This window comes from Clinocottus analis, unplaced genomic scaffold (assembly GCF_023055335.1).
Source record: "Clinocottus analis isolate CAN_PGR_092001 unplaced genomic scaffold, fCliAna1.0.p SCAF_21, whole genome shotgun sequence".
NCBI classification, from domain to species: Eukaryota; Metazoa; Chordata; class Actinopteri; order Perciformes; family Cottidae; genus Clinocottus; species Clinocottus analis.
The window spans coordinates 10,199,680-10,271,768 of record NW_027175943.1 but is presented as its reverse complement, the minus strand read 5'-3'; the positions used below and the strand labels follow the sequence as shown (position 1 = coordinate 10,271,768).

The window sequence follows — 72,089 nt, the reverse complement described above, 5'->3', positions numbered from 1 at the left end:
AGTTGAAAACTAGATTTTATTAAAGTTTTTTTTTTTTTAAATTTTCCATCAAGAAAGTGTTTCAAAACAGCGGAACTACAAATTATATGAGCTTTTAATGAATACCTGAAGCTTCCATGTCTCTACTGGCCGAAAGCTGCATTTACTCATTTTCATAAACGACATTTTAGGCTGAACGGAGTTGAAAACTACATTTTCTTAAACAATTCTTTAAAAAAACAAAACAATTCCATAAATAAAGGTTCTCAGCACATCAGAACTTGAAATTGTATGATACTTTCATAAATACTTAAGCTTTCATACTGCCCGTAAGCAGCGGTGTCAAAAGTATTCACATTAATTACTTAACAATCGTGTTGTCCTCACTCCTTCCTGTCTCATTCGTGTCCTGCGGAGTCAATCTGTCTTTGCTAAAGAGCCTTCGATCAGCGCGAGCACACCAACGAGGCAGACCGCGTGATTACGCAGATGTGAATAAATTGTGTATAAATACAGCGTATAAGTACACCCCTTTCATAGTGTCCTTATTCGCACATAACAACTTGTGACACCTCATTTCAATTTGAATCAATTCAGTTCATTTTGAATAGCTCAGAATAACAAATACACATTATTATTATTATTTTCTTTTTTTTGGTAAACGCCTCAGAGGGCTCTACAATCTGGACACGTACGAAATGACGTCTCGCGTCTTGGCTAAAGAGCCTTCGATCAGAGCGAGCGCACCAACGAAGCCGACCGCGGGATTACGCAGATGTGAATAAATTGTGTATAAATACAGCATATAAGTACACCCCTTTCATAGAACGAGAAGCAAGGGGCGGGTCGAACGGCTGGAAAGCGATCCCGTCCAGGCCGATCGAATGGGCTCTGGCCGCCACCGTGCCGGCCTGGGACGATTCCGCTCCCGCTCGAGAAGCCAGGCGACGGGTGATGTTTCCGCAGAGGGCGGACCAAGCGCCGCCGCCGCTGCGGAGAGCGTGGAGAGTCGCGTCTGACAGCGTCGATCGAGAGAGGGACCGCGACCGGGACAGGGACCGGGACCGGGACCGGGACCGGGCCTTTGACGATTCCGCGATTGCCCGCGGGGCGGGCCGCCGCCGCGACCGAATCCGAACGTCGGTTCGCCCGTTTGGCGGGCGAACCGGTCTCCGTGGAGTGTGTGTGTGTGTGTGTGTGTGTGTGTGTGTGTGTGTGTGTGTGTGTGTGTGTGTGTGTGTGTGTGTGTGTGTGTGTGTGTGTGTGTGTGTGCGTGCTCTGTGGCGTTGCTTTTAACACTGGTGATGACTAAATAAATGTAAGAAAAAAAAATACAATGCAACTGTCTTGTCATGTCTTTATTTGTATCATTTATTCATTTATTTTTTACATTTAGCATACGGGATGACTTGTAATACAATATAAAACTCGGGTCGTTTCGACCCGAGGACGAGGCCGAGGGCTCACGGGTCATTCTGACCACGGGTACGACGGCGAGGCCGGAAGCTCGGCTATAAACGAGGGTCATTCTGACCCCGGGGGACGGGGGCCGAGAGCTCGACCATAAACGCGGGTCATCCTGACCCCGGGGACGAGGCCGGGAGCTCAGCGATATACGCGGGTCAGTCTGACCCCGGGGGCGACGCCGGGAGCTCGGCGATAAACACGGGTCAGTCTGACCCGGGGGACAGGCCGAGGGCTCGCTCAAACTCGAGGGTCGAACAGACCCCAGGGCGACGGCGAGGGCTCGGTGGAAAGACGCGGGTCGTTTTGACCCGAGGACGACGGGCTTTAGGGATTCATACGTACATGCATGCATTCATTCGTATACACTGGTAGTGGATCATTTTGTGACTCTGAGACCGCGATACACACATATACATAAACACTCGAACGTGGGTCTTTTTGACCCAGAAGGCAACAGGAGGGTTAAGTAGAAGTGTTGATACTAGGATATAGAAATACTTTTGTAAAAGTAGAAGTATCAACTCAAGCTTTTTACTTAAGTAAAAGTATAAAAGTACTGGGTTTCAAAACTACTTAAAAGTAAAACAGTAAAAGTAATGTAAGGGGAATTTCTTTTTCCCATTCAGTAGGATTTCTTAAGCCGCGTCTCAGGGGCCTATAGTGCACTTCCCCACCTCCCCCCAAAACAATCATTTTTCTAAAGGCCATAATGTTGTATCAAAATGGTATATTGAAAAATGTGGGATGCACTAGGCTACCTGTTTCAGCTGCATATATATGCCCATTGAAAATGATCACATTTTATTACAATGAAAGTACCATATGTGTACTACTGAGCATTAACATGCATTTCATGGAGCGGAAGACATGATAATAACTAGTTGCCTATAAGTATTGTAATATGTATGTTGAAAAAAGTCCATACCAGCCATATCTCATGGCAAAAAAAAGTCATAGGCGCGTTGGTTCCTTTTTAAACTCCCCGCTATGGAGCGCATCTGTAAACTGTATAGACATCCTATTTACCTCAAACAGACAGTCGCTGGAGAAACTCGCGCAACCGGGGAACCGCCGGCAGAGAGGAGCAGAGAGACGGAAGTATCGGGGCTCTCAAGTCTCACGCATTTTACGTGACTGTCCCTCCCGGCACAACAGCTATTCGGCGGCGCGTAATTCTCGTCGCGCGTTCTCCGAGACGGACATATTTGCAATCGGCTTCTCTGCTGTTCTTGCTTGAGAGTGACGTGATTGTAACGGTTGATTTGTGTCATGTTCAGGTGCATCGCGTAAAAAACCAATAGGGTGTCGGAATGGTATATACTTCTCATCCAACCACAATCAAATTCACTCTATCCGGATGGCGCGAGTTATCTGGCTAACCGGAATGAAAAACAAACCAAAATGAAATAGTAACGAGGCTATTTTTTAAAAAGTAGGGAGTAGAAAGTACAGATATTTGCGTGAAAACGTAAGGAGTAGAAGTAAAAAGTAGTCTGAAAAATAAATACTCCAGTAAAGTATAGATACTCAAAATTCCTACTTAAGTAAAGGAACGAAGTATTAGTACTTCGTTACTTGACACCTCTGCCCGTAATCTGCATTTTCTCATTTGTATGCTCTTAATCGACGTTTCACACTGAACAGTGTTGAAAACTAGATTTTCTTAAAGAATTCATTTGTTTATATTTTCCATCAAGAAAGTATCTCAGAACATCGGAACATCAAATTGTATGATATGTTCATGAATACCTGAAGCTTTCATCACTATACTGCCCGTAAGATGGAGTTACCCATTTTTATGCTCTTAAACGACGTTTCAGACTGAACAGAGTTGAAAACTTGATTTTCTTAAAGAATTCTTTTTTAAAAATATTTTCCATCATGAAAGCGTCTCAGAACATTGGAACATCAAATTGTGTAATATGTTCATGAAACCTGAAGCTTTCATCACTATATTGCTCGTAAGCTGCATTTACTCGTTTTTATGCTCTTAAATGACGTTTCAGACTGAACAGAGTTGAAAACTTGATTTTCTTAAAGAATTCATTTTTTTATATTTTCCATCAAGAAGGTATCTCAGAACATCGGAACATCTAATTGTATGATATGTTCATGAATACCTGAAGCTTTCATCACTATACTGCCCGTAAGATGGAGTTACCCATTTTTATGCTCTTAAACGACGTTTCAGACTGAACAGAGTTGAAAACTTGATTTTCTTAAAGAATTCTTTTTTTTATATTTCCAATAAAGAATGTGTCTCAGAACATAGGAACTTCAAATTGTAATATACTTTCATAAATACCTGAAGCTTTCATCACTATACTGCCCGTAAGCTGCAGTTACCCATTTTTATGCTCTTAAACGACGTTTCAGACTGAACAGAGTTGAAAACTTGATTTTCTTAAAGAATTCATTTTTTTTATATTTTCCATCAAGAAAGCGTCTCATAACATCAGAAATTCAAATTGTATGATATGTTCATGAATACCTGAAGCTTTCATCACCATACTGCCCGTAAGATGGAGTTACCCATTTTTATGCTCTTAAACGACGTTTCAGACTGAACAGAGTTGAAAACTAGATTTTCTTAAAGAATTCATTTTTTTATATTTTCCATCAATAAAGTATCTCAGAACATCGGAACATCAAATTGTATGATATGTTCATGAATACCTGAAGCTTTCATCACTATACTGCCCGTAAGATGGAGTTACCCATTTTTATGCTCTTAAACGACGTTTCAGACTGAACAGAGTGGAAAACTAGATTTTCTTAAAGAATTCATTTTTTTTATATTTTCCATCAAGAAAGTATCTCAGAACATCGGAACATCAAATTGTATGATATGTTCATGAATACCTGAAGCTTTCATCACTATACTGCCCGTAAGATGGAGTTGCCCATTTTTATGCTCTTAAACGACGTTTCAGACTGAACAGAGTTGAAAACTTGATTTTCTTAAAGAATTCTTTTTTTTATATTTCCAATAAAGAATGTGTCTCAGAACATAAGAAGTTGAAATTGTAATATACTTTCATGAATACCTGAAGCGTTCATCACTGTACTGCCCGTAAGCTGCAGTTACCCATTTTTATGCTCTTAAACGACGTTTCAGACTGAACAGAGTTGAAAACTTGATTTTCTTAAAGAATTCTTTTTTTTATATTTTCCATCAAGAAAGCGTCTCATAACATCAGAAATTCAAATTGTATGATATGTTCATGAATACCTGAAGCTTTCATCACCATACTGCCCGTAAGATGGAGTTACCCATTTTTATGCTCTTAAACGACGTTTCAGACTGAACAGAGTTGAAAACTTGATTTTCTTAAAGAATTCTTTTTTTTAATATTTTCCATCAAGAAAGTATCTCAGAACATCGGAACATCAAATTGTATGATATGTTCATGAATACCTGAAGCTTTCATCACTATACTGCCCGTAAGATGGAGTTACCCATTTTTATGCTCTTAAACGACGTTTCAGACTGAACAGAGTTGAAAACTTGATTTTCTTAAAGAATTCTTTTTTTATATATTTTCCATCAAGAAAGTATCTCAGAACATCGGAACATCAAATTGTATGATATGTTCATGAATACCTGAAGCTTTCATCACCATACTGCCCGTAAGATGGAGTTACCCATTTTTATGCTCTTAAACGACGTTTCAGACTGAACAGAGTTGAAAACTAGATTTTCTTAAAGAATTCTTTTTTTTAATATTTCCAATAAAGAATGTGTCTCAGAACATAGGAACTTCAAATTGTATGATACTTTCTTAAATACCTGAAGCGTTCATCACTGTACTGCCCGTAAGCTGCAGTTACCCATTTTTATGCTCTTAAACGACGTTTCAGACTGAACAGAGTTGAAAACTTGATTTTCTTAAAGAATTCTTTTTTTTATATTTTCCATCAAGAAAGCGTCTCATAACATCAGAAATTCAAATTGTATGATATGTTCATGAATACCTGAAGCTTTCATCACCATACTGCCCGTAAGATGGAGTTACCCATTTTTATGCTCTTAAACGACGTTTCAGACTGAACAGAGTTGAAAACTTGATTTTCTTAAAGAATTCTTTTTTTTAATATTTTCCATCAAGAAAGTATCTCAGAACATCGGAACATCAAATTGTATGATATGTTCATGAATACCTGAAGCTTTCATCACTATACTGCCCGTAAGATGGAGTTACCCATTTTTATGCTCTTAAACGACGTTTCAGACTGAACAGAGTTGAAAACTTGATTTTCTTAAAGAATTCTTTTTTTATATATTTTCCATCAAGAAAGTATCTCAGAACATCGGAACATCAAATTGTATGATATGTTCATGAATACCTGAAGCTTTCATCACCATACTGCCCGTAAGATGGAGTTACCCATTTTTATGCTCTTAAACGACGTTTCAGACTGAACAGAGTTGAAAACTAGATTTTCTTAAAGAATTCTTTTTTTTAATATTTCCAATAAAGAATGTGTCTCAGAACATAGGAACTTCAAATTGTATGATACTTTCTTAAATACCTGAAGCTTTCAACACTGTACTGCCCGTAAGCTGCAGTTACCCATTTTTATGCTCTTAAACGACGTTTCAGACTGAACGGAGTTGAAAACTTGAGTTTCTTAAAGAATTCATTTTTTTATATTTTCCATCAAGAAAGCGTCTCAGAACATCAGAAATTCAAATTGTATGATATGTTCATGAATACCTGAAGCTTTCATAACTATACTGCCCGAACGCTGCATTTACTCATTTTCATAAACGACATTTAGGCTAAACGGAGTTGAAAACTACATTTTCTTAAACAATTCTTTTTTTAAAATAAACAATTCCATAAATAAAGTGTCTCAGCACATCAGAACTTGAAATTGTATGATACTTTCATAAATACTTAAGCTTTCATACTGCCCGTAAGCAGCGGTGTCAAAAGTATTCACATTAATTACTTAACAATCGTGTTGTCCTCACTCCTTCCTGTCTCATTCGTGTCCTGCGGAGTCAATCTGTCTTTGCTAAAGAGCCTTCGATCAGCGCGAGCACACCAACGAGGCAGACCGCGTGATTACGCAGATGTGAATAAATTGTGTATAAATACAGCGTATAAGTACACCCCTTTCATAGTGTCCTTATTCGCACATAACAACTTGTGACACCTCATTTCAATTTGAATCAATTCAGTTTATTTTGAATAGCTCAGAATAACAAATACACATTATTATTATTATTTTCTTTTTTTTGGTAAACGCCTCAGAGGGCTTTACAATCTGGACACGTACGAAATGACGTCTCGCGTATTGGCTAAAGAGCCTTCGATCAGAGCGAGCGCACCAACGAAGCCGACCGCGGGATTACGCAGATGTGAATAAATTGTGTATAAATACAGCGTATAAGTACACCCCTTTCATAGAACGAGAAGCAAGGGGCGGGTCGAACGGCTGGAAAGCGATCCCGTCCAGGCCGATCGAATGGGCTCTGGCCGCCACCGTGCCGGCCTGGGACGATTCCGCTCCCGCTCGAGAAGCCAGGCGACGGGTGATGTTTCCGCAGTGGGCAGACCAAGCGACGCCGTCGCTGCTGAGAGCGTGGAGAGTTGCGTCCGACAGCGTCGATCGAGAGAGGGACCACGACCGGGACAGGGACCGGGACCGGGCCTTTGACGATTCCGCAATTGCCCGAGGGGCGGGCCGCCGCCGCGACCGAATCCGAACGTCGGTTCGCCCGTTTGGCGGGCGAGCCGGGCTCCGTGGAGTGTGTGTGTGTGTGTGTGTGTGTGTGTGTGTGTGTGTGTGTGTGTGTGTGTGTGTGTGTGTGTGTGTGTGTGTGTGTGTGTTCTTTGTCGTTGCTTGTAACACTGGTGATGACTAAATAAATGTAAGAAAAAAAAATACAATGCAACTGTCTTGTCATGTCTTTATTTGTATCATTTATTTATTTATTTATTACATTTAGCATACGGGATGACTTGTAATACAACGTAAAACTCGGGTCGTTTCGACCCGAGGACGAGGCCGAGGGCTCACGGGTCATTCTGACCCCGGGGACGACGGCGAGGCCGGGAGCTCGGCTATAAACGAGGGTCATTCAGACCCCGGGGACTGGGGCCGGGAACTCGACGATAAACCCGGGTCATTCTTACCCCGGGGACGTGGGCCGAGAGCTCGACGATAAACACGGGTCAGTATGACCCCGGGGGACGAGGCCAGGAGCTCGGCGATAAACACGGGTCAGTATGACCCGGGGGACAGGCCGAGGGCTCGCTCAAACTCGAGGGTCGAACAGACCCCAGGGCGACGGCGAGGGCTCGGTGGAAAGACGCGGGTCGTTTTGACCCGAGGACGACGGGCTTTAGGGATTCATACGTACATGCATGCATTCATACGTATACACTGGTAGTGGATCATTTTGTGACCCTGAGACCGCGATACACACATATACATAAACACTCGAACGTGTGTCTTTTCGACCCAGAAGGCAACAGGAGGGTTAAGTAGAAGTATAGATACTAGGATATAGAAATACTTTTGTAAAAGTAGAAGTATCAACTCAAGCTTTTTACTTAAGTAAAAGTATAAAAGTACTGGGTTTCAAAACTACTTAAAAGTAAAACAGTAAAAGTAATGTAAGGGGAATTTCTTTTTCCCATTCAGTACGATTTCTTAAGCAGCGTCTCAGGGGCCAATAGTGCACTACCCCACCTCCCCCCAAAACAATCATTTTTCTACAGGCCATAGTGTTGTATTGAAATGGTATATATTGAAAAATGTGGGATGCACTAGGCTACCTGTTTCAGCTGCATATATATGCCCATTGAAAATGATCACATTTTATTACAATGCAATACATTAAAGTACCATATGTGTACTACTGAGCATTAACATGCATTTCATGGAGCGGAAGACATGATAATAACTAGTTGCCTATAAGTATTGTAATATGTATGTTGATTAAAGTCCATACCAGCCATATCTCACGGCAAAAAAAAGTCATAGACGCGTTGGTTCCTTTTTAAACTCCCCGCTATGGAGCGCATCTGTAAACCTATCAACTGTATAGACATCCTATTTACCTCAAACAGACAGTCGCTGGAGAAACTCGCGCAACCGGGGAACCGCCGGCAGAGAGGAGCAGAGAGACGGAAGTATCGGGGCTCTCAAGTCTCACGCATTGAACGTGACTGTCCCTCCCGGCACAACAGCTATTCGGCGGCGCGTAATTCTCGTCGCGCGCTCTCCGAGACGGACATATTTGCAATCGGCTTCTCTGCTGTCCTTGCTTGAGCGTGACGTGATTGTAACGGTTGATTTGTGTCATGTTCAGGTGCATCGCGTAAAAAACCAATAGGGTGTCGGAATGGTATATACTTCTCATCCAACCACAATCAAATTCACTCTATTCAGATGGCGCGATTTATCTGGCTAACCGGAATGAAAAACAAACCAAAATGAAATAGTAACGAGGCTATTTTTTAAAAAGTAGGGAGTAGAAAGTACAGATATTTGCGTGAAAACGTAAGGAGTAGAAGTAAAAAGTAGTCTGAAAAATAAATACTCCAGTAAAGTATAGATACTCAAAATTCCTACTTAAGTAAAGGAACGAAGTATTTGTACTTCGTTACTTGACACCTCTGCCCGTAATCTGCATTTTCTCATTTGTATGCTCTTAATCGACGTTTCACACTGAACAGTGTTGAAAACTAGATTTTCTTAAAGAATTCATTTGTTTATATTTTCCATCAAGAAAGCGTCTTCAAACATCGGAATTTCAAATTGTATGATACTTTCTTAAATACCTGCAGCTTTCATCACTATACTGCTCGTAAGCTGCATTTACTGTTCCGATGTTCTCAGATACTTTCTTGATGGAAAATATAAAAAAAAATAATTCTTTAAGAAAATCAAGTTTTCAACTCTGTTCAGTCTGAAACGTCGTGCTCTTAAACGACGTTTCAGACTGAACAGAGTTGAAAACTTGATTTTCTTAAAGAATTCTTTTTTTTATATTTTCCATCAAGAAAGTATCTGAGAACATCGGAACATCAAATTGTATGATATGTTCATGAATACCTGAAGCTTTCATCACTATACTGCCCGTAAGATGGAGTTACCCATTTTTATGCTCTTAAACGACGTTTCAGACTGAACAGAGTTGAAAACTTGATTTTCTTAAAGAATTATTTTTTTATATATATTTCCAATAAAGAATGAGTCTCAGAACATAGGAACTTCAAATTGTATGATACTTTCTTAAATACCTGAAGCGTTCATCACTATACTGCCCGTAAGCTGCAGTTACCCATTTTTATGCTCTTAAACGACGTTTCAGACTGAACAGAGTTGAAAACTAGATTTTATTAAAGTTTTTTTTTTTTTAAATTTTCCATCAAGAAAGTGTTTCAAAACAGCGGAACTACAAATTATATGAGCTTTTAATGAATACCTGAAGCTTCCATGTCTCTACTGGCCGAAAGCTGCATTTACTCATTTTCATAAACGACATTTTAGGCTGAACGGAGTTGAAAACTACATTTTCTTAAACAATTCTTTAAAAAAACAAAACAATTCCATAAATAAAGGTTCTCAGCACATCAGAACTTGAAATTGTATGATACTTTCATAAATACTTAAGCTTTCATACTGCCCGTAAGCAGCGGTGTCAAAAGTATTCACATTAATTACTTAACAATCGTGTTGTCCTCACTCCTTCCTGTCTCATTCGTGTCCTGCGGAGTCAATCTGTCTTTGCTAAAGAGCCTTCGATCAGCGCGAGCACACCAACGAGGCAGACCGCGTGATTACGCAGATGTGAATAAATTGTGTATAAATACAGCGTATAAGTACACCCCTTTCATAGTGTCCTTATTCGCACATAACAACTTGTGACACCTCATTTCAATTTGAATCAATTCAGTTCATTTTGAATAGCTCAGAATAACAAATACACATTATTATTATTATTTTCTTTTTTTTGGTAAACGCCTCAGAGGGCTCTACAATCTGGACACGTACGAAATGACGTCTCGCGTCTTGGCTAAAGAGCCTTCGATCAGAGCGAGCGCACCAACGAAGCCGACCGCGGGATTACGCAGATGTGAATAAATTGTGTATAAATACAGCATATAAGTACACCCCTTTCATAGAACGAGAAGCAAGGGGCGGGTCGAACGGCTGGAAAGCGATCCCGTCCAGGCCGATCGAATGGGCTCTGGCCGCCACCGTGCCGGCCTGGGACGATTCCGCTCCCGCTCGAGAAGCCAGGCGACGGGTGATGTTTCCGCAGAGGGCGGACCAAGCGCCGCCGCCGCTGCGGAGAGCGTGGAGAGTCGCGTCTGACAGCGTCGATCGAGAGAGGGACCGCGACCGGGACAGGGACCGGGACCGGGACCGGGACCGGGCCTTTGACGATTCCGCGATTGCCCGCGGGGCGGGCCGCCGCCGCGACCGAATCCGAACGTCGGTTCGCCCGTTTGGCGGGCGAACCGGTCTCCGTGGAGTGTGTGTGTGTGTGTGTGTGTGTGTGTGTGTGTGTGTGTGTGTGTGTGTGTGTGTGTGTGTGTGTGTGTGTGTGTGTGTGTGTGTGTGTGTGTGTGTGCGTGCTCTGTGGCGTTGCTTTTAACACTGGTGATGACTAAATAAATGTAAGAAAAAAAAATACAATGCAACTGTCTTGTCATGTCTTTATTTGTATCATTTATTCATTTATTTTTTACATTTAGCATACGGGATGACTTGTAATACAATATAAAACTCGGGTCGTTTCGACCCGAGGACGAGGCCGAGGGCTCACGGGTCATTCTGACCACGGGTACGACGGCGAGGCCGGAAGCTCGGCTATAAACGAGGGTCATTCTGACCCCGGGGGACGGGGGCCGAGAGCTCGACCATAAACGCGGGTCATCCTGACCCCGGGGACGAGGCCGGGAGCTCAGCGATATACGCGGGTCAGTCTGACCCCGGGGGCGACGCCGGGAGCTCGGCGATAAACACGGGTCAGTCTGACCCGGGGGACAGGCCGAGGGCTCGCTCAAACTCGAGGGTCGAACAGACCCCAGGGCGACGGCGAGGGCTCGGTGGAAAGACGCGGGTCGTTTTGACCCGAGGACGACGGGCTTTAGGGATTCATACGTACATGCATGCATTCATACGTATACACTGGTAGTGGATCATTTTGTGACTCTGAGACCGCGATACACACATATACATAAACACTCGAACGTGGGTCTTTTTGACCCAGAAGGCAACAGGAGGGTTAAGTAGAAGTGTTGATACTAGGATATAGAAATACTTTTGTAAAAGTAGAAGTATCAACTCAAGCTTTTTACTTAAGTAAAAGTATAAAAGTACTGGGTTTCAAAACTACTTAAAAGTAAAACAGTAAAAGTAATGTAAGGGGAATTTCTTTTTCCCATTCAGTAGGATTTCTTAAGCCGCGTCTCAGGGGCCTATAGTGCACTTCCCCACCTCCCCCCAAAACAATCATTTTTCTAAAGGCCATAATGTTGTATCAAAATGGTATATTGAAAAATGTGGGATGCACTAGGCTACCTGTTTCAGCTGCATATATATGCCCATTGAAAATGATCACATTTTATTACAATGAAAGTACCATATGTGTACTACTGAGCATTAACATGCATTTCATGGAGCGGAAGACATGATAATAACTAGTTGCCTATAAGTATTGTAATATGTATGTTGAAAAAAGTCCATACCAGCCATATCTCATGGCAAAAAAAAAGTCATAGGCGCGTTGGTTCCTTTTTAAACTCCCCGCTATGGAGCGCATCTGTAAACTGTATAGACATCCTATTTACCTCAAACAGACAGTCGCTGAAGAAACTCGCGCAACCGGCGAACCGCCGGCAGAGAGGAGCAGAGAGACGGAAGTATCGGGGCTCTCAAGTCTCACGCATTTTACGTGACTGTCCCTCCCGGCACAACAGCTATTCGGCGGCGCGTAATTCTCGTCGCGCGTTCTCCGAGACGGACATATTTGCAATCGGCTTCTCTGCTGTTCTTGCTTGAGAGTGACGTGATTGTAACGGTTGATTTGTGTCATGTTCAGGTGCATCGCGTAAAAAACCAATAGGGTGTCGGAATGGTATATACTTCTCATCCAACCACAATCAAATTCACTCTATCCGGATGGCGCGAGTTATCTGGCTAACCGGAATGAAAAACAAACCAAAATGAAATAGTAACGAGGCTATTTTTTAAAAAGTAGGGAGTAGAAAGTACAGATATTTGCGTGAAAACGTAAGGAGTAGAAGTAAAAAGTAGTCTGAAAAATAAATACTCCAGTAAAGTATAGATACTCAAAATTCCTACTTAAGTAAAGGAACGAAGTATTAGTACTTCGTTACTTGACACCTCTGCCCGTAATCTGCATTTTCTCATTTGTATGCTCTTAATCGACGTTTCACACTGAACAGTGTTGAAAACTAGATTTTCTTAAAGAATTCATTTGTTTATATTTTCCATCAAGAAAGTATCTCAGAACATCGGAACATCAAATTGTATGATATGTTCATGAATACCTGAAGCTTTCATCACTATACTGCCCGTAAGATGGAGTTACCCATTTTTATGCTCTTAAACGACGTTTCAGACTGAACAGAGTTGAAAACTTGATTTTCTTAAAGAATTCTTTTTTAAAAATATTTTCCATCATGAAAGCGTCTCAGAACATTGGAACATCAAATTGTGTAATATGTTCATGAAACCTGAAGCTTTCATCACTATATTGCTCGTAAGCTGCATTTACTCGTTTTTATGCTCTTAAATGACGTTTCAGACTGAACAGAGTTGAAAACTTGATTTTCTTAAAGAATTCATTTTTTTATATTTTCCATCAAGAAGGTATCTCAGAACATCGGAACATCTAATTGTATGATATGTTCATGAATACCTGAAGCTTTCATCACTATACTGCCCGTAAGATGGAGTTACCCATTTTTATGCTCTTAAACGACGTTTCAGACTGAACAGAGTTGAAAACTTGATTTTCTTAAAGAATTCTTTTTTTTATATTTCCAATAAAGAATGTGTCTCAGAACATAGGAACTTCAAATTGTAATATACTTTCATAAATACCTGAAGCTTTCATCACTATACTGCCCGTAAGCTGCAGTTACCCATTTTTATGCTCTTAAACGACGTTTCAGACTGAACAGAGTTGAAAACTTGATTTTCTTAAAGAATTCATTTTTTTTATATTTTCCATCAAGAAAGCGTCTCATAACATCAGAAATTCAAATTGTATGATATGTTCATGAATACCTGAAGCTTTCATCACCATACTGCCCGTAAGATGGAGTTACCCATTTTTATGCTCTTAAACGACGTTTCAGACTGAACAGAGTTGAAAACTAGATTTTCTTAAAGAATTCATTTTTTTATATTTTCCATCAATAAAGTATCTCAGAACATCGGAACATCAAATTGTATGATATGTTCATGAATACCTGAAGCTTTCATCACTATACTGCCCGTAAGATGGAGTTACCCATTTTTATGCTCTTAAACGACGTTTCAGACTGAACAGAGTGGAAAACTAGATTTTCTTAAAGAATTCATTTTTTTTATATTTTCCATCAAGAAAGTATCTCAGAACATCGGAACATCAAATTGTATGATATGTTCATGAATACCTGAAGCTTTCATCACTATACTGCCCGTAAGATGGAGTTGCCCATTTTTATGCTCTTAAACGACGTTTCAGACTGAACAGAGTTGAAAACTTGATTTTCTTAAAGAATTCTTTTTTTTATATTTCCAATAAAGAATGTGTCTCAGAACATAAGAAGTTGAAATTGTAATATACTTTCATGAATACCTGAAGCGTTCATCACTGTACTGCCCGTAAGCTGCAGTTACCCATTTTTATGCTCTTAAACGACGTTTCAGACTGAACAGAGTTGAAAACTTGATTTTCTTAAAGAATTCTTTTTTTTATATTTTCCATCAAGAAAGCGTCTCATAACATCAGAAATTCAAATTGTATGATATGTTCATGAATACCTGAAGCTTTCATCACCATACTGCCCGTAAGATGGAGTTACCCATTTTTATGCTCTTAAACGACGTTTCAGACTGAACAGAGTTGAAAACTTGATTTTCTTAAAGAATTCTTTTTTTTAATATTTTCCATCAAGAAAGTATCTCAGAACATCGGAACATCAAATTGTATGATATGTTCATGAATACCTGAAGCTTTCATCACTATACTGCCCGTAAGATGGAGTTACCCATTTTTATGCTCTTAAACGACGTTTCAGACTGAACAGAGTTGAAAACTTGATTTTCTTAAAGAATTCTTTTTTTATATATTTTCCATCAAGAAAGTATCTCAGAACATCGGAACATCAAATTGTATGATATGTTCATGAATACCTGAAGCTTTCATCACCATACTGCCCGTAAGATGGAGTTACCCATTTTTATGCTCTTAAACGACGTTTCAGACTGAACAGAGTTGAAAACTAGATTTTCTTAAAGAATTCTTTTTTTTAATATTTCCAATAAAGAATGTGTCTCAGAACATAGGAACTTCAAATTGTATGATACTTTCTTAAATACCTGAAGCTTTCAACACTGTACTGCCCGTAAGCTGCAGTTACCCATTTTTATGCTCTTAAACGACGTTTCAGACTGAACGGAGTTGAAAACTTGAGTTTCTTAAAGAATTCATTTTTTTATATTTTCCATCAAGAAAGCGTCTCAGAACATCAGAAATTCAAATTGTATGATATGTTCATGAATACCTGAAGCTTTCATAACTATACTGCCCGAACGCTGCATTTACTCATTTTCATAAACGACATTTAGGCTAAACGGAGTTGAAAACTACATTTTCTTAAACAATTCTTTTTTTAAAATAAACAATTCCATAAATAAAGTGTCTCAGCACATCAGAACTTGAAATTGTATGATACTTTCATAAATACTTAAGCTTTCATACTGCCCGTAAGCAGCGGTGTCAAAAGTATTCACATTAATTACTTAACAATCGTGTTGTCCTCACTCCTTCCTGTCTCATTCGTGTCCTGCGGAGTCAATCTGTCTTTGCTAAAGAGCCTTCGATCAGCGCGAGCACACCAACGAGGCAGACCGCGTGATTACGCAGATGTGAATAAATTGTGTATAAATACAGCGTATAAGTACACCCCTTTCATAGTGTCCTTATTCGCACATAACAACTTGTGACACCTCATTTCAATTTGAATCAATTCAGTTTATTTTGAATAGCTCAGAATAACAAATACACATTATTATTATTATTTTCTTTTTTTTGGTAAACGCCTCAGAGGGCTTTACAATCTGGACACGTACGAAATGACGTCTCGCGTATTGGCTAAAGAGCCTTCGATCAGAGCGAGCGCACCAACGAAGCCGACCGCGGGATTACGCAGATGTGAATAAATTGTGTATAAATACAGCGTATAAGTACACCCCTTTCATAGAACGAGAAGCAAGGGGCGGGTCGAACGGCTGGAAAGCGATCCCGTCCAGGCCGATCGAATGGGCTCTGGCCGCCACCGTGCCGGCCTGGGACGATTCCGCTCCCGCTCGAGAAGCCAGGCGACGGGTGATGTTTCCGCAGTGGGCAGACCAAGCGACGCCGTCGCTGCTGAGAGCGTGGAGAGTTGCGTCCGACAGCGTCGATCGAGAGAGGGACCACGACCGGGACAGGGACCGGGACCGGGCCTTTGACGATTCCGCAATTGCCCGAGGGGCGGGCCGCCGCCGCGACCGAATCCGAACGTCGGTTCGCCCGTTTGGCGGGCGAGCCGGGCTCCGTGGAGTGTGTGTGTGTGTGTGTGTGTGTGTGTGTGTGTGTGTGTGTGTGTGTGTGTGTGTGTGTGTGTGTGTTCTTTGTCGTTGCTTGTAACACTGGTGATGACTAAATAAATGTAAGAAAAAAAAATACAATGCAACTGTCTTGTCATGTCTTTATTTGTATCATTTATTTATTTATTTATTACATTTAGCATACGGGATGACTTGTAATACAACGTAAAACTCGGGTCGTTTCGACCCGAGGACGAGGCCGAGGGCTCACGGGTCATTCTGACCCCGGGGACGACGGCGAGGCCGGGAGCTCGGCTATAAACGAGGGTCATTCAGACCCCGGGGACTGGGGCCGGGAACTCGACGATAAACCCGGGTCATTCTGACCCCGGGGACGTGGGCCGAGAGCTCGACGATAAACACGGGTCAGTATGACCCGGGGGACAGGCCGAGGGCTCGCTCAAACTCGAGGGTCGAACAGACCCCAGGGCGACGGCGAGGGCTCGGTGGAAAGACGCGGGTCGTTTTGACCCGAGGACGACGGGCTTTAGGGATTCATACGTACATGCATGCATTCATACGTATACACTGGTAGTGGATCATTTTGTGACCCTGAGACCGCGATACACACATATACATAAACACTCGAACGTGTGTCTTTTCGACCCAGAAGGCAACAGGAGGGTTAAGTAGAAGTATAGATACTAGGATATAGAAATACTTTTGTAAAAGTAGAAGTATCAACTCAAGCTTTTTACTTAAGTAAAAGTATAAAAGTACTGGGTTTCAAAACTACTTAAAAGTAAAACAGTAAAAGTAATGTAAGGGGAATTTCTTTTTCCCATTCAGTACGATTTCTTAAGCAGCGTCTCAGGGGCCAATAGTGCACTACCCCACCTCCCCCCAAAACAATCATTTTTCTACAGGCCATAGTGTTGTATTGAAATGGTATATATTGAAAAATGTGGGATGCACTAGGCTACCTGTTTCAGCTGCATATATATGCCCATTGAAAATGATCACATTTTATTACAATGCAATACATTAAAGTACCATATGTGTACTACTGAGCATTAACATGCATTTCATGGAGCGGAAGACATGATAATAACTAGTTGCCTATAAGTATTGTAATATGTATGTTGATTAAAGTCCATACCAGCCATATCTCACGGCAAAAAAAAGTCATAGACGCGTTGGTTCCTTTTTAAACTCCCCGCTATGGAGCGCATCTGTAAACCTATCAACTGTATAGACATCCTATTTACCTCAAACAGACAGTCGCTGGAGAAACTCGCGCAACCGGGGAACCGCCGGCAGAGAGGAGCAGAGAGACGGAAGTATCGGGGCTCTCAAGTCTCACGCATTGAACGTGACTGTCCCTCCCGGCACAACAGCTATTCGGCGGCGCGTAATTCTCGTCGCGCGCTCTCCGAGACGGACATATTTGCAATCGGCTTCTCTGCTGTCCTTGCTTGAGCGTGACGTGATTGTAACGGTTGATTTGTGTCATGTTCAGGTGCATCGCGTAAAAAACCAATAGGGTGTCGGAATGGTATATACTTCTCATCCAACCACAATCAAATTCACTCTATTCAGATGGCGCGATTTATCTGGCTAACCGGAATGAAAAACAAACCAAAATGAAATAGTAACGAGGCTATTTTTTAAAAAGTAGGGAGTAGAAAGTACAGATATTTGCGTGAAAACGTAAGGAGTAGAAGTAAAAAGTAGTCTGAAAAATAAATACTCCAGTAAAGTATAGATACTCAAAATTCCTACTTAAGTAAAGGAACGAAGTATTTGTACTTCGTTACTTGACACCTCTGCCCGTAATCTGCATTTTCTCATTTGTATGCTCTTAATCGACGTTTCACACTGAACAGTGTTGAAAACTAGATTTTCTTAAAGAATTCATTTGTTTATATTTTCCATCAAGAAAGCGTCTTCAAACATCGGAATTTCAAATTGTATGATACTTTCTTAAATACCTGCAGCTTTCATCACTATACTGCTCGTAAGCTGCATTTACTGTTCCGATGTTCTCAGATACTTTCTTGATGGAAAATATAAAAAAAAATAATTCTTTAAGAAAATCAAGTTTTCAACTCTGTTCAGTCTGAAACGTCGTGCTCTTAAACGACGTTTCAGACTGAACAGAGTTGAAAACTTGATTTTCTTAAAGAATTCTTTTTTTTATATTTTCCATCAAGAAAGTATCTGAGAACATCGGAACATCAAATTGTATGATATGTTCATGAATACCTGAAGCTTTCATCACTATACTGCCCGTAAGATGGAGTTACCCATTTTTATGCTCTTAAACGACGTTTCAGACTGAACAGAGTTGAAAACTTGATTTTCTTAAAGAATTATTTTTTTATATATATTTCCAATAAAGAATGAGTCTCAGAACATAGGAACTTCAAATTGTATGATACTTTCTTAAATACCTGAAGCGTTCATCACTATACTGCCCGTAAGCTGCAGTTACCCATTTTTATGCTCTTAAACGACGTTTCAGACTGAACAGAGTTGAAAACTAGATTTTATTAAAGTTTTTTTTTTTTTAAATTTTCCATCAAGAAAGTGTTTCAAAACAGCGGAACTACAAATTATATGAGCTTTTAATGAATACCTGAAGCTTCCATGTCTCTACTGGCCGAAAGCTGCATTTACTCATTTTCATAAACGACATTTTAGGCTGAACGGAGTTGAAAACTACATTTTCTTAAACAATTCTTTAAAAAAACAAAACAATTCCATAAATAAAGGTTCTCAGCACATCAGAACTTGAAATTGTATGATACTTTCATAAATACTTAAGCTTTCATACTGCCCGTAAGCAGCGGTGTCAAAAGTATTCACATATTAATGTGAATACTTTTGACACGATTGTTAAGTAATTATACTTAACAATCGTGTTGTCCTCACTCCTTCCTGTCTCATTCGTGTCCTGCGGAGTCAATCTGTCTTTGCTAAAGAGCCTTCGATCAGCGCGAGCACACCAACGAGGCAGACCGCGTGATTACGCAGATGTGAATAAATTGTGTATAAATACAGCGTATAAGTACACCCCTTTCATAGTGTCCTTATTCGCACATAACAACTTGTGACACCTCATTTCAATTTGAATCAATTCAGTTCATTTTGAATAGCTCAGAATAACAAATACACATTATTATTATTATTTTCTTTTTTTTGGTAAACGCCTCAGAGGGCTCTACAATCTGGACACGTACGAAATGACGTCTCGCGTCTTGGCTAAAGAGCCTTCGATCAGAGCGAGCGCACCAACGAAGCCGACCGCGGGATTACGCAGATGTGAATAAATTGTGTATAAATACAGCATATAAGTACACCCCTTTCATAGAACGAGAAGCAAGGGGCGGGTCGAACGGCTGGAAAGCGATCCCGTCCAGGCCGATCGAATGGGCTCTGGCCGCCACCGTGCCGGCCTGGGACGATTCCGCTCCCGCTCGAGAAGCCAGGCGACGGGTGATGTTTCCGCAGAGGGCGGACCAAGCGCCGCCGCCGCTGCGGAGAGCGTGGAGAGTCGCGTCTGACAGCGTCGATCGAGAGAGGGACCGCGACCGGGACAGGGACCGGGACCGGGACCGGGACCGGGCCTTTGACGATTCCGCGATTGCCCGCGGGGCGGGCCGCCGCCGCGACCGAATCCGAACGTCGGTTCGCCCGTTTGGCGGGCGAACCGGTCTCCGTGGAGTGTGTGTGTGTGTGTGTGTGTGTGTGTGTGTGTGTGTGTGTGTGTGTGTGTGTGTGTGTGTGTGTGTGTGTGTGTGTGTGTGTGTGTGTGTGTGCGTGCTCTGTGGCGTTGCTTTTAACACTGGTGATGACTAAATAAATGTAAGAAAAAAAAATACAATGCAACTGTCTTGTCATGTCTTTATTTGTATCATTTATTCATTTATTTTTTACATTTAGCATACGGGATGACTTGTAATACAATATAAAACTCGGGTCGTTTCGACCCGAGGACGAGGCCGAGGGCTCACGGGTCATTCTGACCACGGGTACGACGGCGAGGCCGGAAGCTCGGCTATAAACGAGGGTCATTCTGACCCCGGGGGACGGGGGCCGAGAGCTCGACCATAAACGCGGGTCATCCTGACCCCGGGGACGAGGCCGGGAGCTCAGCGATATACGCGGGTCAGTCTGACCCCGGGGGCGACGCCGGGAGCTCGGCGATAAACACGGGTCAGTCTGACCCGGGGGACAGGCCGAGGGCTCGCTCAAACTCGAGGGTCGAACAGACCCCAGGGCGACGGCGAGGGCTCGGTGGAAAGACGCGGGTCGTTTTGACCCGAGGACGACGGGCTTTAGGGATTCATACGTACATGCATGCATTCATTCGTATACACTGGTAGTGGATCATTTTGTGACTCTGAGACCGCGATACACACATATACATAAACACTCGAACGTGGGTCTTTTTGACCCAGAAGGCAACAGGAGGGTTAAGTAGAAGTGTTGATACTAGGATATAGAAATACTTTTGTAAAAGTAGAAGTATCAACTCAAGCTTTTTACTTAAGTAAAAGTATAAAAGTACTGGGTTTCAAAACTACTTAAAAGTAAAACAGTAAAAGTAATGTAAGGGGAATTTCTTTTTCCCATTCAGTAGGATTTCTTAAGCCGCGTCTCAGGGGCCTATAGTGCACTTCCCCACCTCCCCCCAAAACAATCATTTTTCTAAAGGCCATAATGTTGTATCAAAATGGTATATTGAAAAATGTGGGATGCACTAGGCTACCTGTTTCAGCTGCATATATATGCCCATTGAAAATGATCACATTTTATTACAATGAAAGTACCATATGTGTACTACTGAGCATTAACATGCATTTCATGGAGCGGAAGACATGATAATAACTAGTTGCCTATAAGTATTGTAATATGTATGTTGAAAAAAGTCCATACCAGCCATATCTCATGGCAAAAAAAAAGTCATAGGCGCGTTGGTTCCTTTTTAAACTCCCCGCTATGGAGCGCATCTGTAAACTGTATAGACATCCTATTTACCTCAAACAGACAGTCGCTGGAGAAACTCGCGCAACCGGGGAACCGCCGGCAGAGAGGAGCAGAGAGACGGAAGTATCGGGGCTCTCAAGTCTCACGCATTTTACGTGACTGTCCCTCCCGGCACAACAGCTATTCGGCGGCGCGTAATTCTCGTCGCGCGTTCTCCGAGACGGACATATTTGCAATCGGCTTCTCTGCTGTTCTTGCTTGAGAGTGACGTGATTGTAACGGTTGATTTGTGTCATGTTCAGGTGCATCGCGTAAAAAACCAATAGGGTGTCGGAATGGTATATACTTCTCATCCAACCACAATCAAATTCACTCTATCCGGATGGCGCGAGTTATCTGGCTAACCGGAATGAAAAACAAACCAAAATGAAATAGTAACGAGGCTATTTTTTAAAAAGTAGGGAGTAGAAAGTACAGATATTTGCGTGAAAACGTAAGGAGTAGAAGTAAAAAGTAGTCTGAAAAATAAATACTCCAGTAAAGTATAGATACTCAAAATTCCTACTTAAGTAAAGGAACGAAGTATTAGTACTTCGTTACTTGACACCTCTGCCCGTAATCTGCATTTTCTCATTTGTATGCTCTTAATCGACGTTTCACACTGAACAGTGTTGAAAACTAGATTTTCTTAAAGAATTCATTTGTTTATATTTTCCATCAAGAAAGTATCTCAGAACATCGGAACATCAAATTGTATGATATGTTCATGAATACCTGAAGCTTTCATCACTATACTGCCCGTAAGATGGAGTTACCCATTTTTATGCTCTTAAACGACGTTTCAGACTGAACAGAGTTGAAAACTTGATTTTCTTAAAGAATTCTTTTTTAAAAATATTTTCCATCATGAAAGCGTCTCAGAACATTGGAACATCAAATTGTGTAATATGTTCATGAAACCTGAAGCTTTCATCACTATATTGCTCGTAAGCTGCATTTACTCGTTTTTATGCTCTTAAATGACGTTTCAGACTGAACAGAGTTGAAAACTTGATTTTCTTAAAGAATTCATTTTTTTATATTTTCCATCAAGAAGGTATCTCAGAACATCGGAACATCTAATTGTATGATATGTTCATGAATACCTGAAGCTTTCATCACTATACTGCCCGTAAGATGGAGTTACCCATTTTTATGCTCTTAAACGACGTTTCAGACTGAACAGAGTTGAAAACTTGATTTTCTTAAAGAATTCTTTTTTTTATATTTCCAATAAAGAATGTGTCTCAGAACATAGGAACTTCAAATTGTAATATACTTTCATAAATACCTGAAGCTTTCATCACTATACTGCCCGTAAGCTGCAGTTACCCATTTTTATGCTCTTAAACGACGTTTCAGACTGAACAGAGTTGAAAACTTGATTTTCTTAAAGAATTCATTTTTTTTATATTTTCCATCAAGAAAGCGTCTCATAACATCAGAAATTCAAATTGTATGATATGTTCATGAATACCTGAAGCTTTCATCACCATACTGCCCGTAAGATGGAGTTACCCATTTTTATGCTCTTAAACGACGTTTCAGACTGAACAGAGTTGAAAACTAGATTTTCTTAAAGAATTCATTTTTTTATATTTTCCATCAATAAAGTATCTCAGAACATCGGAACATCAAATTGTATGATATGTTCATGAATACCTGAAGCTTTCATCACTATACTGCCCGTAAGATGGAGTTACCCATTTTTATGCTCTTAAACGACGTTTCAGACTGAACAGAGTGGAAAACTAGATTTTCTTAAAGAATTCATTTTTTTTATATTTTCCATCAAGAAAGTATCTCAGAACATCGGAACATCAAATTGTATGATATGTTCATGAATACCTGAAGCTTTCATCACTATACTGCCCGTAAGATGGAGTTGCCCATTTTTATGCTCTTAAACGACGTTTCAGACTGAACAGAGTTGAAAACTTGATTTTCTTAAAGAATTCTTTTTTTTATATTTCCAATAAAGAATGTGTCTCAGAACATAAGAAGTTGAAATTGTAATATACTTTCATGAATACCTGAAGCGTTCATCACTGTACTGCCCGTAAGCTGCAGTTACCCATTTTTATGCTCTTAAACGACGTTTCAGACTGAACAGAGTTGAAAACTTGATTTTCTTAAAGAATTCTTTTTTTTATATTTTCCATCAAGAAAGCGTCTCATAACATCAGAAATTCAAATTGTATGATATGTTCATGAATACCTGAAGCTTTCATCACCATACTGCCCGTAAGATGGAGTTACCCATTTTTATGCTCTTAAACGACGTTTCAGACTGAACAGAGTTGAAAACTTGATTTTCTTAAAGAATTCTTTTTTTTAATATTTTCCATCAAGAAAGTATCTCAGAACATCGGAACATCAAATTGTATGATATGTTCATGAATACCTGAAGCTTTCATCACTATACTGCCCGTAAGATGGAGTTACCCATTTTTATGCTCTTAAACGACGTTTCAGACTGAACAGAGTTGAAAACTTGATTTTCTTAAAGAATTCTTTTTTTATATATTTTCCATCAAGAAAGTATCTCAGAACATCGGAACATCAAATTGTATGATATGTTCATGAATACCTGAAGCTTTCATCACCATACTGCCCGTAAGATGGAGTTACCCATTTTTATGCTCTTAAACGACGTTTCAGACTGAACAGAGTTGAAAACTAGATTTTCTTAAAGAATTCTTTTTTTTAATATTTCCAATAAAGAATGTGTCTCAGAACATAGGAACTTCAAATTGTATGATACTTTCTTAAATACCTGAAGCTTTCAACACTGTACTGCCCGTAAGCTGCAGTTACCCATTTTTATGCTCTTAAACGACGTTTCAGACTGAACGGAGTTGAAAACTTGAGTTTCTTAAAGAATTCATTTTTTTATATTTTCCATCAAGAAAGCGTCTCAGAACATCAGAAATTCAAATTGTATGATATGTTCATGAATACCTGAAGCTTTCATAACTATACTGCCCGAACGCTGCATTTACTCATTTTCATAAACGACATTTAGGCTAAACGGAGTTGAAAACTACATTTTCTTAAACAATTCTTTTTTTAAAATAAACAATTCCATAAATAAAGTGTCTCAGCACATCAGAACTTGAAATTGTATGATACTTTCATAAATACTTAAGCTTTCATACTGCCCGTAAGCAGCGGTGTCAAAAGTATTCACATTAATTACTTAACAATCGTGTTGTCCTCACTCCTTCCTATCTCATTCGTGTCCTGCGGAGTCAATCTGTCTTTGCTAAAGAGCCTTCGATCAGCGCGAGCACACCAACGAGGCAGACCGCGTGATTACGCAGATGTGAATAAATAGTGTATAAATACAGCGTATAAGTACACCCCTTTCATAGTGTCCTTATTCGCACATAACAACTTGTGACACCTCATTTCAATTTGAATCAATTCAGTTTATTTTGAATAGCTCAGAATAACAAATACACATTATTATTATTATTTTCTTTTTTTTGGTAAACGCCTCAGAGGGCTTTACAATCTGGACACGTACGAAATGACGTCTCGCGTCTTGGCTAAAGAGCCTTCGATCAGAGCGAGCGCACCAACGAAGCCGACCGCGGGATTACGCAGATGTGAATAAATTGTGTATAAATACAGCGTATAAGTACACCCCTTTCATAGAACGAGAAGCAAGGGGCGGGTCGAACGGCTGGAAAGCGATCCCGTCCAGGCCGATCGAATGGGCTCTGGCCGCCACCGTGCCGGCCTGGGACGATTCCGCTCCCGCTCGAGAAGCCAGGCGACGGGTGATGTTTCCGCAGTGGGCAGACCAAGCGACGCCGTCGCTGCTGAGAGCGTGGAGAGTTGCGTCCGACAGCGTCGATCGAGAGAGGGACCACGACCGGGACAGGGACCGGGACCGGGCCTTTGACGATTCCGCAATTGCCCGAGGGGCGGGCCGCCGCCGCGACCGAATCCGAACGTCGGTTCGCCCGTTTGGCGGGCGAGCCGGGCTCCGTGGAGTGTGTGTGTGTGTGTGTGTGTGTGTGTGTGTGTGTGTGTGTGTGTGTGTGTGTGTGTGTGTGTGTGTGTGTGTGTGTGTTCTTTGTCGTTGCTTGTAACACTGGTGATGACTAAATAAATGTAAGAAAAAAAAATACAATGCAACTGTCTTGTCATGTCTTTATTTGTATCATTTATTTATTTATTTATTACATTTAGCATACGGGATGACTTGTAATACAACGTAAAACTCGGGTCGTTTCGACCCGAGGACGAGGCCGAGGGCTCACGGGTCATTCTGACCCCGGGGACGACGGCGAGGCCGGGAGCTCGGCTATAAACGAGGGTCATTCAGACCCCGGGGACTGGGGCCGGGAACTCGACGATAAACCCGGGTCATTCTGACCCCGGGGACGTGGGCCGAGAGCTCGACGATAAACACGGGTCAGTATGACCCCGGGGGACGAGGCCAGGAGCTCGGCGATAAACACGGGTCAGTATGACCCGGGGGACAGGCCGAGGGCTCGCTCAAACTCGAGGGTCGAACAGACCCCAGGGCGACGGCGAGGGCTCGGTGGAAAGACGCGGGTCGTTTTGACCCGAGGACGACGGGCTTTAGGGATTCATACGTACATGCATGCATTCATACGTATACACTGGTAGTGGATCATTTTGTGACCCTGAGACCGCGATACACACATATACATAAACACTCGAACGTGTGTCTTTTCGACCCAGAAGGCAACAGGAGGGTTAAGTAGAAGTATAGATACTAGGATATAGAAATACTTTTGTAAAAGTAGAAGTATCAACTCAAGCTTTTTACTTAAGTAAAAGTATAAAAGTACTGGGTTTCAAAACTACTTAAAAGTAAAACAGTAAAAGTAATGTAAGGGGAATTTCTTTTTCCCATTCAGTACGATTTCTTAAGCAGCGTCTCAGGGGCCAATAGTGCACTACCCCACCTCCCCCCAAAACAATCATTTTTCTACAGGCCATAGTGTTGTATTGAAATGGTATATATTGAAAAATGTGGGATGCACTAGGCTACCTGTTTCAGCTGCATATATATGCCCATTGAAAATGATCACATTTTATTACAATGCAATACATTAAAGTACCATATGTGTACTACTGAGCATTAACATGCATTTCATGGAGCGGAAGACATGATAATAACTAGTTGCCTATAAGTATTGTAATATGTATGTTGATTAAAGTCCATACCAGCCATATCTCACGGCAAAAAAAAGTCATAGACGCGTTGGTTCCTTTTTAAACTCCCCGCTATGGAGCGCATCTGTAAACCTATCAACTGTATAGACATCCTATTTACCTCAAACAGACAGTCGCTGGAGAAACTCGCGCAACCGGGGAACCGCCGGCAGAGAGGAGCAGAGAGACGGAAGTATCGGGGCTCTCAAGTCTCACGCATTGAACGTGACTGTCCCTCCCGGCACAACAGCTATTCGGCGGCGCGTAATTCTCGTCGCGCGCTCTCCGAGACGGACATATTTGCAATCGGCTTCTCTGCTGTCCTTGCTTGAGCGTGACGTGATTGTAACGGTTGATTTGTGTCATGTTCAGGTGCATCGCGTAAAAAACCAATAGGGTGTCGGAATGGTATATACTTCTCATCCAACCACAATCAAATTCACTCTATTCAGATGGCGCGATTTATCTGGCTAACCGGAATGAAAAACAAACCAAAATGAAATAGTAACGAGGCTATTTTTTAAAAAGTAGGGAGTAGAAAGTACAGATATTTGCGTGAAAACGTAAGGAGTAGAAGTAAAAAGTAGTCTGAAAAATAAATACTCCAGTAAAGTATAGATACTCAAAATTCCTACTTAAGTAAAGGAACGAAGTATTTGTACTTCGTTACTTGACACCTCTGCCCGTAATCTGCATTTTCTCATTTGTATGCTCTTAATCGACGTTTCACACTGAACAGTGTTGAAAACTAGATTTTCTTAAAGAATTCATTTGTTTATATTTTCCATCAAGAAAGCGTCTTCAAACATCGGAATTTCAAATTGTATGATACTTTCTTAAATACCTGCAGCTTTCATCACTATACTGCTCGTAAGCTGCATTTACTGTTCCGATGTTCTCAGATACTTTCTTGATGGAAAATATAAAAAAAAATAATTCTTTAAGAAAATCAAGTTTTCAACTCTGTTCAGTCTGAAACGTCGTGCTCTTAAACGACGTTTCAGACTGAACAGAGTTGAAAACTTGATTTTCTTAAAGAATTCTTTTTTTTATATTTTCCATCAAGAAAGTATCTGAGAACATCGGAACATCAAATTGTATGATATGTTCATGAATACCTGAAGCTTTCATCACTATACTGCCCGTAAGATGGAGTTACCCATTTTTATGCTCTTAAACGACGTTTCAGACTGAACAGAGTTGAAAACTTGATTTTCTTAAAGAATTATTTTTTTATATATATTTCCAATAAAGAATGAGTCTCAGAACATAGGAACTTCAAATTGTATGATACTTTCTTAAATACCTGAAGCGTTCATCACTATACTGCCCGTAAGCTGCAGTTACCCATTTTTATGCTCTTAAACGACGTTTCAGACTGAACAGAGTTGAAAACTAGATTTTATTAAAGTTTTTTTTTTTTTAAATTTTCCATCAAGAAAGTGTTTCAAAACAGCGGAACTACAAATTATATGAGCTTTTAATGAATACCTGAAGCTTCCATGTCTCTACTGGCCGAAAGCTGCATTTACTCATTTTCATAAACGACATTTTAGGCTGAACGGAGTTGAAAACTACATTTTCTTAAACAATTCTTTAAAAAAACAAAACAATTCCATAAATAAAGGTTCTCAGCACATCAGAACTTGAAATTGTATGATACTTTCATAAATACTTAAGCTTTCATACTGCCCGTAAGCAGCGGTGTCAAAAGTATTCACATATTAATGTGAATACTTTTGACACGATTGTTAAGTAATTATACTTAACAATCGTGTTGTCCTCACTCCTTCCTGTCTCATTCGTGTCCTGCGGAGTCAATCTGTCTTTGCTAAAGAGCCTTCGATCAGCGCGAGCACACCAACGAGGCAGACCGCGTGATTACGCAGATGTGAATAAATTGTGTATAAATACAGCGTATAAGTACACCCCTTTCATAGTGTCCTTATTCGCACATAACAACTTGTGACACCTCATTTCAATTTGAATCAATTCAGTTCATTTTGAATAGCTCAGAATAACAAATACACATTATTATTATTATTTTCTTTTTTTTGGTAAACGCCTCAGAGGGCTCTACAATCTGGACACGTACGAAATGACGTCTCGCGTCTTGGCTAAAGAGCCTTCGATCAGAGCGAGCGCACCAACGAAGCCGACCGCGGGATTACGCAGATGTGAATAAATTGTGTATAAATACAGCATATAAGTACACCCCTTTCATAGAACGAGAAGCAAGGGGCGGGTCGAACGGCTGGAAAGCGATCCCGTCCAGGCCGATCGAATGGGCTCTGGCCGCCACCGTGCCGGCCTGGGACGATTCCGCTCCCGCTCGAGAAGCCAGGCGACGGGTGATGTTTCCGCAGAGGGCGGACCAAGCGCCGCCGCCGCTGCGGAGAGCGTGGAGAGTCGCGTCTGACAGCGTCGATCGAGAGAGGGACCGCGACCGGGACAGGGACCGGGACCGGGACCGGGACCGGGCCTTTGACGATTCCGCGATTGCCCGCGGGGCGGGCCGCCGCCGCGACCGAATCCGAACGTCGGTTCGCCCGTTTGGCGGGCGAACCGGTCTCCGTGGAGTGTGTGTGTGTGTGTGTGTGTGTGTGTGTGTGTGTGTGTGTGTGTGTGTGTGTGTGTGTGTGTGTGTGTGTGTGTGTGTATGTGTGTGTGTGTGTGTGTGTGTGTGTGTGTGTGTGTGTGTTCTTTGTCGTTGCTTGTAACACTGGTGATGACTAAATAAATGTAAGAAAAAAAAATACAATGCAACTGTCTTGTCATGTCTTTATTTGTATCATTTATTTATTTATTTATTACATTTAGCATACGGGATGACTTGTAATACAACGTAAAACTCGGGTCGTTTCGACCCGAGGACGAGGCCGAGGGCTCACGGGTCATTCTGACCCCGGGGACGACGGCGAGGCCGGGAGCTCGGCTATAAACGAGGGTCATTCAGACCCCGGGGACTGGGGCCGGGAACTCGACGATAAACCCGGGTCATTCTGACCCCGGGGACGTGGGCCGAGAGCTCGACGATAAACACGGGTCAGTATGACCCCGGGGGACGAGGCCAGGAGCTCGGCGATAAACACGGGTCAGTATGACCCGGGGGACAGGCCGAGGGCTCGCTCAAACTCGAGGGTCGAACAGACCCCAGGGCGACGGCGAGGGCTCGGTGGAAAGACGCGGGTCGTTTTGACCCGAGGACGACGGGCTTTAGGGATTCATACGTACATGCATGCATTCATACGTATACACTGGTAGTGGATCATTTTGTGACCCTGAGACCGCGATACACACATATACATAAACACTCGAACGTGTGTCTTTTCGACCCAGAAGGCAACAGGAGGGTTAAGTAGAAGTATAGATACTAGGATATAGAAATACTTTTGTAAAAGTAGAAGTATCAACTCAAGCTTTTTACTTAAGTAAAAGTATAAAAGTACTGGGTTTCAAAACTACTTAAAAGTAAAACAGTAAAAGTAATGTAAGGGGAATTTCTTTTTCCCATTCAGTACGATTTCTTAAGCAGCGTCTCAGGGGCCAATAGTGCACTACCCCACCTCCCCCCAAAACAATCATTTTTCTACAGGCCATAGTGTTGTATTGAAATGGTATATATTGAAAAATGTGGGATGCACTAGGCTACCTGTTTCAGCTGCATATATATGCCCATTGAAAATGATCACATTTTATTACAATGCAATACATTAAAGTACCATATGTGTACTACTGAGCATTAACATGCATTTCATGGAGCGGAAGACATGATAATAACTAGTTGCCTATAAGTATTGTAATATGTATGTTGATTAAAGTCCATACCAGCCATATCTCACGGCAAAAAAAAGTCATAGACGCGTTGGTTCCTTTTTAAACTCCCCGCTATGGAGCGCATCTGTAAACCTATCAACTGTATAGACATCCTATTTACCTCAAACAGACAGTCGCTGGAGAAACTCGCGCAACCGGGGAACCGCCGGCAGAGAGGAGCAGAGAGACGGAAGTATCGGGGCTCTCAAGTCTCACGCATTGAACGTGACTGTCCCTCCCGGCACAACAGCTATTCGGCGGCGCGTAATTCTCGTCGCGCGCTCTCCGAGACGGACATATTTGCAATCGGCTTCTCTGCTGTCCTTGCTTGAGCGTGACGTGATTGTAACGGTTGATTTGTGTCATGTTCAGGTGCATCGCGTAAAAAACCAATAGGGTGTCGGAATGGTATATACTTCTCATCCAACCACAATCAAATTCACTCTATTCAGATGGCGCGATTTATCTGGCTAACCGGAATGAAAAACAAACCAAAATGAAATAGTAACGAGGCTATTTTTTAAAAAGTAGGGAGTAGAAAGTACAGATATTTGCGTGAAAACGTAAGGAGTAGAAGTAAAAAGTAGTCTGAAAAATAAATACTCCAGTAAAGTATAGATACTCAAAATTCCTACTTAAGTAAAGGAACGAAGTATTTGTACTTCGTTACTTGACACCTCTGCCCGTAATCTGCATTTTCTCATTTGTATGCTCTTAATCGACGTTTCACACTGAACAGTGTTGAAAACTAGATTTTCTTAAAGAATTCATTTGTTTATATTTTCCATCAAGAAAGCGTCTTCAAACATCGGAATTTCAAATTGTATGATACTTTCTTAAATACCTGCAGCTTTCATCACTATACTGCTCGTAAGCTGCATTTACTGTTCCGATGTTCTCAGATACTTTCTTGATGGAAAATATAAAAAAAAATAATTCTTTAAGAAAATCAAGTTTTCAACTCTGTTCAGTCTGAAACGTCGTGCTCTTAAACGACGTTTCAGACTGAACAGAGTTGAAAACTTGATTTTCTTAAAGAATTCTTTTTTTTATATTTTCCATCAAGAAAGTATCTGAGAACATCGGAACATCAAATTGTATGATATGTTCATGAATACCTGAAGCTTTCATCACTATACTGCCCGTAAGATGGAGTTACCCATTTTTATGCTCTTAAACGACGTTTCAGACTGAACAGAGTTGAAAACTTGATTTTCTTAAAGAATTATTTTTTTATATATATTTCCAATAAAGAATGAGTCTCAGAACATAGGAACTTCAAATTGTATGATACTTTCTTAAATACCTGAAGCTTTCAACACTGTACTGCCCGTAAGCTGCAGTTACCCATTTTTATGCTCTTAAACGACGTTTCAGACTGAACGGAGTTGAAAACTTGAGTTTCTTAAAGAATTCATTTTTTTATATTTTCCATCAAGAAAGCGTCTCAGAACATCAGAAATTCAAATTGTATGATATGTTCATGAATACCTGAAGCTTTCATAACTATACTGCCCGAACGCTGCATTTACTCATTTTCATAAACGACATTTAGGCTAAACGGAGTTGAAAACTACATTTTCTTAAACAATTCTTTTTTTAAAATAAACAATTCCATAAATAAAGTGTCTCAGCACATCAGAACTTGAAATTGTATGATACTTTCATAAATACTTAAGCTTTCATACTGCCCGTAAGCAGCGGTGTCAAAAGTATTCACATTAATTACTTAACAATCGTGTTGTCCTCACTCCTTCCTGTCTCATTCGTGTCCTGCGGAGTCAATCTGTCTTTGCTAAAGAGCCTTCGATCAGCGCGAGCACACCAACGAGGCAGACCGCGTGATTACGCAGATGTGAATAAATTGTGTATAAATACAGCGTATAAGTACACCCCTTTCATAGTGTCCTTATTCGCACATAACAACTTGTGACACCTCATTTCAATTTGAATCAATTCAGTTTATTTTGAATAGCTCAGAATAACAAATACACATTATTATTATTATTTTCTTTTTTTTGGTAAACGCCTCAGAGGGCTTTACAATCTGGACACGTACGAAATGACGTCTCGCGTCTTGGCTAAAGAGCCTTCGATCAGAGCGAGCGCACCAACGAAGCCGACCGCGGGATTACGCAGATGTGAATAAATTGTGTATAAATACAGCGTATAAGTACACCCCTTTCATAGAACGAGAAGCAAGGGGCGGGTCGAACGGCTGGAAAGCGATCCCGTCCAGGCCGATCGAATGGGCTCTGGCCGCCACCGTGCCGGCCTGGGACGATTCCGCTCCCGCTCGAGAAGCCAGGCGACGGGTGATGTTTCCGCAGTGGGCAGACCAAGCGACGCCGTCGCTGCTGAGAGCGTGGAGAGTTGCGTCCGACAGCGTCGATCGAGAGAGGGACCACGACCGGGACAGGGACCGGGACCGGGCCTTTGACGATTCCGCAATTGCCCGAGGGGCGGGCCGCCGCCGCGACCGAATCCGAACGTCGGTTCGCCCGTTTGGCGGGCGAGCCGGGCTCCGTGGAGTGTGTGTGTGTGTGTGTGTGTGTGTGTGTGTGTGTGTGTGTGTGTGTGTGTGTGTGTGTGTGTGTGTGTGTGTGTGTGTGTGTGTGTGTTCTTTGTCGTTGCTTGTAACACTGGTGATGACTAAATAAATGTAAGAAAAAAAAATACAATGCAACTGTCTTGTCATGTCTTTATTTGTATCATTTATTTATTTATTTATTACATTTAGCATACGGGATGACTTGTAATACAACGTAAAACTCGGGTCGTTTCGACCCGAGGACGAGGCCGAGGGCTCACGGGTCATTCTGACCCCGGGGACGACGGCGAGGCCGGGAGCTCGGCTATAAACGAGGGTCATTCAGACCCCGGGGACTGGGGCCGGGAACTCGACGATAAACCCGGGTCATTCTGACCCCGGGGACGTGGGCCGAGAGCTCGACGATAAACACGGGTCAGTATGACCCCGGGGGACGAGGCCAGGAGCTCGGCGATAAACACGGGTCAGTATGACCCGGGGGACAGGCCGAGGGCTCGCTCAAACTCGAGGGTCGAACAGACCCCAGGGCGACGGCGAGGGCTCGGTGGAAAGACGCGGGTCGTTTTGACCCGAGGACGACGGGCTTTAGGGATTCATACGTACATGCATGCATTCATACGTATACACTGGTAGTGGATCATTTTGTGACCCTGAGACCGCGATACACACATATACATAAACACTCGAACGTGTGTCTTTTCGACCCAGAAGGCAACAGGAGGGTTAAGTAGAAGTATAGATACTAGGATATAGAAATACTTTTGTAAAAGTAGAAGTATCAACTCAAGCTTTTTACTTAAGTAAAAGTATAAAAGTACTGGGTTTCAAAACTACTTAAAAGTAAAACAGTAAAAGTAATGTAAGGGGAATTTCTTTTTCCCATTCAGTACGATTTCTTAAGCAGCGTCTCAGGGGCCAATAGTGCACTACCCCACCTCCCCCCAAAACAATCATTTTTCTACAGGCCATAGTGTTGTATTGAAATGGTATATATTGAAAAATGTGGGATGCACTAGGCTACCTGTTTCAGCTGCATATATATGCCCATTGAAAATGATCACATTTTATTACAATGCAATACATTAAAGTACCATATGTGTACTACTGAGCATTAACATGCATTTCATGGAGCGGAAGACATGATAATAACTAGTTGCCTATAAGTATTGTAATATGTATGTTGATTAAAGTCCATACCAGCCATATCTCACGGCAAAAAAAAGTCATAGACGCGTTGGTTCCTTTTTAAACTCCCCGCTATGGAGCGCATCTGTAAACCTATCAACTGTATAGACATCCTATTTACCTCAAACAGACAGTCGCTGGAGAAAGTCGCGCAACCGGGGAACCGCCGGCAGAGAGGAGCAGAGAGACGGAAGTATCGGGGCTCTCAAGTCTCACGCATTGAACGTGACTGTCCCTCCCGGCACAACAGCTATTCGGCGGCGCGTAATTCTCGTCGCGCGCTCTCCGAGACGGACATATTTGCAATCGGCTTCTCTGCTGTCCTTGCTTGAGCGTGACGTGATTGTAACGGTTGATTTGTGTCATGTTCAGGTGCATCGCGTAAAAAACCAATAGGGTGTCGGAATGGTATATACTTCTCATCCAACCACAATCAAATTCACTCTATTCAGATGGCGCGATTTATCTGGCTAACCGGAATGAAAAACAAACCAAAATGAAATAGTAACGAGGCTATTTTTTAAAAAGTAGGGAGTAGAAAGTACAGATATTTGCGTGAAAACGTAAGGAGTAGAAGTAAAAAGTAGTCTGAAAAATAAATACTCCAGTAAAGTATAGATACTCAAAATTCCTACTTAAGTAAAGGAACGAAGTATTTGTACTTCGTTACTTGACACCTCTGCCCGTAATCTGCATTTTCTCATTTGTATGCTCTTAATCGACGTTTCACACTGAACAGTGTTGAAAACTAGATTTTCTTAAAGAATTCATTTGTTTATATTTTCCATCAAGAAAGCGTCTTCAAACATCGGAATTTCAAATTGTATGATACTTTCTTAAATACCTGCAGCTTTCATCACTATACTGCTCGTAAGCTGCATTTACTGTTCCGATGTTCTCAGATACTTTCTTGATGGAAAATATAAAAAAAAATAATTCTTTAAGAAAATCAAGTTTTCAACTCTGTTCAGTCTGAAACGTCGTGCTCTTAAACGACGTTTCAGACTGAACAGAGTTGAAAACTTGATTTTCTTAAAGAACTCTTTTTTTTATATTTTCCATCAAGAAAGTATCTGAGAACATCGGAACATCAAATTGTATGATATGTTCATGAATACCTGAAGCTTTCATCACTATACTGCCCGTAAGATGGAGTTACCCATTTTTATGCTCTTAAACGACGTTTCAGACTGAACAGAGTTGAAAACTTGATTTTCTTAAAGAATTCTTTTTTTATATATATTTCCAATAAAGAATGAGTCTCAGAACATAGGAACTTCAAATTGTATGATACTTTCTTAAATACCTGAAGCGTTCATCACTATACTGCCCGTAAGCTGCAGTTACCCATTTTTATGCTCTTAAACGACGTTTCAGACTGAACAGAGTTGAAAACTAGATTTTATTAAAGTTTTTTTTTTTTTAAATTTTCCATCAAGAAAGTGTTTCAAAACAGCGGAACTACAAATTATATGAGCTTTTAATGAATACCTGAAGCTTCCATGTCTCTACTGGCCGAAAGCTGCATTTACTCATTTTCATAAACGACATTTTAGGCTGAACGGAGTTGAAAACTACATTTTCTTAAACAATTCTTTAAAAAAACAAAACAATTCCATAAATAAAGGTTCTCAGCACATCAGAACTTGAAATTGTATGATACTTTCATAAATACTTAAGCTTTCATACTGCCCGTAAGCAGCGGTGTCAAAAGTATTCACATATTAATGTGAATACTTTTGACACGATTGTTAAGTAATTATACTTAACAATCGTGTTGTCCTCACTCCTTCCTGTCTCATTCGTGTCCTGCGGAGTCAATCTGTCTTTGCTAAAGAGCCTTCGATCAGCGCGAGCACACCAACGAGGCAGACCGCGTGATTACGCAGATGTGAATAAATTGTGTATAAATACAGCGTATAAGTACACCCCTTTCATAGTGTCCTTATTCGCACATAACAACTTGTGACACCTCATTTCAATTTGAATCAATTCAGTTCATTTTGAATAGCTCAGAATAACAAATACACATTATTATTATTATTTTCTTTTTTTTGGTAAACGCCTCAGAGGGCTCTACAATCTGGACACGTACGAAATGACGTCTCGCGTCTTGGCTAAAGAGCCTTCGATCAGAGCGAGCGCACCAACGAAGCCGACCGCGGGATTACGCAGATGTGAATAAATTGTGTATAAATACAGCATATAAGTACACCCCTTTCATAGAACGAGAAGCAAGGGGCGGGTCGAACGGCTGGAAAGCGATCCCGTCCAGGCCGATCGAATGGGCTCTGGCCGCCACCGTGCCGGCCTGGGACGATTCCGCTCCCGCTCGAGAAGCCAGGCGACGGGTGATGTTTCCGCAGAGGGCGGACCAAGCGCCGCCGCCGCTGCGGAGAGCGTGGAGAGTCGCGTCTGACAGCGTCGATCGAGAGAGGGACCGCGACCGGGACAGGGACCGGGACCGGGACCGGGACCGGGCCTTTGACGATTCCGCGATTGCCCGCGGGGCGGGCCGCCGCCGCGACCGAATCCGAACGTCGGTTCGCCCGTTTGGCGGGCGAACCGGTCTCCGTGGAGTGTGTGTGTGTGTGTGTGTGTGTGTGTGTGTGTGTGTGTGTGTGTGTGTGTGTGTGTGTGTGTGTGTGTGTGTGTGTGTGTGTGTGTGTGTGTGTGTGCGTGCTCTGTGGCGTTGCTTTTAACACTGGTGATGACTAAATAAATGTAAGAAAAAAAAATACAATGCAACTGTCTTGTCATGTCTTTATTTGTATCATTTATTCATTTATTTTTTACATTTAGCATACGGGATGACTTGTAATACAATATAAAACCCGGGTCGTTTCGACCCGAGGACGAGGCCGAGGGCTCACGGGTCATTCTGACCACGGGTACGACGGCGAGGCCGGAAGCTCGGCTATAAACGAGGGTCATTCTGACCCCGGGGGACGGGGGCCGAGAGCTCGACCATAAACGCGGGTCATCCTGACCCCGGGGACGAGGCCGGGAGCTCAGCGATATACGCGGGTCAGTCTGACCCCGGGGGCGACGCCGGGAGCTCGGCGATAAACACGGGTCAGTCTGACCCGGGGGACAGGCCGAGGGCTCGCTCAAACTCGAGGGTCGAACAGACCCCAGGGCGACGGCGAGGGCTCGGTGGAAAGACGCGGGTCGTTTTGACCCGAGGACGACGGGCTTTAGGGATTCATACGTACATGCATGCATTCATTCGTATACACTGGTAGTGGATCATTTTGTGACTCTGAGACCGCGATACACACATATACATAAACACTCGAACGTGGGTCTTTTTGACCCAGAAGGCAACAGGAGGGTTAAGTAGAAGTGTTGATACTAGGATATAGAAATACTTTTGTAAAAGTAGAAGTATCAACTCAAGCTTTTTACTTAAGTAAAAGTATAAAAGTACTGGGTTTCAAAACTACTTAAAAGTAAAACAGTAAAAGTAATGTAAGGGGAATTTCTTTTTCCCATTCAGTAGGATTTCTTAAGCCGCGTCTCAGGGGCCTATAGTGCACTTCCCCACCTCCCCCCAAAACAATCATTTTTCTAAAGGCCATAATGTTGTATCAAAATGGTATATTGAAAAATGTGGGATGCACTAGGCTACCTGTTTCAGCTGCATATATATGCCCATTGAAAATGATCACATTTTATTACAATGAAAGTACCATATGTGTACTACTGAGCATTAACATGCATTTCATGGAGCGGAAGACATGATAATAACTAGTTGCCTATAAGTATTGTAATATGTATGTTGAAAAAAGTCCATACCAGCCATATCTCATGGCAAAAAAAAAGTCATAGGCGCGTTGGTTCCTTTTTAAACTCCCCGCTATGGAGCGCATCTGTAAACTGTATAGACATCCTATTTACCTCAAACAGACAGTCGCTGGAGAAACTCGCGCAACCGGGGAACCGCCGGCAGAGAGGAGCAGAGAGACGGAAGTATCGGGGCTCTCAAGTCTCACGCATTTTACGTGACTGTCCCTCCCGGCACAACAGCTATTCGGCGGCGCGTAATTCTCGTCGCGCGTTCTCCGAGACGGACATATTTGCAATCGGCTTCTCTGCTGTTCTTGCTTGAGAGTGACGTGATTGTAACGGTTGATTTGTGTCATGTTCAGGTGCATCGCGTAAAAAACCAATAGGGTGTCGGAATGGTATATACTTCTCATCCAACCACAATCAAATTCACTCTATCCGGATGGCGCGAGTTATCTGGCTAACCGGAATGAAAAACAAACCAAAATGAAATAGTAACGAGGCTATTTTATAAAAAGTAGGGAGTAGAAAGTACAGATATTTGCGTGAAAACGTAAGGAGTAGAAGTAAAAAGTAGTCTGAAAAATAAATACTCCAGTAAAGTATAGATACTCAAAATTCCTACTTAAGTAAAGGAACGAAGTATTTGTACTTCGTTACTTGACACCTCTGCCCGTAATCTGCATTTTCTCATTTGTATGCTCTTAATCGACGTTTCACACTGAACAGTGTTGAAAACTAGATTTTCTTAAAGAATTCATTTGTTTATATTTTCCATCAAGAAAGTATCTCAGAACATCGGAACATCAAATTGTATGATATGTTCATGAATACCTGAAGCTTTCATCACTATACTGCCCGTAAGATGGAGTTACCCATTTTTATGCTCTTAAACGACGTTTCAGACTGAACAGAGTTGAAAACTTGATTTTCTTAAAGAATTCTTTTTTAAAAATATTTTCCATCATGAAAGCGTCTCAGAACATTGGAACATCAAATTGTGTAATATGTTCATGAAACCTGAAGCTTTCATCACTATATTGCTCGTAAGCTGCATTTACTCGTTTTTATGCTCTTAAATGACGTTTCAGACTGAACAGAGTTGAAAACTTGATTTTCTTAAAGAATTCATTTTTTTATATTTTCCATCAAGAAAGTATCTCAGAACATCGGAACATCAAATTGTATGATATGTTCATGAATACCTGAAGCTTTCATCACTATACTGCCCGTAAGATGGAGTTACCCATTTTTATGCTCTTAAACGACGTTTCAGACTGAACAGAGTTGAAAACTTGATTTTCTTAAAGAATTCTTTTTTTTTATATTTCCAATAAAGAATGTGTCTCAGAACATAGGAACTTCAAATTGTAATATACTTTCATAAATACCTGAAGCGTTCATCACTGTACTGCCCGTAAGCTGCAGTTACCCATTTTTATGCTCTTAAACGACGTTTCAGACTGAACAGAGTTGAAAACTTGATTTTCTTAAAGAATTCATTTTTTTATATTTTCCATCAAGAAAGCGTCTCAGAACATCAGAAATTCAAATTGTATGATATGTTCATGAATACCTGAAGCTTTCATCACCATACTGCCCGTAAGATGGAGTTACCCATTTTTATGCTCTTAAACGACGTTTCAGACTGAACAGAGTTGAAAACTTGATTTTCTTAAAGAATTCTTTTTTTTTATATTTCCAATAAAGAATGTGTCTCAGAACATAGGAACTTCAAATTGTAATATACTTTCATAAATACCTGAAGCGTTCATCACTGTACTGCCCGTAAGCTGCAGTTACCCATTTTTATGCTCTTAAACGACGTTTCAGACTGAACAGAGTTGAAAACTTGATTTTCTTAAAGAATTCATTTTTTTATATTTTCCATCAAGAAAGCGTCTCAGAACATCAGAAATTCAAATTGTATGATATGTTCATGAATACCTGAAGCTTTCATCACTATACTGCCCGTAAGATGGAGTTACCCATTTTTATGCTCTTAAACGACGTTTCAGACTGAACAGAGTGGAAAACTAGATTTTCTTAAAGAATTCATTTTTTTATATTTTCCATCAAGAAAGTATCTCAGAACATCGGAACATCAAATTGTATGATATGTTCATGAATACCTGAAGCTTTCATCACTATACTGCCCGTAAGATGGAGTTACCCATTTTTATGCTCTTAAACGACGTTTCAGACTGAACAGAGTTGAAAACTTGATTTTCTTAAAGAATTCTTTTTTTTATATTTCCAATAAAGAATGTGTCTCAGAACATAGGAACTTCAAATTGTAATATACTTTCATAAATACCTGAAGCGTTCATCACTGTACTGCCCGTAAGCTGCAGTTACCCATTTTTATGCTCTTAAACGACGTTTCAGACTGAACAGAGTTGAAAACTTGATTTTCTTAAAGAATTCATTTTTTTTTATATTTTCCATCAAGAAAGCGTCTCATAACATCAGAAATTCAAATTGTATGATATGTTCATGAATACCTGAAGCTTTCATCACCATACTGCCCGTAAGCTGCAGTTACCCATTTTTATGCTCTTAAACGACGTTTCAGACTGAACAGAGTTGAAAACTTGATTTTCTTAAAGAATTCTTTTTTTTATATTTTCCATCAAGAAAGCGTCTCATAACATCAGAAATTCAAATTGTATGATATGTTCATGAATACCTGAAGCTTTCATCACCATACTGCCCGTAAGATGGAGTTACCCATTTTTATGCTCTTAAACGACGTTTCAGACTGAACAGAGTTGAAAACTTGATTTTCTTAAAGAATTCTTTTTTTTTATATTTTCCATCAAGAAAGTATCTCAGAACATCGGAACATCAAATTGTATGATATGTTCATGAATACCTGAAGCTTTCATCACTATACTGCCCGTAAGATGGAGTTACCCATTTTTATGCTCTTAAACGACGTTTCAGACTGAACAGAGTTGAAAACTTGATTTTCTTAAAGAATTCTTTTTTTTATATTTTCCATCAAGAAAGTATCTCAGAACATCGGAACATCAAATTGTATGATATGTTCATGAATACCTGAAGCTTTCATCACCATACTGCCCGTAAGATGGAGTTACCCATTTTTATGCTCTTAAACGACGTTTCAGACTGAACAGAGTTGAAAACTAGATTTTCTTAAAGAATTCTTTTTTTTTAATATTTCCAATAAAGAATGTGTCTCAGAACATAGGAACTTTAAATTGTATGATACTTTCTTAAATACCTGAAGCTTTCAACACTGTACTGCCCGTAAGCTGCAGTTACCCATTTTTATGCTCTTAAACGACGTTTCAGACTGAACAGAGTTGAAAACTTGAGTTTCTTAAAGAATTCATTTTTTTATATTTTCCATCAAGAAAGCGTCTCAGAACATCAGAAATTCAAATTGTATGATATGTTCATGAATACCTGAAGCTTTCATAACTATACTGCCCGAACGCTGCATTTACTCATTTTCATAAACGACATTTAGGCTAAACGGAGTTGAAAACTACATTTTCTTAAACAATTCTTTTTTTAAAATAAACAATTCCATAAATAAAGTGTCTCAGCACATCAGAACTTGAAATTGTATGATACTTTCATAAATACTTAAGCTTTCATACTGCCCGTAAGCAGCGGTGTCAAAAGTATTCACATTAATTACTTAACAATCGTGTTGTCCTCACTCCTTCCTGTCTCATTCGTGTCCTGCGGAGTCAATCTGTCTTTGCTAAAGAGCCTTCGATCAGCGCGAGCACACCAACGAGGCAGACCGCGTGATTACGCAGATGTGAATAAATTGTGTATAAATACAGCGTATAAGTACACCCCTTTCATAGTGTCCTTATTCGCACATAACAACTTGTGACACCTCATTTCAATTTGAATCAATTCAGTTTATTTTGAATAGCTCAGAATAACAAATACACATTATTATTATTATTTTCTTTTTTTTGGTAAACGCCTCAGAGGGCTTTACAATCTGGACACGTACGAAATGACGTCTCGCGTATTGGCTAAAGAGCCTTCGATCAGAGCGAGCGCACCAACGAAGCCGACCGCGGGATTACGCAGATGTGAATAAATTGTGTATAAATACAGCGTATAAGTACACCCCTTTCATAGAACGAGAAGCAAGGGGCGGGTCGAACGGCTGGAAAGCGATCCCGTCCAGGCCGATCGAATGGGCTCTGGCCGCCACCGTGCCGGCCTGGGACGATTCCGCTCCCGCTCGAGAAGCCAGGCGACGGGTGATGTTTCCGCAGTGGGCAGACCAAGCGACGCCGTCGCTGCTGAGAGCGTGGAGAGTTGCGTCCGACAGCGTCGATCGAGAGAGGGACCACGACCGGGACAGGGACCGGGACCGGGCCTTTGACGATTCCGCAATTGCCCGAGGGGCGGGCCGCCGCCGCGACCGAATCCGAACGTCGGTTCGCCCGTTTGGCGGGCGAGCCGGGCTCCGTGGAGTGTGTGTGTGTGTGTGTGTGTGTGTGTGTGTGTGTGTGTGTGTGTGTGTGTGTGTGTGTGTGTGTGTGTGTGTGTGTGTGTGTGTGTGTGTGTGTGTTCTTTGTCGTTGCTTGTAACACTGGTGATGACTAAATAAATGTAAGAAAAAAAAATACAATGCAACTGTCTTGTCATGTCTTTATTTGTATCATTTATTTATTTATTTATTACATTTAGCATACGGGATGACTTGTAATACAACGTAAAACTCGGGTCGTTTCGACCCGAGGACGAGGCCGAGGGCTCACGGGTCATTCTGACCCCGGGGACGACGGCGAGGCCGGGAGCTCGGCTATAAACGAGGGTCATTCAGACTCCGGGGACTGGGGCCGGGAACTCGACGATAAACCCGGGTCATTCTGACCCCGGGGACGTGGGCCGAGAGCTCGACGATAAACACGGGTCAGTATGACCCGGGGGACAGGCCGAGGGCTCGCTCAAACTCGAGGGTCGAACAGACCCCAGGGCGACGGCGAGGGCTCGGTGGAAAGACGCGGGTCGTTTTGACCCGAGGACGACGGGCTTTAGGGATTCATACGTACATGCATGCATTCATACGTATACACTGGTAGTGGATCATTTTGTGACCCTGAGACCGCGATACACACATATACATAAACACTCGAACGTGTGTCTTTTCGACCCAGAAGGCAACAGGAGGGTTAAGTAGAAGTATAGATACTAGGATATAGAAATACTTTTGTAAAAGTAGAAGTATCAACTCAAGCTTTTTACTTAAGTAAAAGTATAAAAGTACTGGGTTTCAAAACTACTTAAAAGTAAAACAGTAAAAGTAATGTAAGGGGAATTTCTTTTTCCCATTCAGTACGATTTCTTAAGCAGCGTCTCAGGGGCCAATAGTGCACTACCCCACCTCCCCCCAAAACAATCATTTTTCTACAGGCCATAGTGTTGTATTGAAATGGTATATATTGAAAAATGTGGGATGCACTAGGCTACCTGTTTCAGCTGCATATATATGCCCTTTGAAAATGATCACATTTTATTACAATGCAATACATTAAAGTACCATATGTGTACTACTGAGCATTAACATGCATTTCATGGAGCGGAAGACATGATAATAACTAGTTGCCTATAAGTATTGTAATATGTATGTTGATTAAAGTCCATACCAGCCATATCTCACGGCAAAAAAAAGTCATAGACGCGTTGGTTCCTTTTTAAACTCCCCGCTATGGAGCGCATCTGTAAACCTATCAACTGTATAGACATCCTATTTACCTCAAACAGACAGTCGCTGGAGAAACTCGCGCAACCGGGGAACCGCCGGCAGAGAGGAGCAGAGAGACGGAAGTATCGGGGCTCTCAAGTCTCACGCATTGAACGTGACTGTCCCTCCCGGCACAACAGCTATTCGGCGGCGCGTAATTCTCGTCGCGCGCTCTCCGAGACGGACATATTTGCAATCGGCTTCTCTGCTGTCCTTGCTTGAGCGTGACGTGATTGTAACGGTTGATTTGTGTCATGTTCAGGTGCATCGCGTAAAAAACCAATAGGGTGTCGGAATGGTATATACTTCTCATCCAACCACAATCAAATTCACTCTATTCAGATGGCGCGATTTATCTGGCTAACCGGAATGAAAAACAAACCAAAATGAAATAGTAACGAGGCTATTTTTTAAAAAGTAGGGAGTAGAAAGTACAGATATTTGCGTGAAAACGTAAGGAGTAGAAGTAAAAAGTAGTCTGAAAAATAAATACTCCAGTAAAGTATAGATACTCAAAATTCCTACTTAAGTAAAGGAACGAAGTATTTGTACTTCGTTACTTGACACCTCTGCCCGTAATCTGCATTTTCTCATTTGTATGCTCTTAATCGACGTTTCACACTGAACAGTGTTGAAAACTAGATTTTCTTAAAGAATTCATTTGTTTATATTTTCCATCAAGAAAGCGTCTTCAAACATCGGAATTTCAAATTGTATGATACTTTCTTAAATACCTGCAGCTTTCATCACTATACTGCTCGTAAGCTGCATTTACTGTTCCGATGTTCTCAGATACTTTCTTGATGGAAAATATAAAAAAAATAATTCTTTAAGAAAATCAAGTTTTCAACTCTGTTCAGTCTGAAACGTCGTGCTCTTAAACGACGTTTCAGACTGAACAGAGTTGAAAACTTGCCTTCTGGGTCAAAAAGACCCACGTTCGAGAGTTTATGTATTTGTGTGTATAGCGGTCTCAGGGTCACAAAATGACACACTACCAGTGTATACGTACGCATGCATGCGTGCATGTACGTGTGAATCCCTAAAGCCCGTCGTCCTCGGGTCAAAACGACCCGCGTCTTTCCACCGAGCCCTCGCCGTCGCCGTCGCCCTGAGGTCTGTTCGACCCTCGAGTTCGAGCGAGCCACCGGCCTCGTCCCTCGGGTCAGAATGACCCGCGTTGATCGCCGAGCTCCCGGCCCCCGTCCCCCGGGGTCAGAATGACCCGCGTATATAGCCGAGCTCCCGGCCCCCGTCCCCCTGGGTCAGAATGACCCGCGTATATCGCCGAGCTCCTGGCCCCCCGTCCCCCCGGGGTCAGAATGACCCACGTTTATAGCCGAGCTCCCGGACCCCGTCCTCGGGGGTCAGAATGACCCGAGTATATAGCCGAGCTCCGTCCCCCGTCCCTCTGGGTCAGAATGACCCAAGTGTATCGTCGAGCTCCCGGCCCCTGTCCTCGGGGTCAGACTGACCCGAGTGTATCGTCGAGCTCCCGGCCCCTGTCCTCGGGGTCAGACTGACCCAAGTGTATCGCCGAGCTCCCGGCCCCCGTCCTCGGGGGTCAGAATGACCCGAGTATATAGCCGAGCTCCCGTCCCCGTCCCTCTGGGTCAGAATGACCCAAGTGTATCGTCGAGCTCCCGGCCCCTGTCCTCGGGGTCAGAATGACCCAAGTGTATCGCTGAGCTCCTGGCCCCCGTCCCCCGGGGTCAGAATGACCCGAGTGTATAGCCGAGCTCCCGGCCCCTGTCCCCGGGGTCAGAATGACCCGCGTTCATCGCTGAGCTCCCGGCCCCCGTCCCCCGGGGTCAGAATGACCCGAGTGTATCGTCGAGCTCCCGGCCCCTGTCCTCGGGGTCAGACTGACCCACGTTTATAGCCGAGCTCCCGGCCCCCGTCCTCGGGGGTCAGAATGACCTGAGTATATAGCCGAGCTACCGTCCCCCGTCCCTCTGGGTCAGAATGACCCAAGTGTATCGTCGAGCTCCCGGCCTCCCGTCCCCCGGGGTCAGAATGACCCGAGTGTATAGCCGAGCTCCCGGCCCCCGTCCCCCGGGGTCAGAATGACCCACGTTTATAGCCGAGCTCCCGGCCCCCGTCCCCGGGGGTCAGAATGACCCGCGTTCATCGCTGAGCTCCCGGCCTCGTCCCCCTGGGTCAGAATGACCCAAGTGTATCGCCGAGCTCCCGGCCCCCGTCCTCGGGGGTCAGAATGACCCGAGTATATAGCCGAGCTCCGGCCCCTGTCCTCGGGGTCAGACTGACCCACGTTTATAGCCGAGCTCCCGGCCCCCGTCCCCCCCCGGGGGTCAGAATGACCCGAGTATATAGCCGAGCTCCCATCCCCCGTCCCCCGGGGTCAGAATGACCCAAGTGTATCGTCGAGCTCCCGGCCCCCGTCTTCGGGGTCAGAATGACCCAAGTGTATCGTCGAGCTCCCGGCCCCCGTCCTCGGGGGTCAGAATGACCCGAGTATATAGCCGAGCTCCCGCCCCCCGTCCCCCGGGGTCAGAATGACCCAAGTGTATCGTCGAGCTCCCGGCCCCCGTCTTCGGGGTCAGAATGACCCGAGTATATAGCCGAGCTCCCGGCCCCTGTCCTCGGGGTCAGACTGACCCACGTTTATAGCCGAGCTCCCGGCCCCCCCCCCCCGTCCCCCGGGGTCAGAATGACCCGCGAGCCCTCGGCCTCGTCCTCGGGTCGAAACGACCCGAGTTTTACGTTGTATTACAAGTCATCCCGTATGCCAAATGTAAATAAATAAATAAATGATACAAATAAAGACATGACAAGACAGTTGCGTTGTATTGTTTTTGTCTTACATTTATTTAGTCATCACCAGTGTTACAAGCAACGACACAGAACACACACACAACACACACACACACACACACACAAACACACACACGCACAAATGTGCCCGCCACAGGATCACGGTTCGAAACGCAGACGACCGACGTACTGTTCGAGCTCCCCCGCGAGCTCTTTCGTTCTCCGGTAGCACTGCGAGCTGTGGTTCTGGGGCGCGCGCCCGCACACGTAACACCACGGACGCGTGTCCAGCGTCACGTACATCCCGTCCGTCGGCGTCGGCGTAGCGAGATTCCGGTGGGGGCCCGCCCCGGGGGCCGCGACGGCGTTCGGGTGCGCGACGAACCCTTCTCGGAACCTCTCTCGTCCGATCTCGATCTTCAGACGCTCCCCGGTGTACGTCGCCTTCGGGTAGGCGCGCCCTCCCCGGGCGTAGTAAGCGTGCCGATCCAGAAACGTGTCGCCGGGGGGGGGGCGCGCCCGGCTCGAGACGCTCGGGGTCGAGCTCGGCGCACCGGCGAGCGTCCCCCGGCGCCGTGCGATCCACGGAGCCCGGCGAGCCCGCCAAACGGGCGAACCGACGTTCGGATTCGGTCGCGGCTGGGGCGGCGTCGGGGGCGGCGTCGGGGGCGGCGCCCGCCCCTCGGGCAATCGCGGAATCGTCAAAGGCCCGGTCCCGGTCCCGGTCCCTCTCTCGATCGACGCCGTCGGACGCGACTCTCCACGCTCTCAGCAGCGGCGGCGGCGCTTGGTCCGCCCTCTGCGGGAACATCACCCGTCGCCTGGCTTCTCGAGCGGGAGCGGAATCGTCCCAGGCCGGCACGGTCGCGGCCAGAGCCCATTCGATCGGCCTTGACGGGATCGCGTTCCAGCCGTTCGACCCGCCCCGCGTTTCGCGAGGAAACGTCGCGCCGGTCCAACGCTCCCACGGTCGGACACGGCGGGCCGTCGTGGAATCGCCTCCGGCCGGCACGTCGTCGCCGTCGTCGTCCGCGGCGAGCCCGGCCGCGTCCCGGTTAAAGCGCGGACCGGGTTCGGCCGGCTCGCGTCTTTCGTCCCCGCGGCCGCCGTCGGCGCGGGGCGCGATTTTGCCGTCTGCCTCCCGAGGCCGCCGTCGGGCGGTCGGCGAATCGTCGCGGGCCGGCGCGTTCTCGCCTCCGTTCGCGGAAGACATGTCCGACGCGTTCCATCCGCGATCGAGGGTCACTCGTCTTTTTATTTCGTCCAAACGATATTGCCTCCGCCCACTGGCCCCCGCACGTCGCCTCGCCTCCCCCCCCCCACCCGCCAGTCTGCATCTCACCGACCGGTCGGTCGCCCTCGGCTTCGACGTTACCTCGCGTACGCGTCGACGGAAAAAAGTTTTTAAAAAAAAGATTATTTTTTTTAACAAAAAGGAAAGAAAAGAAGAAAAAGAAACATACTAAACTAAAAACCGTCTCCGGTGCCCAGTGTTTACATTTATTTTATGTTCTTTCTGCCAAAAGTCAACATGACGGCGCCTCGATTCAACACAAGTCAACTCGTCAAAATGCTGGTCGAGCCGGCGAGCGACACGTCACCGTCGTCAGAGGAAGGAGAAGAAGAAGAAGAAGAAGAAGAAGAAGAAGGAGAAGAAGAAGGAGAAGGAGAAGGAGAAGAAGAAGAACCCGGTCGAGGCCGCGGTCGAGGCCGAGGCCGCGGTCGAGGTCGAGGCCGAGGTCGAGGCCGAGGTCGAGGTCGAGGTGGCCTTCGCCAAAACTCTGCCAAGGTCGTCGCGTCGGTCGAACCGGCGAGCGACGCGTCACCGTCGTCAGAGGAAGGAGAAGAAGCGGAAGGAGAAGAAGAACGCGGTCGAGGTGGCCTCCTCCAAAACACTGCCAAAGTCAACCCGGTGTGGGAAGCTTTGCCTCCGGGAGGAGGAGGGGGAGGAGGAGGAGGAGGAGGGGGAGGAGGGGGAGGGGGAGAAGGAGAAAAAGAACGAGCTCGCGGCGATACCGTCCGCCGCTCTGCCAAAGTTTCCATCGGCGCAACGTGTGTCAGAATGCTCGTCGACCCGGCGCCCGATGTATCGTTGTCGTCGCCGCTGTCGGGAGGAAGAGGAGGAGGAGAAGGAAGAGGAGGAGGAGGAGGGAGAGAAGGACGAGAAGACGAGGAATCGGACAAAGAAGAAGAAGAAGAAGAGGAAGAAGAAGAAGACGACGCGGACGACGACACGGACGACGACGCGGACGACGACACGGACGACAAAGAAGAGGAATACGAACGAGTGCGCGATACGTCGTCTTCGGAAGAAGAAGAAGAAGAAGGAGGAGGAAGAGGAGGAGGAGGAGAAAAAGAGGCGGAGGAGGAGATGGAGGAGGAGGAGGAAGCCGACGGCGACGGAGAGGACGCCCCGCGAGGCAAAGGACGGACCTTCCCGTCGAAAAGCGGAGAAGTGTCGTGGTCCTCGACGCCGTACGAGAGAGAGGAGCAGCGCCCGTCGCCCGACGCCGCGCCGGGGCCGCCGGGGCCCACCGCGTACGCAAAGTCTCACGCGCGCGACATCGCCTCGACGTTCCGCATGTTTGTCGCGCCGGACGTGGAGAGGATCGTCCTGGACATGACCAACCTGGAGGGCTCCCGAAAACACGGCGACGGCTGGAAAGGGATGGATGAGACGGACCTGCAAGCCTACGTGGGGCTGCTGATTTTGGCGGGCGTGTACAGGTCTCGCGGCGAGGCCGCGGCCAGCCTGTGGGACGCCGAGAGCGGCAGGGCCGTGTTCCGCGCCACCATGTCGCTCAAGCGCTTTTACGAGTACTCCGGGCTGCTGCGCTTCGACGACCGCGAGACGAGAGGCGCGAGGCGCCAGACAGACAAACTGGCCGCCGTGCGAGACCTCTGGGACGCGTGGGTGCGCCGGCTGCCGCTCCTCTACAACCCCGGGCCCGAGGTAACGGTGGACGAGCAGCTGGTTCCGTTCAGAGGTGAGGTGCGCTCGGCCGTACGCGCTCCGCCTTTTCCTTTGATGACGACGGCGGCGACGACGATAATAATAATAATAATATGCTTTCCTCTCATCGCCGCCGCCGCGGCTCTCCTCTGCGCTCTCGTCTACTCTTGTCTACTGTCGTCGCCTCCGCGCTTTCCTCTGCTCGCTTCTCGTCTCGTCTACTCTCGTCGCCTCTCGTCACCTCTGCTCTCTGCCCCCCCCCCCTCCTCTCTCCCCCCAAACGACAGGCCGCTGTCCTTTCCGCCAGTACATGCCCAGCATGCCCGCCAAGTACGGGATCAAATCCTGGGTCGCCTGCGACGCCAAATCCAGCTACGCCTGGAAGCTGCAGGTCTACACGGGAAAGCCGAGCGGCGGACGCCCCGAGAAGGACCTGGGGCTGCGGGTCGCGCTCGACGTGACCGAGGGACTGACGGGGCGCAACGTCACGTGCGACAATTTCTTCACCTCCTACGAACTCGGACGGCGGCTCCTGCTCCGGGGCAACACCGTGGTGGGCACGGTCAGAAAAAACAGGCGGGAGCTCCCGGCCGAGCTGCTCGCGACCCGGCGGAGAGCCGTGCCGTCGTCGAGGTTCGCCTTCGCGCCCGACGCCACGCTCGTCTCCTACCTGCCCAAGAAGGGCCGGAACGTGCTGCTCCTGAGCACGCGGCACGCGCGGGGCGACGTCAGCGACCGCCCGGACGCCAAGCCCGTCGTCGTCCTCGACTACAACCGCAACAAGGGCGGCGTGGACAACCTCGACAAGGTGACCGCGACGTACAGCTGCCGGAGGATGACCGCGCGCTGGCCCCTGGTCGTCTTCCACAACGTCCTCGACGTGTCCGCCTACAACGCCTTCGTCGTGTGGCGGGAGCTCAACCCCGGCTGGCTGCCGGGCAAGCGGAACAAGAGGAGGGTGTTTCTCGAGCGGCTGGGGAGGGCCCTCGTGGCTCCGTTCATGGAGAGACGGGAGCGTCGGCCCCGCACGGAGGCGTCCGCCGCCGTCTTGAAAGCCGTGCGGGGCTGCGGGGCGGCCGGGCCGGCGGGCGACGGGCCCGAGGACGCCGCGCTCGCCGCCACGCTCGCCGCCGCCGCCGCGCCGCGCGGGGCCGCGAGCAAGCGGAAGAGGTGTCAGATCTGCCCGCCCAACAAGGACTGCAAAACCTACACCTCGGGTCAAACCTCTCGTGTGTGGTGTTGGGAAGAAAGAGAAAAGAGAAGAAGAACAAAACAGAACATCTATTCTAATGGAGACGCGAGCGATGCTCCCGTGTGTTGGGAAGAAAGAGAAAAGAGAAGAAGAACAAAAAAGAACATCTATTCTAATGGAGACGCGAGCGATGCGCCCGGCCAAAGGTTCTCCCTTTCCTGCACGTTAGGCTGAATCTGCGAGTGTAACAAATAAAAAGGCATACGAAAGTAATGTTTGTTTACTGTTTTTTATTGATGTGATGTACATACAGAGATACATAAACATCGGCTTGGGAACGACACATTGAGTTCTCGGGCGCGCGACGGCACAAGGGACTCGGCCCGGAGCCTAAGGATTGGAAAAACGAAAAAAAAAGAAGGAAAAAAAAAAACCAACAACCTGTGGCTGTTCACAGAGTCTGGTACTGTTCAACGCGGCCTGTGCCTGGGTCACTGGTCCTGGTCCCTGAGCTTGTACCTGGTCACTGAGCCTGTGCCCTGTTCACTGAGCCTAGTCATTTTGTGAGAACTATACATACATACATACATACATACATATGAAAACACTATACGTACATATTAAGACAGCACTGTACGTACGACCTTTACCTGTTAACTTAGCATCGTCCTCTTCACAGAGCCTGGTCATTTTTGTGAGAACTATACATACATATGAAAAGCACTGTACATGCATGGTCATCTTTACTGGTCCTCTCCACTGAGCACGGTCCTGTTTACACAGCCTGTGTCTGGTCACTGAGCCTGGTCATTTTGTGAGAACTATACGTACATGCATTTGAAAAGCATCGTACATACGACCTTTACCTGTTCACTTGGCCTCGTCCTCTTCACAGAGCCTGGTCATTTTGTAAGAACTATACATACGTGCATATGAAAACACTATACACACATACATACATACATATGAGAATACTGAGAGAATACAGCCTGGTCCTGTTTACTGAGGCTGGTCATGTTCACACAGCCTGGTCCTCACTTCACTGAGCCTGGTCATGTTCACACAGCTGGGTCCTCTTCACTGAGCACGTTCCTGGTCCTGTTTACACAGCCTGTGCTTGGTCACTGGTCCTGGTCCATGAGCTTGTACGTGGTCACTGAGCCTGTGCCTGTTCACTGAGCCTAGTCCTGTTCACACAGCCTGGTGCTGTTCACTTAGCCTGGTCATTTTGCGAAAACTATACATACATACATACATATGAAAACATTATACTGACATATACATGAGGATACTGTACATACAGCCTGGTCCTGTTCACTGATACTGGTCCTGTTTACTGAGCCTGGTCATGTTCACACAGCGTGGTCATTTTGTGAGAACTATACATACATACATACATACGAAAAGCACTGTACATACGACCTTTACCTGTTCGCTTAGCCTCGTCCTCGTCACAGAGCCTGATCATTTTGTGAAAACTATACATACATGCATATGAGAATACTGTACATACTGCGTGGTCCTGTTAACTGATTTTGGTCCTGTTTACTGAGCCTGGACATGTTCACACAGCCTGGTCCTCCTCACTGAGCACGGTCCTCTTCACTGAGCATGGTCATCTTTCACTGAGCCTGGTCCTCTTCACACAGCCTGTGCCTGGTCGCTGGTCCTGGTCACTGAGCTTGTACCTGGTCACTGGTCCTGTGCCTGTTCACTGAGCCTAGTGCTGTTCACGCAGCCTCGTCCCGTTCACTTAGCCTCGTCATTTTGTGAAAACTGTGCCTGGTCATACATATGAAAACACTATACTGACATACACACGAGGATACTGTACATACAGCCTGGTCCTCTTCACTGAGCATGGTCATCTTTCACTGAGCCTGGTCATGGTCACACAGCCTGGTCCTCACTTCACTGAGCCTGGTCATGTTCACACAGCTGGGTCCTCTTCACTGAGCACGTTCCTGGTCCTGTTTACACAGCCTGTGCTTGGTCACTGGTCTTGGTCACTGAGCTTGTAATCTGGTCACTGAGCCTGTGCCTGTTCACTGAGCCTAGTCCTGTTCACACAGCCTGGTCCCGTTCACACAGCCTGGTCATTTTGTGATAACTATACATACATACATACATACATATGAAAACACTATACATACATACATACGAAAAGCACTGTACGTACAACCTTTATCTGTTCACTTAGCCTCGTCCTCTTCACAGAGCCAGTTCATTTTGTGAGAACTATACATACATACGAAAAGCACTGTACGTACAACCTTTACCTGTTCACTTGGCCCCGTCCTCTTCACAGAGCCTGGTCATTTTGTGAGAACTATACATACATACGAAACGCACTGAACGTACGACCTTTACCTGTTCACTTAGCCTGGTCCTCTTCACAGAGCCTGTTCATTTTGTGAGAAATATACATACATGCACATGAGAATACTGTACATACAGCCCGGTCCTGTTCACTGATTCTGGTCCTGTTTACTGAGCCTGATCATGTTCACACAGCCTGTCCCTCTTCACTGAGCCTGGCCCTCCTCACCGAGCCTGGTCGTCTTCACTGACCCTGTTCCTGTTCACACAGCTCCTCTTCACTGAGGACGGTTGTCTTCACTGGGCATGGTCATCTTTACTGAGCCTAGCCTTGTTCACAGAGCCTGGTCATTTTGTGAGAACTATACATACATTCGAAAAGCACTGTACGTACAACCTTTATCTGTTCACTTAGCCTCGTCCTCTTCACAGAGCCTGATCATTTTGTGAGAACTGTACATTTATACGAAAAGCACTGTACGTACAACCTTTATCTGTTCACTTAGCCTCGTCCTCTTCACAGAGCGAGTTCATTTTGTGAGAACTATACATACATACATACGAAAAGCACTGTACGTACGACCTTTACCTGTTCACTTAGCCTGGTCCTCTTCACAGAGCCTGTTCATTTTGTGAGAAATATACATACATGCATATGAGAATACTGTACATACAGCCTGGTCCTGTTTATTGAGCCTGATCATGTTCACACAGCCTGTCCGTCTTCACTGAGCCTGGCCCTCCTCACCGAGCCTGGTCGTCTTCACTGACCCTGTTCCTGTTCACACAGCTCCTCTTCACTGAGGAAGGTTGTCTTCACTGGGCATGGTCATCTTTACTGAGCCTAGCCTTGTTCACAGAGCCTGGTCATTTTGTGAGAACTCTACATACATACATACATACATACATACATACATACATACGTATTAAAAAACAATACAGACATATGAAAAAACACTGCACATACAGCCTTCACCTGGTGACTGAGCCTGTGAAGGTTCACCGAGCCTGTGCCTGTTCACTGAGCCTGGTTCTGTTCACAGAGCCTGGTCCTGTTCACAGAGCCTGGTCCTGTTGTGACAACTGCACACACACACACACACACACACACACACACACACATATGAAAACACTATACATAAATGTGAAAACACTACACATACATATGAAAAAACACTGTACATGCAGCCTTCATCTGGTGACTGGGCCTGTGCCTGTTTACTGAGCCTAGTCCTGTTCACACAGCCTGGTCCTGGTCACTGAGCCTGGTGCTGTTTACACAGCCTGGTCTTCTTCACTGAGCCTGGTCCTGTCGAAAAGCGTTTAGTTAGAGTTTGAGGACCGGGAGGTGGCAACCACGATGAGCCCCTGCACACACACACACACACACACACACACACACACACACACACACACACACACACACACACCAAGGTTCAAACAGAAAAGGGAGGTTTTATCAGAGGCTGAAAAGCTGAAAGTTTGAAGCTAAAGTAATTGAAAAGACAGAGAAAGAATACGCTTTGTGGACTTGGAGAAGGCTTTCGACCGGGTCCCTCGGGAGTACGGGGTGCCGGATCCGTTGGCGCGGGCTATCCGGTCTCTGTACGCCTGCAGTACGCGTTGCGTCCGTATCCTCGGTAATATTAACGTTCCCGGCGGGTGTTGGTCTCCGCCAGGCGAGCCCTTTATCACTGGTCCTGTTTGTGACTTTCGTGGACGGGATTTCTAGACGCGGCCGGGGTCAGCGCCTCCAAATCCGAGGCCGTGGTACTCTGCCGGAGACCGGTGGATCGCTCCCGTCGGGTGGGAACAACACGCCTGCCCGAAGCGAAGGAGTTCAAGTACCTCGGGGTCTCGTTCGCGAGCGAGGGTAAGGCGGAGCGGGAGATCGACGGGCGGATCGGTGCGGCCGCAGCAGTGGAACGGGCGCTGCACCGGTCCGTCTTGGCGAAGAGGGAGCCGAGTCGGAAGGCGAAGCTCTCCATTTACTGCTCGGTCTACGTTCCAGCCCTCGCCTGTGGACACAAACTCTGGGTCGCGACCGAAAGAACGAGGTAGCGGACACGAGCCGACGAAACGAGCTTCCTCCGTAGGGTGGCCGGGCTCGGCCTTAGAGATAGGGTGAGGAGCTCGGATATCAGGAGGGAGCTCGGAGTCGAGCCGCTACTGCTTCGTATCGAAAGGAGTCAGCTGGGGGTGGTTCGGGCATCAAATCCGGATGCCTCCTGGACGCCTCCCGTGAGAAGTTTTCCAGGCACGTCCAACTGGGAAGAGGCCCCGGGGAAGACCCAGGACACGCTGGAGGGATTATAGCTCTCCCGGCTGGCTTGGGAACGTCTCGAGGTCCCCCCGGAACGAGCTGGAAAATGTTGCGGGTGAGAGAGGAAGCCTGGGTCGGTCTGCCGGGTGTGCTGCCACCGCGACCCGACCCCGGATAAGCGGCGGAAAATGAATGTATGGACGGAGAAAGAATAAAGAGAGAGAGAGAATAAAGAGAGACAGAGAGAATAAATAGAGAGAGACAGAGAGAGAGAGAGAGAGAATGTAAAAAGCCTTATTGTTCGTGTACTCACCCTTGACAGAAGCAGTGGAAATCTGGTCAGACCTGAAGAAAGGAGACTTCTGTCTCCACAAGCTTGAACAACATACTTGCACCCCCCCCCCCCACCCCACCCCGCCCCTCCTTCCTTTGGTTATTACCTCTACCAGTGCATCCGTTGCACCGTTCTCTTCCTCTCTGTCCGAGCTCAATCGATCCAGCCAATAGGGAGGCCTTGATCACCCCCATCCCTGCGGGCACACACACACACACACACACACACACACACACACACACACACACACACACACACCAAGGTTCAAACAGGAAAGTGGGGTTTTATCAGAGGCTGAAAAGCTGAAAGTTTGAAGCTAAAGTAATTGAAAAGACAGAGAAAGAATATGCTTTGTGGACTTGGAGAAGGCTTTCGACCGGGTCCCTCGGGAGGTTTTGTCGGGGGTGCTGCGGGAGTACGGGGGTGCCGGATCCGTTGGCACGGGCTACCCGGTCTCTGTACGCCTGCAGTAGGAGTTGTGTCCGTATCCTCGGTGTTAAGTCAGACACGTTCCCGGTGGGTGTCGGTCTCTGCCAGGCGAGCCGTTTATCACCGGTCCTGTTTGTGACTCTCACGGACAGGAGTTCTAGACGCAGCCGGGGGGGAGGAGGGCGGATGAAATCCGGTTCGGGGGCCTCGGGATCGCCTCTCTGCTGTTTGCAGAAGATGTGGTCCTGTTTGCTTCCTCGGACCGTGACCTCCGGCATTCGCTGGGGCGTTTTGCAGCCGAGTGCGAAGCGGCAGGGATGAGAGTTGGAGAGTTGAACCAAATCCGAGGCCGTGGTTCTCTGCCGGAAACCGATGGATCGCTCCCTTCGGGTGGGGACAACACGCCTGCCCCAAGCGAAGGAGTTCAAGTACCTCGGGGTCTCGTTCGCGAGCGAGGGTAAGGCGGAGCGGGAGATCGACGGGCGGATCGGTGCGGCCGCAGCAGTAACACAGGCGCTGCACCGATTCGTCTTGGCGAAGAGGGAGCTGAGTCGGAAGGCGAAGCTCTGCATTTACTGGTCGGTCTACGTTCCAAACCCTCGCCTGTGGACACGAACTCTGGGTCGTGACCGAAAGAACGAGGTAGCGGATACAAGCGGCCGAAATGAGCTTCCTCCGTAGGGAGACTTCTGTCTCCACAAGCTTAAACAACATACTTGCAGCCCTCCCTTCCTCTGGTTATCACCTCTTCCAGTGCATCCGTTGCACCGTTCTCTTCCTCTCTGTCCGAGCTCAATCGCTCCAGTCGTTAGGGAGGCCTTGATCACCGCACCTCTGCACACACACACACACCAAGGTTGAAACAGAAAAAAAAGATTCCTGTGTCAGTCCGTTATCTCACCTCGCGCCAGCAAAGTAAATCAGGCTTCTTCTCCCCCCTTCCTCTCACATCCACACAGGCTGCTGCGACTCTGCTGACAGGGCTTTTCCAAAATTATATTTTTTTTTAAAACTCGCTCAAAGGCTCAAAACTCCTCATAAAACAACCAAAGTGCTTGAAATGCAAACATCTTATTACATTGATGTATTGAATCGAGTCCTATGAGCACAAGTCGGCAGACCCTTTAGAAAAACATATCTGCTCTGTTAACGGCATGCCGACATGCCGAAGAACTCGCGGTCCTACTTCGACTTCTAGCCGCTCGTGTTCTTCCTTAATGGCCAAGTCAAGTGGGGCTTCCCTCTCTCAGACACACACACACACACACACACACACACACACACACAGACTCTAGAAAAGGCTGCTATGTCGTGAGCGATGAACCGAGTGGAGTTATCTAAAAGTTTTGTAACGTGTAAAAAGCCTTATTGGTCATGTACTCACCACCCTTGATAGAATCAGTGGACATCTGGTCAGACCTGAAGAAAGGAGACTTCTGTCTCCACAAGCTTGAACAACATACTCGCAGCCCTCCCTTCCTCTAGTAATAACGTCTTCCAGTGCATCCGTTGGACCGTTCTCTTCCTCTCTGTCCGAGCTCAATCGTTCCAGTCGTTAGGGAGGCCTTGATCACCCGCACCTCTGCACACACACACACACACACACACACACACCAAGGTTGAAACAGACAAAAAGAGGGCAGGGATGTTGTCAGAGGCACATTCCTGTGTCAGTCCGTTATCTCACCTGGCGCCAGCAAAAGTAACTCAGGCTTCTTCTCCCCCCTTCCTCTCACATCCACACAGGCTGCTGCGACTCTGCTGACAGGGCTTTTCCAAAATGATTTTTTTTTAAAAACTCGCTCAAAGGCTCAAAACTCCTCATAAAACAACCAAAGTGCTTGAAATGCAAACATCGTATTACATTGATGTATTGAAAGTTTTGTAACCTGTAAAAAGCCTTATTGGTCATGTACTCACCACCCTTGATAGAATCAGTGGACATCTGGTCAGACCTGAAGAAAGGAGACTTTTGTCTTCACAAGCTTGAACAACATACTCGCAGCCCTCCCTTCCGCTGGTTATCACCTCTTCCAGTGCATCCGTTGGACCGTTCTCTTCCTCTCTGTCCGAGCTCAATTGCTCCAGTCGTTAGGGAGGCCTTGATCACCCGCACCTCTGCACACACACACACACACACACACACACACACACACACACACACACACACACACACACACACACACACACACACACACACACACCAAGGTTAAAACAGAAGAAAAGAGGGGAGGTGTGTTGTCAGAGGCACATTCCTGTGCCGGTCCGTTATCTCAACTCGCGCCAGCAAAGTAACTCAGGGCCTGGTTCCTCCTCATCTCTCTCTTTATCGCTCTCACTGGCCTCCTCCCCTGCTCTCTCTCTCTCTCTCTCTCTCTCTCTCTCTGTCTCTGTCTCTATCTCTAGTTTGTGGAGCGGGACACGAAAACAGGCGACTCGAACGTTGAGCGGCTTGTGCGTGTGCGTCGTCTCAGTTCTCTACAAACTTGTCAAGAACGTCCCCCCCCCCCCCCCCAAACCCATTCCTCTCTCAGACACACACACACATGCAAACAGGCTACTGCATCTCTGCAGACAGGGCTTTTCCAAATTTATATTTTTCATAAAACCCATTCGAAGTCGCAAAACTCCTCATAACACAACCAAGGTGCTTAAAATGTAAACATCACATTACATTGATGTATTGAATTAGGTCCTGTGAGCACAAGTCTGCAGACCCTTTGGAAAACATATCTGCTCTGTTAGCAGCGTGCCGACATGCCGAGGAACTCGTGGTCAGACTTGTGCACTCTTACCCCGTCGGGTTTCCAAATCAGAGGTCAGTTTGCAAGTGGAGAACCAGACCCGCCGTGAGAGGATGAATGACATTGCAACGGAAGGCACAGCCAACGCCGGCACTACAGCAAGCGCTCTGTTCCTCATCATCTTTCTCTTTATCGCTCTCACTGTCCTCCTCCTCTGCTCTCTCTTTTTCTCTCTCTCTCTGTCTCTGTCTCTATCTCCGGTTTGTGGAGCGGGACACGAATACAGGCGACTCGACCGTTGAACGGCTTGTGCGTGTGCGTCGTCTCAGTTCTCTACAAACTTGTCAAGAAGGCTACCGGGCCGTCGTCTCAGCTCTCTACAAACTGGTCAAGAACGTTTCCCCCACCCAACCCCATTCCTCTCTCAAACACACACATCCATCCAAACAGGCTCCCGCGACTGTGCAGACAGGGCTTTTCCAAAATTGTATATTTTCATAAAACTCATTCAAAGTCTCAAAACTCCTCATGAAACAACCAAAGTGCTTGAAATGTAAACGTCGCATTACATTGATGTATTGAATTAGGTCCTGTGAGCACAAGTCTGCAGACCCTTTAGAAAAAATATCTGCTCTGTTAGCAGCGTGCCGACATGCCGAGGAACTCGTGGTCAGACTTGTGCACTATTCCCCCCTCGCGTTTCCAAATCAGAGGTCAGTTTGCAACTGGAGAACCAGACCCGCCGTGAGAGAATGAATGACATTGCAACTCCGGCACAGCCAACTCCGGCACAGCCAACTCCGGCACAGCCAAATCTGGCACTACATTAAGCGCTCTGTTCCTCATCATCTCTCTCTTTATCGCTCTCACTGGCCTCCTCCTCTGCTCTGTCTCTCTCTTTCTGTCTCTGTCTCTATCTCCAGTTTGTGGAGCGGGACACGAATACAGGCGACTCGACCGTTGAACGGCTTGTGCGTGTGCGTCGTCTCAGTTCTCTACAAACTTGTCAAGAAGGCTACCGGGCCGTCGTCTCAGCTCTCTACAAACTTGTCAAGAAGGTTTCTCCCACCCAACCCCATTCCTCTCTCAGACACACACACATCCATCCAAACAGGCTCCCGCGACTCTGCAGACAGGGCTTTTCCAAAATTATATTTTTCATAAAACTCATTCAAAGTCTCAAAACTCCTCGTAAAACAACGAAAGTGCTTGAAATGTAAACATCGCATTACATTGATGTATTGAATTAGGTCCTGTGAGCACAAGTCTGCAGACCCTTTGGAAAACATATCTGCTCTGTTAGCAGCGTGCCGACATGCCGAGGAACTCGTGGTCAGACTTGTGCACTCTTACCCCGTCGGGTTTCCAAATCAGAGGTCAGTTTGCAAGTGGAGAACCAGACCCGCCGTGAGAGGATGAATGACATTGCAACGGAAGGCACAGCCAACGCCGGCACTACAGCAAGCGCTCTGTTCCTCATCATCTCTCTCTTTATCGCTCTCACTGTCCTCCTCCTCTGCTCTCTCTTTTTCTCTCTCTCTCTCTCTGTCTCTGTCTCTATCTCCAGTTTGTGGAGCGGGACACGAAAACAGGCGACTCGACCGTTGAACGGCTTGTGCGTGTGCGTCGTCTCAGCTCTCTACAAACCTGTCAAGAAGGCTACCGGGCCGTCGTCTCAGCTCTCTACAAACTTGTCAAGAACGTTTCCCCCACCCAACCCCATTCCTCTCTCAAACACACACATCCATCCAAACAGGCTCCCGCGACTGTGCAGACAGGGCTTTTCCAAAATTATATATTTTCATAAAACTCATTCAAAGTCTCAAAACTTCTCATGAAACAACCAAAGTGCTTGAAATGTAAACATCGCATTACATTGATGTATTGAATTAGGTCCTGTGAGCACAAGTCTGCAGACCCTATAGAAAAAATATCTGCTCTGTTAGCAGCGTGCCGACATGCCGAGGAACTCGTGGTCAGACTTGTGCACTATTCCCCCGTCGGGTTTCCAAATCAGAGGTCAGTTTGCAAGTGGAGAACCAGACCCGCCGTGAGAGAATGAATGACATTGCAACGGAAGGCACAGCCAACGCCGGCACTACAGCAAGCGCTCTGTTCCTCATCATCTTTCTCTTTATCGCTCTCACTGTCCTCCTCCTCTGCTCTCTCTTTTTCTCTCTCTCTCTGTCTCTGTCTCTATCTCCAGTTTGTGGAGCGGGACACGAAAACAGGCGACTCGACCGTTGAACGGCTTGTGCGTGTGCACATATCTTCGTCAGAGGCAAATCCCTGAATCGGGCCGTCGTCTCAGTTCTCTACAAACTTGTCAAGAAGGTTTTCCGCCACCCAACCCCATTCCTCTCTCAGACACACACACACACACACACACACACACACACACACACACACACACACACACACACACACACACACACACACACACACACACACACACATCCAAACAGGCTCCCGCGACTCTGCAGACAGGGCTTTTCCAAGATTATATTTTTCATAAAACTCATTCAAAGTCTCAAAACTCCTCGTGAAACAACCAAGGTGCTTGACATGTAACCATCGCATTACATTGATGTATTGAATTAGGTCCTGTGAGCACAAGTCTGCAGACCCTTTAGAAAAAATATCTGCTCTGTCAGCAGCGCGCCGACGTGCCGAGGAACTCGTGGTCAGACTTATGCGCTTTTCCCCCGTTGCGTTTCCAAATCAGAGGTCAGGTGGCATCTGGAGAACCACACCCGCCGTGAGAGAATGAATGACATTGCAACGAAAGGCACAGCCAACGCCGGCACTACAGCAAGCGCTCTGTTCCTCATCATCTCTCTCTTTATCGCTCTCACTGTCCTCCACTGCAAAGGCTGCGATTTCTTGAGCGATGAACCGAGTGGAGTTATCTAAAAGTTTCGCAACATGTGAAATAATATGTCTCAAACGTCATTGAGTGAAAATAAAAAAACAGAGTCTCATGGTGGAGTCAGGTAATTTATTGTACAAAGGTTGCAAAATGTCATGGCAGTGGTAGCACAGCGACTGAATCCAGGTTCCTCGACGACACTACAGCACTCTCTCCCTCTACTTCTTTCACACACACACACACACACACACACACACACACACACACACACACACACACACACACACACACACACACACACACACACACACACACACCAAGGTTGAAACAGAAATAAAGGGAGGGTGGGGTGGGGGTGGGGGGTGGGGGTTGTCAGAGGCACATTCCTAAACCGTGCCATCGTCTCTACTCGCGCCAACCAAGTAAATATCTCTCTCTCTCTCTCTCTCCCTCTCCCTCTCTCTAGTTCAACATTTTCACGTTCTATCCAAGCGCCCTCTGCTGCCGATTCGACTTCTCGTCGCCCGTGTTCTTTCTCACCGACCAGGTCAAGGGGGGGGGGGGGGGGGGGGGGCTTCCCTCTTTCAGACACACTCTATGCAAAGGCTGCGATTTCTTGAATGATGAACCGAGCAGAGTTATCTAAAAGTTTTGCAACATGTGAAATAAAATGTCTCAAACGTCATTGAATGGAAATTTAAAAAAAAAAAGTCTCAGGATGGAGTCGTGAAATTTATTGTACACAGGTTACAAAATGTCATGGCAATGGTAGCACAGCCACTGAATCCAGGTTCCTCGCTCTCATTGTACTTGCCCCCCCCCCCCCCCCACACACACACACACACACACTTCTCCGACCCAAGGTCGCGGTTCCATGTTATTCCACATCCTCCCCTTGTCCTCGGGCCAGAGTGTATCTAATGGTCCTGCAAGCTCGGGGATGGCACCGTTGGAATCGCAATGGCCATATTAGTGGGAGGCAGCAAACTCGAGTCCCTCCAACCTTCGATTAAAGCTACGCTAGCCGAAGAAGCAAAAACAAAAAGAACAATTTAGATAAGTGCCTTCCCGAGGTCCCACAAGCTCGGGGTCGGAACCGTTGGAATCGCGACGACCGTATTAGTGGGAGACAGCAAACTCGAGTCCCGCTGACCTTCGATTGAAGCTACGCAAGCCGAAGAAGCAAAAACAAAATGGCCGATTAAAAAAAAAGGTTCCTTCCCGAGGTCCAACAAGCTCGGGGTCGGAACCGTTGGAATCGCGACGTCCGCATTAGTGGGAGGCCGAAAACTCGAGTCCTTCCTACTTTCCGTGAAAGCTACACGAGCCGAAGAAGGAAAAAAACAAAATGGCCGATTTTTTAAAAGTGCCTTCCCGAGGTCCCACGAGCTCGGCGACGGGATCGTTGGAACCGCGACGGCCGTATTAGTGGGAGGCAGCGAATTCCAGTCCTTTCGAGTTTGGGTGAGAGCCGCACGAGCCGAAGAAGCAAAAACAAAATGGCCGATTTGAAAAAAGTGCCTTCCCGAGGTCTCACGAGCTCGGCGAGGGGATCGTTGGAACTGCGACGGCCGTATTAGTGGGAGGCCGAAAACTCGAGTCCGTCCGACTTTGCGTGAAAGCCGCACGAGCCGAAGAAGCAAAAACAAAATGGCCGATTTGCAAAAAGTGCCTTCCCGAGGTCTCACGAGCTCGGGGTCGGAACCGTTGGAACCGCGACGGCCGTATTAGTGGGAGGCAGAAAACCCGAGTCCGTCCGACTTTCAGTGAAAGCCACACGAGCCGAAGAAACAAAAACAAAATGGCCGATTTGCAAAAAGTGCCTTCCCGAGGTCTCACGAGCTCGGGGTCGTAACTGTTGGAATCGCGACGTCCGTATTAGTGGGAGCGCAGCAAACTCCAGTCCTTCCGACGTTGCGTGAAAGCCGCACGAGCCGAAGAAGCAAAAACAAAATGGCCGATTTAAAAAAAACTGACTTCCCGAGGTCCCACGAGCTCGGCGAGGGGATCGTTGGAACCGCGGCGGCCGTATTAGTGGGAGGCCGAAAACTCGAGTCCGTCCGAGTTTGCGTGAAAGCCGCACGAGCCCAAGAAGCAAAAACAAAATGGCCGATTTGAAAAAAGTGCCTTCCCGAGGTCTCACGAGCTCGGCGAGGGGATCGTTGGAACTGCGACGGCCGTATTAGTGGGAGGCCGAAAACTCGAGTCCGTCCGACTTTGCGTGAAAGCCGCACGAGCCGAAGAAACAAAAACAAAATGGCCGATTTGCAAAAAGTGCCTTCCCGAGGTCTCACGAGCTCGGGGTCGGAACCGTTGGAACCGCGACGGCCGTATTAGTGGGAGGCAGAAAACCCGAGTCCGTCCGACTTTCAGTGAAAGCCACACGAGCCGAAGAAACAAAAACAAAATGGCCGATTTGCAAAAAGTGCCTTCCCGAGGTCTCACGAGCTCGGGGTCGTAACCGTTGGAATCGCGACGTCCGTATTAGTGGGAGCGCAGCAAACTCCAGTCCTTCCGACGTTGCGTGAAAGCCGCACGAGCCGAAGAAGCAAAAACAAAATGGCCGATTTGCAAAAAGTGCCTTCCGAGGTCCCACGAGCTCGGCGAAGGGATCGTTGGAAACGCGACGGCCGTATTAGTGGGAGTGCAGCGAACCCGTGTCCTTCCGAGTTTGCGTGAAAGCCGCACGAGCCGAAGAAGCAAAAACAAAATGGCCGATTTGCAAAAAGTGCCTTCCCGAGGTCTCACGAGCTCGGGGTCGGAACCGTTGGAACCGCGACGGCCGTATTAGTGGGAGGCAGAAAACCCGAGTCCGTCCGACTTTCAGTGAAAGCCACACGAGCCGAAGAAACAAAAACAAAATGGCCGATTTGCAAAAAGTGCCTTCCCGAGGTCTCACGAGCTCGGGGTCGTAACCGTTGGAATCGCGACGTCCGTATTAGTGGGAGCGCAGCAAACTCCAGTCCTTCCGACGTTGCGTGAAAGCCGCACGAGCCGAAGAAGCAAAAACAAAATGGCCGATTTAAAAAAAACTGACTTCCCGAGGTCCCACGAGCTCGGCGAGGGGATCGTTGGAACCGCGGCGGCCGTATTAGTGGGAGGCCGAAAACTCGAGTCCGTCCGAGTTTGCGTGAAAGCCGCACGAGCCGAAGAAGCAAAAACAAAATGGCCGATTTGCAAAAAGTGCCTTCCCGAGGTCCCACGAGCTCGGCGAAGGGATCGTTGGAACCGCGACGGCCGTATTAGTGGGAGTGCAGCGAACCCGTGTCCTTCCGAGTTTGCGTGAAAGCCGCACGAGCCGAAGAAGCAAAAACAAAATGGCCGATTTGCAAAAAGTGCCTTCCCGAGGTCCCACGAGCTCGGCGAAGGGATCGTTGGAACCGCGACGGCCGTATTAGTGGGAGCGCAGCCAAGTCGTGTCCTTCCGACATTCTGTGAAAGCCGCACGAGCCGAAGAAGCAAAAACAAAATGGCCGATTTGCAAAAAGTGCCTTCCCGAGGTCCCACGAGCTCAGCGAAGGGATCGTTGGAACCGCGACGGCCGTACCAGTGGGAGCGCAGCCAACTCGTGTCCTTCCGACTTTGCGTGAAAGCCGCACGAGCCGAAGAAGCAAAAACAAAATGGCCGATTTGAAAAAAGTGCCTTCCCGAGGTCCCACGAGCTCGATGGAGGGATCGTGGGAACCGCGACGGCCGTAGTAGTGGCAGCGCAGCCAACCCGTGTCTCTCCGGACTTTGGTTCAACGCTGCGCTGGCGGAAGAAGCGAAAACAAAATGGCCAATTTAGATAATTGTGTCCCGGAGGTCCCACGAGCTCGAGGTTAGGACCGTCGGAAAGTCCCCCAACTGATTCAGAGAAGCGCCTTCCCAAGGTCCTACGTGCAAAATGACCCGAGTGTGTCATCGACACTCTGCCGTTGTCCTTGGGTCAAAATGACCCTCGTGTGTCACGGAGCCCCTGATGGTGTCCTTGGGTCAAAATGACCCTTGTGTGTCACCGAGCCCCTGCCGTTGTCCTTGGGTCAAAATGACCCGAGTGTGTCATCAACACTCTGCCGTTGTCCTTGGGTCAAAATGACCCTCGTGTGTCATCGACACTCTGCCGTTGTCCTTGGGTCAAAATGACCCTTGTGTTTCACCGAGCCCCTGCCGTTGTCCTTGGGTCAAAATGACCCTCGTGTGTCACCGAGCCCCTGCCGTTGTCCTTGGGTCAAAATGACCCGAGTGTGTAATCAACACTCTGCCGTTGTCCTTGGGTCAAAATGACCCGAGTGTGTCACCGAACCCCTGCCGTTGTCCTTGGGTCAAAATGACCCGAGTGTGTCATCAACACTCTGCCGTTGTCCTTGGGTCAAAATGACCCTTGTGTGTCATCGACACTCTGCCGTTGTCCTTGGGTCAAAATGACCCGAGTGTGTCATCAACACTCTGCCGTTGTCCTTGGGTCAAAATGACCCGAGTGTGTCATCAACACTCTGCTGTTGTCCTTGGGTCAAACTGACCCGAGTGTGTCATCAACACTCTGCTGTATGCAAGTGGTGTGAGCGCCCACTCATCGAAGGCTCCAGATGAAAGGACATTGGACAGTTTGACCCGCAGGACACGGGGTGTGTACGGATCGGTGAGGCCGCACGAGGGTTAAGTAATTAATGTGAATACTTTTGACACTGCTGCTTACGGGCAGTATGAAAGCTTAAGTATTTATGAAAGTATCATACAATTTCAAGTTCTGATGTGCTGAGACACTTTATTTATGGAATTGTTTTTTTTAAAAAAAGAATTGTTTAAGAAAATTTAGTTTTCAACTCCGTTTAGCCTAAAATGTCGTTTATGAAAATGAGTAAATGCAGCTTTCGGGCAGTAGAGACATGGAAGCTTCAGGTATTCATTAAAAGCTCGTATAATTTGTAGTTCCGCTGTTTTTAAACACTTTCTTGATGGAAAATTTAAAAAAATAAATTCTTTAATAAAATCTAGTTTTCAACTCTGTTCAGTCTGAAACGTCGTTTAAGAGCATAAAAATGGGTAACTCCATCTTACGGGCAGTATAGTGATGAATGCTTCAGGTTTCATGAACATATTACACAGTTTGATGTTCCAATGTTCTGAGACGCTTTCATGATGGAAAATATAAAAAAATGAATTCTTTAAGAAAATCAAGTTTTCAACTCTGTTCAGTCTGAAACGTCGTTTAAGAGCATAAAAATGGGTAACTGCAGCTTACGGGCAGTATAGTGATGAAAGCTTAAGGTTTCACGAACATATTAGACAATTTGATGTTGCGATGTTCTGAGATACTCTCTTGATGGAAAATATAAAAAAAATGAATTCTTTAAGAAAATCTAGTTTTCAACTCTGTTCAGTCTGAAACGTCGTTGAAGAGCATAAAAACGAGTAAATGCAGCTCACGAGCAATATAGTGATGAACGCTTCAAGTATTTAAGAAAGTATCATACAATTTGAAGTTCCTATGTTCTGAGACACATTCTTTATTGGAAATATTAAAAAAAAGAACTCTTTAAGAAATTCAAGTTTTCAACTCTGTTCAGTCTGAAACGTCGTTTAAGAGCATAAAAATGGCTAACTCCATCTTACGGGCAGTATAGTGATGAAAGCTTCAGGTATTCATGAACATATCATACAATTTGAATTTCTGATGTTCTGAGACGCTTTCTTGATGGAAAATATAAAAAAATGAATTCTTTAAGAAAATCAAGTTTTCAACTCTGTTCAGTCTGAAACGTCGTTTAAGAGCATACAAATGGGTAACTGCAGCTTACGGGCAGTATAATGGCAGTATAATGATGAAAGCTTCAGGTTTCATGAACATATTACACAATTTGATGTTCCAATGTTCTGAGACGCTTTCATGATGGAAAATATAAAAAAAATGAATTCTTTAAGAAAATCAAGTTTTCAACTCTGTTCAGTCTGAAACGTCGTTTAAGAGCATAAAAATGGGTAACTCCATCTTACGGTCAGTATAGTGATGAAAGCTTCAGGTTTTTAAGAAGGTATCATACAATTTGAAGTTCCTATGTTCTGAGACACATTCTTTATTGGAAATATAAAAAAAAAAGAATTCTTTAAGAAAATGAAGTTTTCAACTCTGTTCAGTCTGAAACGTCGTTTAAGAGCATAAAAATGGGTAACTCCATCTTACGGGCAGTATAGTGATGAAAGCTTCAGGTATTCATGAACATATCATACAATTTGATGTTCCGATGTTCTGAGATACTTTATTGATGGAAAATATAAAAAAAAAAGAATTCTTTAAGAAAATCTAGTTTTCAACTCTGTTCACTCTGAAACGTCGTTTAAGAGCATAAAAATGGGTAACTCCATCTTACGGGCAGTATAGTGATGAAAGCTTCAGGTATTCATGAACATATCATACAATTTGAATTTCTGATGTTCTGAGACACTTTCTAGATGGAAAATATAAAAAAATGAATTCTTTAAGAAAATAAAGTTTTCAACTCTGTTCAGTCTGAAACGTCGTTTAAGAGCATAAAAACGAGTAAATGCAGCTTACGAGCAGTATAGTGATGAAAGCTTCAGGTTTCATGAACATATTACACAATTTGATGTTCCAATGTTCTGAGACGCTTTCATGATGGAAAATATAAAAAAAATGAATTCTTTAAGAAAATCAAGTTTTCAACTCTGTTCAGTCTGAAACGTCGTTTAAGAGCATAAAAATGGGTAACTGCAGCTTACGGGCAGTACAGTGAAGAACGCTTCAGGTATTTAAGAAAGTATCATACAATTTGAAGTTCCTATGTTCTGAGACACATTCTTTATTGGAAATATTTAAAAAAAAGAATTCTTTAAGAAAATCAAGTTTTCAACTTTGTTCAGTCTGAAACGTCGTTTAAGAGCATAAAAATGGGTAACTCCATCAAACGGGCAGTATAGTGATGAAAGCTTCAGGTATTCATGAACATATCATACAATTTGAATTTCTGATGTTCTGAGACGCTTTCTTGATGGAAAATATAAAAAAATGAATTCTTTAAGAAAATCAAGTTTTCAACTCTGTTCAGTCTGAAACGTCGTTTAAGAGCATAAAAATGGGTAACTCCATCTTACGGTCAGTATAGTGATGAAAGCTTCAGGTTTTTAAGAAGGTATCATACAATTTGAAGTTCCTATGTTCTGAGACACATTCTTTATTAGAAATATTTAAAAAAAGAATTCTTTAAGAAAATGAAGTTTTCAACTCTGTTCAGTCTGAAACGTCGTTTAAGAGCATAAAAATGGGTAACTCCATCTTACGGGCAGTATAGTGATGAAAGCTTCAGGTATTCATGAACATATCATACAATTTGAAATTCCGATGTTTGAAGACGCTTTCTTGATGGAAAATATAAACAAATGAATTCTTTAAGAAAGTCTAGTTTTCAACACTGTTCAGTGTGAAACGTCGATTAAGAGCATACAAATGAGAAAATGCAGATTACTGGCAGAGGTGTCAAGTAACGAAAAACAAATACTTCGTTCCTTTACTTAAGTAGGAATTTTGAGTATCTATACTTTACTGGAGTATTTATTTTTCAGACTACTTTTTACTTCTACTCCTTACGTTTTCACGCAAATATCTGTACTTTCTACTCCCTACTTTTTTAAAAAATAGCCTCGTTACTATTTCATTTTGGTTTGTTTTTCATTCCGGTTAGCCAGATAAATCGCGCCATCCGGAAAGAGTGAATTTGATTGTGGTTGGATGAGAAGTATATACCATTCCGACACCCTATTGGTTTTTTACGCGATGCACCTGAACATGACACAAATCAACCGTTACAATCAAGTCACTCTCAAGCAAGAACAGCAGAGAAGCCGATTGCAAATATGTCCGTCTCGGAGAACGCGCGACGAGAAATACGCGCCGCCGATTAGATGTTGTGCCGGGAGGGACAGTCACGTTCAATGCGTGAGACTTGAGAGCCCCGATACTTCCGTCTCTCTGCTCCTCTCTGCCGTCGGTTCCCCAGTTGCGCGAGTTTCTCCAGCGACTGTCTGTTTGAGGTAAATAGGATGTCTATACAGTTGATAGGTTTACAGATGCGCTCCATAGCGGGGAGTTTAAAAAGGAACCAAAGCGCCTATGACTTTTTTTTTGCCGTGAGATATGGCTGGTATGGACTTTTTTCAACATACATATTACAATACTTATAGGCAACTAGTTATTATCATGTCTTCCGCTCCATGAAATGCATGTTAATGCTCAGTAGTACACATATGGTACTTTCATTGTAATAAAATGTGATCATTTTCAATGCAGCTGAAACAGGTAGCCTAGTGCATCCCACATTTTTCAATATACCATTTTAATACAACATTATGGCCTTTAGAAAAATGATTGTTTTGAGGGGAGGTGGGGAAGTGCACTATAGGCCCCTGAGACGCGGCTTAAGAAATCCTACTGAATGGGAAAAAGAAAATCCCCTTACATTACTTTTACTGTTTTACTTTTAAGTAGTTTTGAAACCCAGTACTTTTATACTTTTACTTAAGTAAAAAGCTTGAGTTGATACTTCTACTTTTACAAAAGTATTTCTATATCCTAGTATCTATACTTCTACTTAACCCTTCTGTTGCCTTCTGGGTCGAAAAGACCCACGTTCGAGTGTTTATGTATATGTGTGTATCGCTGTCTCAGGGTCACAAAATGATCCACTACCAGTGTATACGTATGAATGCATGCATGTACGTATGAATCCCTAAAGCCCGTCGTCCTCGGGTCAAAACGACCCGCGTCTTTCCACCGAGCCCTCGCCGTCGCCCTGGGGTCTGTTCGACCCTCGAGTTTGAGCGAGCCCTCGGCCTGTCCCCCGGGTCAGACTGACCCGTGTTTATCGCCGAGCTCCCGGCCTCGTCCCCCGGGGTCAGACTGACCCGCGTATATCACCGAGCTCCCGGTCTAGTCCCCTGGGTCTAAATGACCCGCATTTATCGTCGAGCTCTCGGCCGACGTCCCAGGGGTCAGAATGACCCGCGTTTATCGTCGAGCTCCCGGTCCCCGTCCCCGGAGTTAGAATGACCCGCGTTTATCGTCGAGTTCCCGGCCCCCGTCCCCGGGGTCTGAATGACCCGTGAGCCCTCGGCCTCGTCCTCGGGTCGAAACGACCCGAGTTTTACGTTGTATTACAAGTCATCCCGTATGCTAAATGTAAAAAATAAATAAATAAATGATACAAATAAAGACATGACAAGACAGTTGCATTGTATTTTTTTTTCTTACATTTATTTAGTCATCACCAGTGTTACAAGCAACGACAAAGAACACACACACACACACACACACACACACACACACACACACACACACACACACACACACACACACACACACACACACACACACACACACTCCACGGAGCCCGGCTCGCCCGCCAAACGGGCGAACCGACATTCGGATTCGGTCGCAGCGGCGGCGGCGGCCCGCCCCTCGGGCAATCGCGGAATCGTCAAAGGCCCGGTCCCGGTCCCGGTCCCGGTCGCGGTCCCTCTCTCGATCGACGCTGTCGGACGCGACTCTCCACGCTCTCAGCAGCGGCGGCGGCGCTTGGTCCGCCCACTGCGGAAACATCACCCGTCGCCTGGCTTCTCGAGCGGGAGCGGAATCGTCCCAGGCCGGCACGGTGGCGGCCAGAGCCCATTCGATCGGCCTGGACGGGATCGCTTTCCAGCCGTTCGACCCGCCCCTTGCTTCTCGTTCTATGAAAGGGGTGTACTTATACGCTGTATTTATACACAATTTATTCACATCTGCGTAATCCCGCGGTCGGCTTCGTTGGTGCACTCGCGCTGATCGAAGGCTCTTTAGCCAAGACGCGAGACGTCATTTCGTACGTGTCCAGATTATTTTCTTTTTTTTTTGGTAAACGCCTCAGAGGCGTTTACCAAAAAAAAAAGAAAATAATAATAATAATGTGTATTTGTTATTCTGAGCTATTCAAAATAAACTGAATTGATTCAAATTGAAATGAGGTGTCACAAGTTGTTATGTGCGAATAAGGACACTATGAAAGGGGTGTACTTATACGCTGTATTTATACACAATTTATTCACATCTGCGTAATCACGCGGTCGGCCTCGTTGGTGTGCTCGCGCTGATCGAAGGCTCTTTAGCAAAGACAGATTGACTCCGCAGGACACGAATGAGACAGGAAGGAGTGAGGACAACACGAGGGTTAAAGAATTAATTTTCTTTTTAATTTTTCATCAAGAAAGTGTCTCAGAACACCGAACCTACCTGTTTTATGAAAATTTATGAATACCTGATGCTTTCATCACTATTCTTCCCGACATCTGCATTTTCTCATTTTTATGCTCTTAAACGACGTTTGAGGCTGTACAGAGTTGAAAACTAGATTTTCTTAAAGAATTCATTTTTTTTTTAATTTTTCAAAAAGAAAGTGTCTCAGAACACCGGACCTACCTGTTTTATGATAATTTAATAAATACCTGATGCTTTCATCACTATTCTTCCCGACAGCTGCATTTTTTCTTTTTAATGTTCTTAAACGACGTTTGAGGCTGAACTGAGTTGAAAACTAGATTTTCTTAAAGAATTCATTTCTTTTAAATTTTTCAATCAGAAAGTGTCTCAGAAGATCGGACCTATAAGTTGTATGATAATTTAATGAATA

The 72,089-nt window shown here is 45.3% G+C and overlaps 1 protein-coding gene and 1 long non-coding RNA gene across 2 annotated transcripts; one reads left to right on the top strand and one right to left on the bottom strand.

Annotated features, from left to right (window-relative positions):
• The first annotated feature begins 47,862 nt into the window (after positions 1-47,862).
• LOC137792594 (piggyBac transposable element-derived protein 4-like) lies at positions 47,863-54,856 on the top strand. Its single transcript, XM_068588334.1, has 3 exons — positions 47,863-49,318; positions 49,572-50,513; positions 54,528-54,856. Exons 1-3 carry the CDS (start codon positions 47,863-47,865, stop codon positions 54,854-54,856), a joined length of 2,727 nt encoding a protein of 908 aa, XP_068444435.1.
• A 1,656-nt stretch (positions 54,857-56,512) lies between these two features.
• On the bottom strand, positions 56,513-57,856 carry LOC137791985 (uncharacterized). Its single transcript, XR_011078068.1, has 4 exons — positions 57,742-57,856; positions 57,509-57,591; positions 57,206-57,403; positions 56,513-56,655 (listed from the first exon to the last, which is right to left on the bottom strand). It is a non-coding gene; the product is annotated as an uncharacterized lncRNA (long non-coding RNA).
• Between the last annotated feature and the right edge of the window lie 14,233 nt (positions 57,857-72,089).

Coding starts and splice junctions, on each gene's coding strand:
- LOC137792594 (XM_068588334.1), top strand. CDS start 47,863: ATGACGGCGCCTCGATTCAACACAAGTCAACTCGTCAAAATGCTGGTC. Junction 49,319..49,571: donor GCAGCTGGTTCCGTTCAGAG/GTGAGGTGCGCT, acceptor CCCAAACGACAG/GCCGCTGTCCTTTCCGCCAG. Junction 50,514..54,527: donor CACCTCGGGTCAAACCTCTC/GTGTGTGGTGTT, acceptor CGGGATTTCTAG/ACGCGGCCGGGGTCAGCGCC.